This window comes from Vicia villosa, linkage group LG5 (genome assembly GCF_029867415.1).
Source record: "Vicia villosa cultivar HV-30 ecotype Madison, WI linkage group LG5, Vvil1.0, whole genome shotgun sequence".
In the NCBI taxonomy this organism is placed as follows: Eukaryota; Viridiplantae; Streptophyta; class Magnoliopsida; order Fabales; family Fabaceae; genus Vicia; species Vicia villosa.
Genome location: NC_081184.1, coordinates 157,599,302 through 157,666,862, shown reverse-complemented (window position 1 = coordinate 157,666,862; position 67,561 = coordinate 157,599,302). Strand labels below are relative to the sequence as shown.

At 31.7% G+C, this 67,561-nt stretch overlaps 7 protein-coding genes across 11 annotated transcripts; 5 read left to right on the top strand and 2 right to left on the bottom strand.

Moving 5' to 3' along the window:
• Positions 1 to 13,949: 13,949 nt before the first annotated feature.
• Positions 13,950 to 16,708, top strand: LOC131607920 (probable magnesium transporter NIPA1). The gene is made up of 9 exons (XM_058879870.1): positions 13,950 to 14,225; positions 14,331 to 14,526; positions 14,612 to 14,668; positions 14,753 to 14,843; positions 14,942 to 15,102; positions 15,193 to 15,320; positions 15,671 to 15,808; positions 15,917 to 16,009; positions 16,118 to 16,708. Exons 2-9 carry the CDS (start codon positions 14,400 to 14,402, stop codon positions 16,331 to 16,333), a joined length of 1,011 nt encoding a protein of 336 aa, XP_058735853.1. The 5' UTR covers positions 13,950 to 14,225; positions 14,331 to 14,399; the 3' UTR covers positions 16,334 to 16,708.
• A 3,866-nt stretch (positions 16,709 to 20,574) lies between these two features.
• On the top strand, positions 20,575 to 22,460 carry LOC131603430 (uncharacterized). 2 transcript variants are annotated; one of them, XM_058875731.1, is made up of 2 exons: positions 20,575 to 20,779; positions 20,864 to 22,460. In XM_058875731.1, exon 2 carries the CDS (start codon positions 20,899 to 20,901, stop codon positions 22,231 to 22,233), a length of 1,335 nt encoding a protein of 444 aa, XP_058731714.1. In that variant the 5' UTR covers positions 20,575 to 20,779; positions 20,864 to 20,898; the 3' UTR covers positions 22,234 to 22,460. The 2 variants fall into 2 exon arrangements, with proteins under 2 accessions (XP_058731714.1, XP_058731715.1); XM_058875732.1 differs by having other exon boundaries at positions 20,601 to 20,714.
• A 138-nt stretch (positions 22,461 to 22,598) lies between these two features.
• LOC131603432 (chalcone synthase 1) lies at positions 22,599 to 26,610 on the top strand. The gene is made up of 2 exons (XM_058875733.1): positions 22,599 to 25,172; positions 25,277 to 26,610. Exons 1-2 carry the CDS (start codon positions 24,995 to 24,997, stop codon positions 26,266 to 26,268), a joined length of 1,170 nt encoding a protein of 389 aa, XP_058731716.1. The 5' UTR covers positions 22,599 to 24,994; the 3' UTR covers positions 26,269 to 26,610.
• Positions 26,611 to 30,352: 3,742 nt separating this feature from the next.
• LOC131603428 (beta-galactosidase 9) lies at positions 30,353 to 40,291 on the top strand. The gene is made up of 19 exons (XM_058875728.1): positions 30,353 to 30,741; positions 31,171 to 31,266; positions 31,378 to 31,490; positions 32,330 to 32,396; positions 32,727 to 32,819; positions 33,365 to 33,508; positions 33,695 to 33,783; positions 34,121 to 34,226; positions 35,192 to 35,279; positions 35,407 to 35,528; positions 35,848 to 36,051; positions 36,219 to 36,454; positions 36,912 to 37,027; positions 37,857 to 37,954; positions 38,390 to 38,500; positions 38,784 to 38,891; positions 38,965 to 39,173; positions 39,439 to 39,787; positions 39,882 to 40,291. Exons 1-19 carry the CDS (start codon positions 30,544 to 30,546, stop codon positions 40,020 to 40,022), a joined length of 2,688 nt encoding a protein of 895 aa, XP_058731711.1. The 5' UTR covers positions 30,353 to 30,543; the 3' UTR covers positions 40,023 to 40,291.
• Positions 40,292 to 40,543: 252 nt separating this feature from the next.
• LOC131603429 (uncharacterized) lies at positions 40,544 to 50,135 on the bottom strand. Of its 2 annotated transcripts, none has more exons than XM_058875730.1 (15): positions 49,570 to 50,135; positions 49,387 to 49,453; positions 48,913 to 49,088; positions 47,086 to 47,334; positions 46,733 to 46,816; positions 46,579 to 46,626; positions 46,425 to 46,489; positions 46,174 to 46,222; positions 45,258 to 45,489; positions 44,341 to 44,456; positions 42,576 to 42,656; positions 42,370 to 42,444; positions 41,731 to 41,873; positions 41,455 to 41,605; positions 40,544 to 41,087 (listed from the first exon to the last, which is right to left on the bottom strand). In XM_058875730.1, exons 1-15 carry the CDS (start codon positions 50,035 to 50,037, stop codon positions 40,890 to 40,892), a joined length of 2,202 nt encoding a protein of 733 aa, XP_058731713.1. In that variant the 5' UTR covers positions 50,038 to 50,135; the 3' UTR covers positions 40,544 to 40,889. The 2 variants fall into 2 exon arrangements, with proteins under 2 accessions (XP_058731713.1, XP_058731712.1); XM_058875729.1 differs by having other exon boundaries at positions 44,341 to 44,462; positions 49,570 to 50,134.
• Positions 50,136 to 56,863: 6,728 nt separating this feature from the next.
• On the top strand, positions 56,864 to 60,224 carry LOC131603427 (geranylgeranyl transferase type-2 subunit beta 1). Of its 3 annotated transcripts, none has more exons than XM_058875727.1 (10): positions 56,864 to 57,050; positions 57,278 to 57,343; positions 57,446 to 57,596; positions 57,730 to 57,846; positions 58,166 to 58,232; positions 58,323 to 58,471; positions 58,933 to 59,066; positions 59,161 to 59,259; positions 59,378 to 59,453; positions 59,961 to 60,224. In XM_058875727.1, exons 2-10 carry the CDS (start codon positions 57,290 to 57,292, stop codon positions 60,053 to 60,055), a joined length of 942 nt encoding a protein of 313 aa, XP_058731710.1. In that variant the 5' UTR covers positions 56,864 to 57,050; positions 57,278 to 57,289; the 3' UTR covers positions 60,056 to 60,224. The 3 variants fall into 3 exon arrangements, 2 of the variants coding, with proteins under 2 accessions (XP_058731710.1, XP_058731709.1); XM_058875726.1 differs by having other exon boundaries at positions 57,028 to 57,151; XR_009284385.1 differs by lacking the exon at positions 59,961 to 60,224 and having other exon boundaries at positions 56,893 to 57,050; positions 59,151 to 59,259.
• A 444-nt stretch (positions 60,225 to 60,668) lies between these two features.
• LOC131605835 (cation/H(+) antiporter 4-like) lies at positions 60,669 to 63,444 on the bottom strand. Its single transcript, XM_058878143.1, has 3 exons — positions 63,184 to 63,444; positions 61,944 to 62,948; positions 60,669 to 61,838 (listed from the first exon to the last, which is right to left on the bottom strand). Exons 1-3 carry the CDS (start codon positions 63,442 to 63,444, stop codon positions 60,747 to 60,749), a joined length of 2,358 nt encoding a protein of 785 aa, XP_058734126.1. The 3' UTR covers positions 60,669 to 60,746.
• Between the last annotated feature and the right edge of the window lie 4,117 nt (positions 63,445 to 67,561).

Genomic DNA, 67,561 nt, shown 5'->3' with positions numbered 1-67,561 from the left:
GGAGCTGGAGGAAGCTGTACTGCACACTATGCATGCTGCCGTTAATATCATTGGAACATGCAAAACGATTTTGTTTAGTTTCTGTAGAAAAATTGTTCTAGTGATACATAAGGTTAGGTCCATTGGTGGATTTCCTAAGGTTAGGTTCATTCTTAAATCATGAGATATGGAGGCGGGATCCCAAGCTGCAGTACTTGTTACGGCTTCGACTTCGTGATACATATGGAAGAATGAAAGAATGTGTGTGTTTGATTTTTGATACAATGGTAGCAGTTACAATGAAACAGTAGTCCCACATCGAAAGAATATAACAAAATGAAAGTGTTTATAAACTTGATTTTCACTATATATTTTAAACCATTAAGTGTTGGGCTGCTGTGTAATATGGGCTTCAGGGTCCAATTTAATATTTTGATACTTTAAAATATAATTTAAAAAAATATTAATAATACTTCTTAAAAAATATTAATTGTAAGATAATACAATATATAATTAAAAAAGTAAAAAAAATTAAAGCATCCCTAAAATATAATTTAAAAAAAAATATTAATAATACTTCTTAAAAAATATTAATTGTAAGATAATACAATATATAATAAAAAAGTAAAAAAAATTAAAGCATCCCTACATGGAATCTTTGTGTCAATCTGATAATCAGGGGCCTATTTGACGGAATCTGAAGATTATAAGGGGGGTTTTAAAAAAAAAATTTTACAGGGGCTTAAAGCGAATCTCGCTAATATTACAGGGGGGGTTTGTATATTTAACCCTACTTTTAATTTACAGTATAATTTTACATTACTTTACCCGTGCGGACGCACGGGTATATTACTAGTTTAAAGATAAAATAAGTTCCTCAAACATATAAGAAATATTTTTATAGAAGTGTAAAATAATTTGCAATAGTATATAGACTATAGAATAAGGAAGGGTGTAGTAAACTTTTAATTTTTGTCATTGTCTTTTCAAATTCAATGTATTGCAAGAACTTCTTTATTAGATCTTTGAGACACACTTTTCAATTGGAGGCACAAGGAGCATCATCAAAATTAAAAAGAATAAGACACACTTTTCAATTGGAGGCACAAGGAGCATCATCAAAATTAAAAAAATAAGGTTAAAAAAATAAGGATGTCAATTTGCATCTGTTAATGGGGACTCCTGTGAGAACTATCTGTTCGAAGCATTGAAATTGAAGAATTACAAAAAAATATTAGCAACAATAAGTATTTTTGTTTTTTTATTATTGATACAAGATGTATTTTAATTTTTTAAAAAATACAAAATATATGTGTTTTTTGAATAAAAAGGAAAAAAAATAAAAAAATACTGGTGTCATAGTTTTGATCGAAAAATATAAAAAAAAATTTAAGATTCGATTTCTGTGGTAATGGGGATGGGGATAATATGCCCCCGCGACGGATATTGGGGACGGGGATGGAAAATAAATTTGGAGGTGGGGTGGAGAGTGGGAAAGCACCTTCGAACTTTCTCTGTCCCGTTGACATCTCTAAAAAGGGGATGAAGTTAGAAAATAAGAAAGAGCTAACATATTTTATGAAAAAAATAAAATCTTATTTTTCTTTCGGTCTTCCTTTTTTTTTTTTAAACACTCTAGATTTTTTTCTCTGTCAACTCTCATTTTCTTTATTGTCATCTTCATATTTTTTATATCATTTATCATTTGCATTTCTCGTATCCTCCCTCTTAAAGCTTCTAAGTCTTCTTTCTTTTTTTTCTATCTCTTTTTTCGTTCATTTTTTTTCTCCTCATCATTATTTATATGTTCTATTTCTTTTCTTATATCTCCTTTCTCATTCCTAATTTCACTCTGGTCATGATTATGATTCTATGTAATGTGCAAGTACTTCTTGATGACAAGAGGAAGTTAAGTAAAATCCTAAACATCATCAAGTGACAAAAGAAAAGTGAATCAGATCAAAACGTGAGAAGGTTTTTGGTGATATGCGTAAAGATAATCAAAAGCTAAATTATTTCACCAAAAAATGAAGCAAATTGCAAAAAGTTCTCTTGTGATCCTTACTATGTTTATATATTTTATAGGATCATATGTAATATTAAGTGTGTGTATCTCTCAAAGTACTAAAATAAATGCTCACACACTCACAAATTACTTTCTAAACTTTCTATTATTCAAAAACTCTATCTAAAACTCCCAAGTTGGGTCAAACCTTTTAAAAGCAAAGCTTAATCGATTATGGTACTTAGTTAATTGACTATGACACTTGCTTAATTAATTACGAGGAGAACTCGTCCAACGATCGATTTAGAAATCTTTCTAATCAATTAGGGTTCAGAACTAGCAAAATTTCTCCTATTTTGCTAGGTCATAATCGATTAGAGTTGCAACCTAATCAATTATGACGTGGATCCGTGTCAAATCTCCTTTCTTTCTTTGTCATATTTTTTACTATATAAAAAGGGCGTGTGTTCACTTTAAAACACAAAAGAAATATGAATATTACTATTCTTTTACTCTAATTATCGTCTTAGAAATTTCATATTCACATATAACTACTTGAGTGTTAAGAGAGTGAAACACTTAGTAAGAGGTGTCCTTGTGTAATTGATGATTAATTTATTTGAGCTATAATTGTAAATTAGGAGTATGGTATGCTCTTGTAAACTATGATATCATTTATAGGTTTCAAGTTGAACCCGAGATAAAATCTTGGTGTAAGAAGATTGTGGGTTGATATTGTGATAAAAGTTATGTTGTTAGTGGAACTCTCAATAAGAAATCCTTAGGAACTGGAGTAGGCCGCTTGGTTTAAGGTCAAAACAATATAATTTCTAGTACATTATTTCCTTTCCTTTGTCTATTTAAATTTCCTCAAATTGATCTTCTGCTCTTAATATTTTCTTCATCTCTTTTCTTAAAATCAATCAAGTAAAATTAATCTTTTTCTTTGAAAATTTAACAATATTATTTTTTCACAATTCACTCCCTTTTTGTGTTTGAAGTAACTTTGCCAATAAGTAGTATAATAACACAACTCATGTTTAAATAATAATCATCTCAGGAGGTATGGTGACTTCAAACAATTCATTAAACAAACTTTTATCTCTCAATGGTGAAGCACATGCTTATTGGAAAGAGAAAATGAAAAAATTATTAAACGAGTGAATTGTAATATGTAGGCAACTATTAATTGATCTTATGCGTGTGATAATTATCATAATTCGTATCACCTTAAATTGATTGTCAAGATGAAAAGGGAAGGAAATCGATAAGAGACATAAGTCCAAAGCGTAGCTAGAGAGGTGACAAAGTAAAAAACTAATGATTGTTTTGTTTTCACGGTTTTGTGTTCTCGTAATACCGTTGGTGTTGGTAAGTACGGGGGAACTTGAGTCATAGCCGATTGAAGTAAGGAACCACATATGAGTAATGAAAAGTTTTCATCTATTTTATTTTTTAAAGAATCGAAAAATCGCTTGATCTTAATTCTTCCTAAGAAAGCTTGTTGCTTGAGGACAAGCAACGGGTCAAATTTGTGGGTATTTGATAGGCAGTAAAAATTCCATGTTTCTTACTTAGTTTCTCTTTGAATTCATGTGAGATTTCATCATTCTATTTTTTTATGCGTTTTTGTCTCTAGTGTTTGTTTTTAGGGAACAAGAAGTCAATATAGCAAATTGGGACGAAAAAAACCGAAGATCGTGCGAAAATGAGCATTTCTTGTACAACTTTCTCGGGCCCAACATGGTTAGTGTAACGCCCCGGACAGCTTTCGGGATGATCGACTGACCTCACAAACCAACACGAGTCTTTTCAGCATACTTTGACCTTACTCACATGCTTTCCGAGAAACTTCTCAGAAGGTCACCCATCCCAGAATTGCTCCAAGTCAAGCACGCATAACTGTGGAGTTCTTATGGAATGAGCTACCGAAAAGAAGATGCATCTTGTTGGTATAGGTAATACCCATCAATCCTTATAAGCTTTCCTTCAACCATGCAGTCACATACCTGCACGGCCTTAGGATCCCTCTCATTCCGATGTGGCGACCACCCTTGCCCTCTTCGACCTCAAGTGTTACATGCGGTGTAACCACCCCTCGCCTTCTTCGGCCTCGGGTGTTACATGTCCACCAGCTTCCGCATGGTTCGTCCTCGAACCATATCGTACTGGGAAAGGTCTAGCTCTTATACCATTTGTAATGTCCCAGACAGCTTTCAGGATGATCGATTGACCCCACAAACCAACACGAGTCTTTTCAGCATACTTTGACCTCACTCACATGCTTTCCAAGAAACTTCCCAGAAGGTCACCCATCCCAGAATTGCTTCAAGTCAAGCACGTTTAACTATGGAGTTCTTATGGAATGAGCTACCAAAAAGAAGATGCATCTTACTGGTATAGGTAGTACCCATCAATCCTTATAAGCTTTCCTTCAACCATGCAGTCACATACCTGCACGGCCTTAGGATCCCTCTCATTCCGATGTGGCGACCACCCTAGCCCTCTTCGGCCTCAAGTGTTACATGCGGTGTAACCACCCCCTCGCCTTCTTCGGTCTCGGGTGTTACAGTCAGACCATACCCCATGACACTGGTTGTGTTTCCCCCTTGGAGGCACGTTGGTTGAAGTAGTAGAAGGCTGACACAAACAGTCCGTGTTCACTAACACGGCCCGTGTCAAGCCTCAAGCAGTTACAAAATTTGTGACTTTTGGATATCTTTTGGACCTTTTGGATTTTGTAGTTTTAATTTTCTTCATGATTAGTGACAATTGTCCCTTAAGCACAAAATTGGTGCTAATAGTTAATGAATTAGACCTTTGATTAGTATAGTTATAAGGCTTAGGATTCATCTTTGGCATCATCTTTCACTATCTCTAATCCAAACAAATGTTATCTTTGTTTGCTTAAGTTTTAAATATTTTTCTTTCTAGTTTTTTCATTTTAGATATTATAATCATGTCTTTATCTTTTTTTCCTTGTGCTATTGTTATGCTATTGTTATGCTACTGTTCAATTATTTACTCTCCTTGCAATGCCCTTTAGCTTATTCATCGTCGTTGTTCATCTCACCACAAGTGAGTAGATCCTTATGGAGATGGGGTTATGAGAATCCTTCTCATGGCAAACCCCTACTAAACTATTTATTTGTATTTCTGAGAAGCATAAGTTGTTTTATTTTATAATTCGAGTACCAATCCAAGTTTATGTCTATTGTGAAAGCAAAATCAAAATAGATGTCGATCATGTATCGTGACAAGGCATACGCTCTTGATTGACATACATAGATGTGCTGGAAACACGTTTAGATGTGCATGCCACGAAAGTGGGTGTCACACTAATTTATCTAATTTTTTATAAAAAACCTTAAACTTCTCACAATGTAGACATGGATAGTTTTAGGGGTGTGTCTTGATGGATAATCATTATCCTAGACCTATTTTTATCATCTTTTAATTTACTATTTCAATCTACAATCACACAAACAATTTTTTATCACTTTAGATAAACATTATTGAAGTAAATATTGCTAATCACATATCTCTCTGTGGGATCAATACTTTATTCTACTTGACACAACCGTGCACTTGCGGTTCACACGCATCACATATAAACAATAAATCTTTACTAAAAAGAAATAAACTCGGCATCATGAAAATTATAAAATAAAATATCATCCAAATCCAAACAGAAAATAAAAATAAAAAGTAAGAGAGATAAAACATAATCTTTATAGTGGTTCAGTGCGTTGTCCTCGCCTGCACCTAATCTTGTCTCCAATGGTAAACCATTCGAAATTTGTCGTAGTTTTCCAATATGAAATTTAGAGTGTCCTTGTGTGAAGATGACAAGCAAAACAAACTGTTGAAATACTTATAAATGACTAATAATCTACATATACTAATTATTGATTCTTCTTCAACTACACATAACTCACAAGGTTTCTAAACACTTTAAGACCCATGACCTTAAGCTAATTCACTTTAACAAATTACAAGCACTCCAAGCTACAGTCCCACAACAATCTTCACTCTATTCGAACGGGCTTTACGCTGTGACAAATGCTAGAAACTCCAAAATGCCTTCAAAGAAGACTTATTCTTTTTTTTCAATGAAGATCTCTCAAAGAAATCCACAAACTAATTTATACATTGGAAGCATTCATAAAATCGTTATTATCTCTTATGAATCACCTCACAATAAGAAATCATGCTCTCTTGTAGAATCGAGCAATACTCATACTCAACAATGATGTCTTTGCGTTTGAGGTAGAATATGAAGTTTTCAGAAAATCTCACCCAAAACAAAGCGTCACTCAAGAAATTGAATGTGTGAATGAATGATTAATTCATAGATATTATGAAAAATATAAAGAGGGAGAAAAAAGTTTATATATGTTCTAGTGGTGAGGCATAAAAATAGTGAAAAATGACCATTTGATTTGAGTCAAAGACTTATGAATGAAACAAATATTGTGAGAGAATGAAGTGAATCAAGTAAATAAGGAACTTAGAATTTCATTAAGTGGTTCAGATCATGGCTTGAGTCATGTGATTCCAATCACACTCAATCATGGTTCAAGTCACTTTTCTATGATAAATTTGAAAAACAAATAGGTTTATCATGATTTGAATCAAGCCAACCTATGATTCGAATCATATTTTTTTATCAAAAGAGAAATTCAAATTTCTCAATATTACTCATGATTTGAATCAAGCATTGTTATGGTTCGAATCAAGTTTCTCGAACCAAATTCAAGTGAAATCAAACCCTTAATGATTCAGATTGAATCTCTAAATAATTTGAATCATGCCTTTTAGACATTCTTGATCATAGTCAAAACCTTTACGATTCGACTACACTTGCGTTGAATTTTGGTCATACACCTTTTTTATGCATACAAATATTTTATACATGAAAATTAACCAAAGTTATGAGATGGGAAAGAGTTCTTATCACGAGGGACACACTTACTACAATAATAAACATAAGGACACATAACAAAATACTCTAAAGAGATGAGGTACTCTAAGTGCAATTTCAATAGGTCACAACCTCTTTCTATTCCTTTAAAAATGAGTAGGTGGTGGAGACAAAGCCTCGTGATTTAGTGATAAGGAAGATGTTTCTTTCATCTAGTTCTTAAGATTGTTAGGAACCTTTATAAATACTTTGGCAGAGTTGACCAATGAAACAAGTTTTTATGTGCTTATCTTTATAGTCATCATATCTTCAAAAACAACAATATCGAACAAGATATGTCCGGACTTGGAACATAGAAAAAATTAATTAAGAACACTTACTAAAGTGTTTTTTAATGCTACAAGGGTCAGACTCGAAACCTACAATTTCACTAGAATCCATAAAACACATAGAATTTAGGTACTAAACAAATCAACAAGTGATAGTGAGCAACATAAATTCACTACATTATACAACCACCCATATTCAAAATAATGATTAATTAGTAAAAGTAACTTAATAAAAAATCCATTAATTAAAAGGAAAGGAGAATGACCCCGTACATGAGAAAATATAATGTGTAAATGATTTTTACTAGATAAAATATACTTATCTTATATATAAATGCAAGGTTGTCATGATGGCAACCCTAGCCACATGTCACCTTGATAGTATCTATAAACAAAACTTAGCCACATGTCACCTTGACATTAAATCTAAATAAAAATTTTAATTTTAACTTTTATTAATTTAACCCTATATTAAAAATAAATAAATATAATAATCATCATAATAATATAATACAAATATACAATATTCAGCCACAAATATTAATAATAATTATATAAATATGTAATATATAATATTTAACTAATAATAATAAAATAAAATAACAAATATAAAATAAATTTATACAAATAATTTATAATTGATAAGAAAGTTATATAAGAAATATATATAAATTTATATAAATATATAAATATATATATATATATATATATATATATATATATATATATATATATATATATATATATATATATATCATTTTTAAAATATAAGTTAAAAATCTCTCTCTACTACATTTCAAATTTAAATTTAAATAATAAGTTAAAAAATTTAATTTAACTTATAACTTAAATTTTGAAATTAATATAGTTTAAGAATTCTTTTTAAAAAACAAATTAATTTAACTTATAACTTAAATTTTTAAAAATAAATTTTTATAAGTTTATATTTTATTAATTTTGTTAAAAAAATTCAAACTATTGTTATAAAGGATTAATAATATTTTATTTAAATTAAAAAATAAAATGATTATATGTAATTTGTAACAAAAAATTAAAAGTCCTTATTATTTAATTTATTTTAGATTTAAAATAATATTCAGCCACAAATATTAATAATAATTGTATAAATATGTAATATATACTATTTAACTAATAATAATAAAAGAAAATAATAATAATATAATATCTAAATATATAAAACAAATATAAAATAAGTTTATACAAAAAATGTATAATGGATAAGAAATAAAAAGTTAAAATATATATCACTATTAAAATATAAGTTAAAAATGTCTCTCTAATACAATTCAAATTTAAATTTAAATAATAAGTTAAAAAAATTTAATTAAACTTATAACTTAAATGTTTAAATTAATATAGTTTAAGAATTCAATTTTTATACTTATAAAATTATGTGTTAAAATTATTTATATAAAATTATTTTATTTATATAAATAATATAATTTATACAATCCCCTAACTCTAACTTTTATTATTTGATATTATATTAAATATAACTATTAATAATAATTATATAAATAATGTATAATAATATAATGTTTAACTAATAATAGTAAGAGATAATAATAATAATAATAATAATAATAATAATGATAATAATAATAATAATAATAATAATAATCTAAATCTCCACAACGCTAGACACAAACCTAATCCTAATGCTTATTATTTAATATATTTTAAATTTAAAAATAAAAATAAATTTTTATAAGTTTATATTTTATTAATTTGTTAAAAAAAATTCAAACTATTAGTATAAATGACTAATAATATTTTATTTAAATTAATAAATAAAATGATTGTATGTAATTTTTATGTAATTTGTAACAAAAAATTAAAAGTCCTTATTATTTAATTTATTTTAGATTTAAAATAAAAATAAATTTAATATAAGTTCATATTTTATTAATTTAAAAAAAAATTCAAACTATTGTTATAAATGATTAATAATATTTTATTTAAATTATAAAATAAAATGGTTGTAAGTAATTTAGTTAACCATTGGTATAAAAATGAAATAAAAAAATTATGAGTATTAAAAATCACATTTGTTATATCTAAACCTTATTTATTTCATTCATTTTTTTCAATCATTAATTAATTACTTTTATAAAAAGATCTAATTTTAATATTAGTAAATTTTTAATATTGTATCCAAATATTAAAAATCTTATTTATTTCATTTATTTTTTCATTCATTAATTAATTAATATTATAGTTTTTGAATTAATTATAACAAATGTAATGACAACCAATCACTACATATTATCAAAAGAAAAAAAATCAAATTATTATTATTATTTTTAGGCATAATAGTTGAGCATATATTTTTTTAAAACGGTGTACTCAATACTATAAATTTTGAATTAATTATAATAAATGTAATGACAACCAATCGCTACATATTATTCCAAGAAAAAATCAAATAATTGTTATTAATTTTATTTATAATTTTGAGCATATATTTTTTTTAAACGGTGGAATATAATCTAAATAAAACAAAAATGGTAGATTATAACAAATGCTACAATTATGAATTTTATTAAAACAAAATTCAAACATCATTAATTGATTCCCTCATATTAGAAATCTACGTGTGATAGTTTTATAGTTACTCTTTTTTCAACTTTTCCACACTAACTCCAAATTAATTTTCTTTATTACTAAATAAATTTTTTTAAAATGGTGGAGTATTATTTCAAAAAAAAAAAAGGGTGGAGTATCCTTTATCAATCATATTTATATAATTATAATAATTCATATTTATATAAATTAATATTTTGTAACTTCCAAATATATATACACATATATTAATTCATATTTATATTAATATTTTTTTATTCTTTATAAATATCTATTTCATTATCTCTGTTTGGTCATCTTATTACACACATATTTATATTTTATCAACTCACATAGCATCATGCTTATGTGTCATCCTTATAAAATTCTACTAATTAATAAAACCTCATTTACCAAAATAGTAATAATGATAATAATAATAATAATAATAATAAACATGATAATTATAACTATAACTAATATAATTAATCCTAAATTTTTAAATACTTATTTTGAATATATGTTAATCTTAATATATATATATATATATATATATATATATATATATATATATATATATATATATATATATATATATATATATATATATATATATATATATATATATATATAAAACTCCTACTATCATTGATATTATAAACTATTTTTTTTATTTTATAAATTAGTAATAATAGAAATAATATAATATTTATATATCAATATTAAAAATAATTATAATAATAATAAATATTTTATACAACTCTATATTCAATTTCCTTAGAATGTTGGCAATCAAAGGAGCAAATGACTTTAATTTGTTTTAATATTAATTTATTTTCAGTCAACTTGTATAACTTTTAGAATATTTAGAATACATATATATTTAAGTTATATATAATTTTATAATATATTGATTTAAACATTGGGTTATATTTTTAAGATACACACTTTTAGATATTATTACCTCAATTATTATTATTATTATTTACATTTTATTAATTTGTTTAAAAAAATTCAAATTATTATTATAAGTGATTAATAATATTTTATTTAAATTAAAAAAATTAAATAGTTGTAATTAATTAATTTATGAGTATTAAAGCTACATATATTTAGTGAATATAATGTTTTTTTAATAAACCGTTTTGAATATCAATGTATAATTGAAATACAATCACCATTTAATTAATTCACCTCTCTATTAGAATTCTACGTTAACAAAACTGATACATTTATTTCAATAAAAAAAACTGATACATAATACTCATATTTACGTTAACATTCATATAATATAATTCATATTTATATTACTTAATATTTTGTAACTCTCATATAGATATTAATTCATATTAATATTAATATTTTTATTATTCATTATAAATACCTCTTTTATTATCTCTCTTTGATCATCTCATCACACATGGGTCTCTTATCACACACGAAAATTTTTAAAATCAGTGATTAGTGTTGTTTTGTTGTTTGTATATATTTCTTCTATGATAACTCTAATATTTGAGATTTTTAGTGGCAAGATGTCAAAATTACTACCAATGGTTAGTATTCTAAACATATCATCAATATATCATATTTTGTATTTTATTTTATATGTTTAAATTTATGCTTTGTTGTTTTGTTGTTATATGGATTACACCTGATCGCACAAATTCATGATCAATTGGGATAAGGTATTTCTTTGGGAAGAGTGAGGGCCTAAGCCCGACAAAGAAAAAAATTACACAACAATATGCTTCGGGGTAGCATGTCCCCTAAGATCAGCCTCATACGACTCTCTAACTTGCGGAGGACAATCCTCAAAAACGGTTAAGAAGCATTAAAAGTACATCTCGGCTTAGCTAACGCATTAGCACACCAATTTACCTCCCGATAACAATGCAGAATATTAACCTTCCAATTCCTCTTTATCATATCTCAAATATACCTACTTAAAGGTAATTCTTTTTATCTATATTATGTATTTTTTTTGTTTATTACTTTTATATTATGTATATAAAATTAATAAAAATATATGAATACTTTTATTAGTGTTTATCGCTAATAATTATCTTTTAAAATGTAATTTAGGAAGTTATTGAAGGTGGTGATTCAAATAGCAAAGATGAAGTGGTTGTTGTTAATATTTGCCAGACTCCAACTAACAACTCACTTGGAGAGTGAAAGACTATGAGTTTGGAATCTTTAGAAACAATTGATCTTGAAGGTGACAATGTATCCATCACTAAAGAGTCAAAATTGCTTCACTCTCTTTTTAATTTGATGATTGACACTCTTTTTCAATTTGATTTGTTTTACGTCTTTTTTATCAATGTAATAACAGTCAAATATTTTATTAATAAATAAAAAATATTTGCAATGATTTTTTTTCCATGAAATTTTTTATTAATAAATAATAAATATTAGTATGAATTTTACTTTATTTTCAATTATACACTTATAAATTTTCCTTCATTTCGATTTATTTGCAATTTAAAACAACTCATTAAAGGAAAATCATATTCACTAAATATATTTGGCTTTAACACTCATAAAGTTTTTCTTTCTTTCAATTTATTATCAATTATTGTCTAAACTTTTTTACAATTACTTGATTTTTGAAATTACTTCCATGATTAAAAAATAACTTTTATATAAATAATTCAATAGAGAATAATTAAAAATATAAATACAATTTTAATATATATTTATCATTTCTAAAATATAAGCTAAAAAATCTCTCTCTTCTATATTTCATATTTAAATTTAAATAATAAGTAAAAAAAAATAATTTAAATTATGAGTTAAATGTTAAACTCAATATAGTTCAAGTAGTCATATTTTGTAAGAAATAACTTACTTATTTTAATATATAAATGAAACCATAATAAATCTTCTAATAACCTAAAAAATAATATTATAAATATTTTTTATATAATTCCAAACATAATTTAAATAATTTACAAGATAATTTTATATGTAAATAAAAAATTAAATATCAACTATTATAAAAAATATAGTTTTGTTTCTAATATATCAGTGCTCCCCGTGCGGAGCACGGGTCGGCAATCTAGTTGAAAGACAACAAGCGACTTTTATTAATTAAGCAATCAAAACATTCGTTATTAGAAGAAATAAAAGACTACTTGTAAGACTCGAGGAAACAACTAGGAATACATGAAGTTAAATAGCTAAGAAAGTTGCATTGCATATATACACATGAATTAAGTTAAAGTGTAAGAACCAATTTAAGTTGAGCTGTAGGGAAAAAAACTTGAGTAAGTTATACGATCTTATATTTCAGTTAAAAAAATCAAATTTAAACTATTGAATTAATGGTTTAGCTTGAGTAGTGCTTGGCTTTTCGATAATTATTCCATCCTCTAAACTATACAAATCACAACTTTGTAATTAAAAGTAATGATAAAAAGTCTTGTCATGGCAATTTAGATGATGATTAAAATCTATATGAAAATTATATATGCTTGAGTTCAGTTCAAACTAGCAATTTTTCACATTTTTGTACTTAATTAATTGTGTGAGTTTTGTCATAAAACTCTTTCAAATAAATAATAATAATAATAATAATAATAATAATAATAATAATAATAATAATAATAATAAATATATCTGAAACAAAGAATATTAAAAACAATTTATTATATTTTATAAAATATAAATATTTAAATTCCATTTAAAGTGAGGATGATCTATTTAATAAATTTACTTTTTTTTTACTTATTTAATAAATTTACTTAATAACAAAATTAAATTATAAAGTGAGAAGATTACATATGATTCATGATTAAGACATTAATCTTAAGGTTGTTTATGATACTTTATATGAGATATATTATTATTTATTATTTTGAAAACATGTTATTACAAATAGACAACACAATATTTTTCTTGGTTATTACAAAAGGGTGTTATGTCTATGCGTAACATCTATTAATTAGTAAAAACCTAATTGACACTCAATCACAAGACATTTGTGTATGAATTTAATCACACTTTTGTGTCATTCATCCCGTAAAAGTAGAAAAATCAATTAAATTAGACAATATCTTTATAATGCATGAGATGTACATATTAAACATTTCTCATTACGAAAAGACATTTGAAAATGCGAGTCACAAATAATCATATTTCATGAGTTTTGAGATTATTGTTATTGTTATTAATTTCTTGTTCACATACATAGCATCTCATCCCATCTCATCTCATCTCATCTCATCTCATCGTCTTCATTCTTACTTGCCTCTTTCATCCCCTCAATCATCAACTAATCAAACTATAACCTTCACCTTTCACCCTCAATCAAATATTTTATTTTATTTTTATCTCTTTGATCTATCCAACAATAGTTTCTTAGTTACCAATTAACTTGTTTTGTAAGGAGCCAATAAGGAAGGTATATGTCCATAATTATTCATAATATTGTATTTCATAATTATGCATTATATTTATTAACAAGATCCTCGGTGCTAATTACTTTTTATTTGTATACATCTTCAAGGTCAAAAATATTGAATTCTACATCTGAGATTTGCAGTTGATAAGCATTGTATTCATGTGATATTCTTGTATGGGGATATCCAACGACAATGTAACGGGGCTTGTACTTGCGGTTTCTTCTAGCATTTTCATTGGTTCTAGCTTTATTGTTAAAAAAATGGGGTTAAAAAGATCTAACACCCAAGGGAGAAGTGCATGCAAGTTCATCTTTCATCTCTAATTCATTTATCTTTGATCTCTGTTTTTTAATAATCATGACCTTTTTTTGTTTGTTTTAATCAGCCTCCGGAGGGCATGCCTATTTGTCTGAACCTTGGTGGTGGATTGGAATGATCTCAAGTATGTAATTTTTACACGTTCAATTTTAATTTATTCGACATTGCTTGTTTGTGAAATTTTGTTACAACACATGGATGATTGCAGTGATTGTTGGAGAAATCGCCAATTTTGCAGCTTATGCATTTGCACCTGCACTGCTTGTAACTCCTTTAGGAGCTTTAAGCATCATTGTTAGGTATAAATAAATACAATGTTGTTTGAAACATAAATTTTCAATATGTTTTCTTTAACACAAATATGCATGAATGTAGTCACAATGATATGATGGTGCAGTGCAATATTAGCTCATTTTATATTGGAAGAAAAATTACATATATTTGGTGTGCTTGGATGTGCTCTTTGTATGGTGGGATCTACAACTATTGTTTTACATGCTCCACATGAAAAAATTATTCATTCTGTTAGAGAAGTGTGGCATCTTGCTACAGAACCAGGTATATTTAATCAACATTCACTTACATATATATGTTGTTAATCAAGATAGTTAACAATTTTAGTTAATTTTACCTCTTCATCAATTGCAGGTTTCATTGTGTATACTTGTGCAATTGTGATTTTAGTATGCGTCCTCATTTTCTATTGTGTTCCAAAATATGGTCAAAGACATCTAGTTGTATACGTAGGAATATGCTCTCTCACCGGATCACTTACGGTATTAATTATATCATAAAACACGTACCTTTCCTTTATAACTCTATATTACAATAAGTCGAAAGAATAGTTTCCTATGTGTTTATCACATGACTAATGTTATGGTCGTCTTTAGGGGTGTGCAAGGTAGGCTACAGCACAGAGCCTCAAATTTGTCATAGTTAAACTGTGGTTAAATAGTGTCTCGTAATAAATTTGCCACGGTTAAACCATGACTAAATAAAGTCTCTAATTGTTTTGTCACAGATGAACTTTAGTTAACCTACACAAGACCTCTAATAAACTTAAGACGACCATGCATGTTGAATGTCATTTATAAACTTAACGACGACCTTTATTGCATGCATATAGGTTATGGGTGTGAAAGCAGTGGGCATAGCTATAAAGCTTACACTTGAAGGCACAAATCAATTCACTTATTTTCAAACATGGTTCTTTACTTTGGTTGTCGTAGGATGTTGTATCTTACAAATTAACTACTTAAACAAGGTAATCTCAAAATATCATGGCAATTTTATTTTTTATCAATCTTCAATGAATTGTTTATCTTTATTTCAACATTAAAGCTTTTTTAATCCAAATATCGTGTAATTTCAGGCCTTGGACACCTTTAACACTGCAGTTGTATCGCCAGTTTACTACGTCATGTTTACATCATTTACCATATTTGCTAGCATAATCATGTTTAAGGTGCCTAATTATCTTTATACTAATCTCTCTCTCTCTCTCTCTCTAAATTTACAAGTGGATCATAATATATGATCTACTTTATGATTTTGTTTATTGATTTTGTTGTAGGACTGGGACTCACAAAGTGCATCACAAATTGCTACTGAGTTATGTGGATTTGTGACAATTTTATCAGGAACATTTCTCCTTCACAAAACAAAAGATATGGGAAATAAACCGCACACAGAAGAATCCTCTCCTCTTTCAAGTCCAAATCAAGCTAATAGTAATAACAATGATAATATTAATAATAATAACAATACCAACAACAACACAAACACATAAACTCATGGATTGTCACATGACAGTTAACTGTCTCTCATATTTGTAGTCACACTTTGAAGAAAGTGATCAAAGTTATGTCATAATCTTTCAAAGAAAAGAAAGAATGAGAAAGGTGCAAGAAATATCGGCTTACTCGAACAAGCATGCGGTGTTGAAAAGGGCAAAGGTACAAGTATGATTCTCATGTGAAAAAGTAAAAGGATCATGTTTTTATGGCAAAAATACTTATACAAGTAGTTGGATTCATATTGTCATCCTGCTTTTTCTTTTTTCTTATTGCCTTTATGAGATTTTATGTGTAATTTTGAAGAGTTAATTGTCCAAAGATAATGTTCATGGTGAATTTTTAATTATATTTATGATGGGTACAACTATCCTTAGAATAAAATACTTTGAAAATAATCAAGTGATTAGTACTTTAAATACTTTAAATATATTTATAAAATGATTTATATTATATGATATTTATCTTAATCTTAATTATTTATTATTCTTTTCTAATGATTAGTACTTAGTTATGTTTTCAAATAATTAAGTGTATTAATTTTATTAAGTTGTTCGTTACAGTACAACTTTACTATGTATTATATTACATTTAACTTAATATCAAGTTTTTCATATAAATCTCTACACACTTTTTTTCCTTTAATAAAATTATTATTTTATTTTTTCGAGTTTGAGTCATTTTTTAAAAATAAAAAACAATTTTATTAAGAGAAGATAGTTTTAAAAACTCGGGTTACATCATTATTGGGCTTAGTCAAATTAAGAAGACTATTTTGGATAATTTCTACTTAAGCCAGACTATGGGTTTGAACGTTATGGATCTGTTTAATATGCCTGAGTCCACTAGCCTCAAAACCTGCTAAGGTTTGTATGATGTGCCTTAGTTGGTAGCTTACGTGAGTTCTATCCACAAAATGAGCGTCACCCTCTCCTTTCTCCCTTAGTACCTCAATTATACTCTCATAATCAGTAAAATCCTAATCTCCCTCAGACCCATTATGCGAGCAGCCATGAATGCATAAGTGACAGGTTGGGCTTCCGCACCCAAGAGGTTTGGATACTCTTTATGCTTCCAATTCATCTTAGCTTCTATCGCTCATTTTTCCTTAGGGGTATGGCATCCATGTTCCATTCCACAACAATGGCCATGTTAGTGTCAGTGTTAGTGTAATATGTGTCTTTCTCCGTTATATTATTCTTTATTTGAGGTGAGCCTTCTTTATGATGTTTGTTTGTTTCGATGTTCCTCGTGTTGTTGGTTTTTCGGTGGATTTGTTTGTTGTTGTTTGCATGAGATAACTTTAAAGCTTTGTTTTTATAGCTTCCATTACACTTACCATTATTTTCTCCACTTGTGGAGTCTACATTTTTCACAATCTTAACATGTATGTTATTTGTTCTGTTAGGTCTACCTTTTAACTCTTGGTTATCGTTGTTTTTTGGGTTATCTATAATCTAACCACATCCCTCACCACATATGCAGTCCCGAACATTTGGTCTGATATAACCCTACGACGATTGATGTTGAGCTCATTGTTACTTTTGTTCTCAACCTGAGCTTGTTGAGGTAATACCACTGGTAGGTTGTTGATGACAATTGTCATTACGTGCTTTTACTAGAAAATTCATATGAAAACATTAAAGTAATGAGCAAAAGTCGAGCCAAAGTGCGAAGAATAGAGCAAAAACTACAAAGAGTGGAAGAATTGAGACTTAGAAAAATTATGAAGAAAAAAACAAGAGAAAAGCAACTTTAGCCCCTGGATTTCACGCACATGTGATGCATCCCATCATGGCGCGATGCAAGTCTCACTGTGGCGTGATGTTTCTCATCGTAGCGTGATGCTGCGGCAAATTGTAACACGTTGTGCAACTTTAAATAGATAATGTTGGCTACTTTTTTAGGGCTCCGAATTTGATAGAGAAAGTGATGACTTGGAGTACTAAAGTGACGATTTTGAGGGTTTTGGAGGCCATTGAAGACTTTTATCTTCCTTGATTTTTATGTTCTGTACATTTACACTCATTGTTAGTTACTTGCGGATAGCTTGTGCAGTGTTAGTCATCGGCAGTTAGCCCATACAATTGTAATCAGTTTGGTTATAGTGGATTAAGACCCTGATTGAGAGAGGCGAAATCACCTTGGCGGATGGACTAGACTAGCTTGAGAGTTTCTCAAGTGAACTAGTATAAACATACATTGTTATTTCCTTCTTGCATTTTACAGTTATTATCAAGAGTAAAGAGTTTGTTGTTTAAAGATGGGAGTTATTTTTTATCAAAGTTTTGTTTGTTAAAAACCCTACTCAAACCCCCCTTTCTAGTGTTTTTCACACCTTCAACATTGACGATTCGCTCGATGTAAGGGTGCATAAAAACTGGCATCTCGTCGATGAATGAAATTTTCGCCGTAATAGGCATCTCTTCGATGATTGGAATTTTCGGCGGAATAGGTGTCAGAGGCGGTTTGCTTATGCGAGCTCCTTTGTTTGAATTTGTTTGAGATTTTTGAGATTTTGGAGTCGGTGGGTCGGGAAAAAGTTTATCGACGTGCTCACAATACGAAGGAGCCCGTGTAGTCGAGTTGTCATTCAGTGTAGGCTTCAATTTCTTCGGAGCACCCTTTGTCTTAACCGGTTGAGAAGGAAGTTTCACGTCAGTTGTTTCAAGATATCCAACATTCCGCAATTGTTCTTTAATGTGAAGTTTCATGTTGTTATCGGCCTTCGAAAACCTCTCTTGTATCGCTTCCAATTCAGAAGTAATAGACATATGCGATTTTTCTCCTTTGATGCAACCATCATCATCAAAACTAAGAATTTTCCAATGAGGGATAACTCCATCCATTCTTATTGGCTCACCTAGTCTCACCTTTTTAGCAACAAAACAAGCACACGGGAGACCATACGTTATAGTAATAGTGCAACCATGTTTTGCGCTATCGGAACCGACAGTTTGGGCTCGTGAAAAATATAATTCAACCCGGCCCGTGAAAAACATACACTTGCCTTATATTTGATACGTTGTCGGGTTCCTTTCGTTTCAATATGACAAGTATGTTTTTCGGTTGGACAAGATTCAAGGACATGTCATTAATACATGTCTTTTGTTCCGGATTGAGCCGACATACACTAGGATGACCTTGTAATTTTCCGCACATGTCATGGTTATGCAAACCACAAATAACCTTGAATCTCCACTTCTTGCTAGCCACTATGTAACCACAAATTTTAAATGGACACTCGTATTTTCTAGTACCCGTGTCGTCTCTTTTAAACTTCCTTAGAGGAGGATGATATTTCCCGTTTATTTCGCACAACATTGTTACGAACGCGTTTCTTCTTGCCGTACCATTATCCGATCTTCCTATTACCGCACCATAACCAAGGTTAGTTGCATTCCTACGAATCCATGTGAGCATGCTTTCATGATCATCAAACTCTTGCTTGTTATCAAAGTCACCGCCGATATCTATCGCCTTTACGATTACCCCTTCAACATTTGGAGAAACAATTGTGGAAGGAACTAATTCTCTTGAGATATTTTCGGTGTGCACCATACCTATTTATAAATAATAGCACAAATAACACAAAATCAGAAGAATGTTGGAAAAAACAGCACACACACGTTCCGTAGATGCACCTCCGAAACATGTTCATCTTCAACACGTTCCGTAGATGTACCTACGGAAGCAACGTTACATTTTTTTACAAAAATTTGATTGATAATGTGAGCAATGCAACAAATCCAGATGAATGTTTATCTGAAATTCTGTCTTCTCTTGCTCCTTTTGAGTTGTTGCACCAAAAAGTTGAAGCTTTATAGTGAAAAATGATAATGATGGTGTAGGATTTCTTAGGGTGGTAAGAGTGAGTGTTGAAGAAAAAAGTAACAATGGGGGAGTGATGATGCTGGTTCAAACATATCAGATACTTCCGTAGATACATCTATGGAAAATTCTGGTGCTAAGTTGTTCCGTAGATGTACCTACGGAAGATTCCCTGAACTAAAATAATCTGCAATTTCTTTCAAAATACACTAATTCAAAATATTTTTCGTAGATGTATCTCTGTAAAAATTCAAATTTTGTAAAAAAAAATATTTTCGAATATGAATCTAATAAAATTGAAAATTTCCAATATACCTAAGCCCTAGAGTAACAAGGAGTATAATGAGATATTCTCGTATAACAGATGTGGTAGATAATGTAAAATAAAGGTGACTTTAAGTAAATTAACTAAACGGGTATTTTACTAGTTCCTTGTTCTAAAATGAAAAATAAAAAAGGTTGGAAAATTTTCGATCTAAGCTTTGCAAATTTGCAATAGTTTTCGTCACATAATCAACACTCGAAAATCACTCAAGCTTCGTCAAGGTAATCCAACGCCATCTTCAATTTTCCAATTTTCGGAAGGAATCGATCAATTCATCAATCGCTAGGTAAAATTCAGGATTCAGAAACAAAATTCAACCGAATTTCACGATCTTTTGTTCTCGATGCAATCTGAATCGTTATCGAAACAGGTTTTGGTGCTTCAGGAACTAGGGTTTTGTTGCCAATGATTCCTCCGAGAAGGAAGAAATGGACCGAAGCAGAGGAGAAAACCCTAATCGATAAGTATGGCGAGATGGTGTCCGATGGTTCGCTTTCGAAGATGAGAACTCGCGAGAAGAAGTTTAAACCTATAGCTTGTTATGTGAATTCGGTGCATCATCTTTGTGATCCTGGTGTGTATCCTTGGCAATGGAGTTGGAAAGATGTTTCTACTAAGGTGCAGAATATGAGGCATCAGTATCTGCTGGTGAAGCAGAAGATTAAGAAACCGGAGTTTTCGGGAGGGGATTGTGATGGGAGTGAGTTTGATTGGATGGAGGGGGTTACTCATTGGTCTAATTTTCTTAGGTATAAGGAAGTTTTTGGAGATGTTGCGCTTGTTGGTGGTGGTGGTGGTGGTGATCATGTTCATGGTGGGAATGGTGAGTTGATGGGGTTAGCTAATGGTGGTCGTGATCATGGAAATGGGTTTCTTGCTGGTGGGGATGAAGGAATGGATATGGTTGAGTTTGGGCAGATGGGTCACTCGGGGGATGGAGATGGTGATTTTGCGGCTGCTATGGATGGAGTTGATAATGAAGTGATGGGATTAGGGTTTGCGTATGATGCGGAAGAAGGGGAGGTGAATTTTAATGGGAATGGACGGACGAGAGAGGATGCGGAGAATGGTTATGTGTATGAGGAAGGTGAAGTGACAGGGTCGAGTTTGAAGAAGAAAAGGAAGGTGGCGAAGAGGATGGAGAAGAAGATGTGGAGGATTTTTGCTAACCAGTTGGGACATTTGAGGGAAATGGAGGTTCGATTTGAGCATCGCGAAGTGGATAGAGAACACGAGAGACAGAGGAGGGAAAATTTGCGAGGTGAGTGGGAGAAGAGATTTGAGGAAAGGGAAAAGGAGAGGGAGGAGAGGGAGAAAGAGAGGGAAAACATGAGAAGGCAGAGGATGTCTGAGTGGGAAGCTATAGAGAAGGAAAATGAAGAGAAGGAAAGGAAAAGAAGAGAGGAAGAGTTGATTCATGAGATGGAACGGGAGGAGAGAATGAATTGTAAGAGGCTAGAATGGAAGAAGAGGATCGACGACATGCTAAATCAGCACCGAGAAGAAATGGGCCAGGTGCAGACTCGGATTCTTCAAGAGCAACAGAATCTAAGTAGCCAATTGCTCGGTATATTCTCCCAGTGGACTGCCCAACCTGCTGGCCTATCTGATCATACTAGTGCTAGCAACCATTATCTTTCACAAATGATGCAAAATTTGCATCATGTAAATGGTATTGTTCACGAAGACACTAGGGTTGAAGGGGATAATCAAGAAGATCAATTCATTGTTGATGGATGATGTATCTGCCATTTTTGTATTTCTTTGCCGAGGTATCCACAAACATTTCCGCCACCAGAAGTGGCGTAAAGTGCACATATTGTTCAACTTCAATGCATTCATTACTGTACTCTCTTCAAATAGGTATTGTTGTATACTATGTCCAGTTTATATTAGTGTAACTAATCTTCTATATAATAATAATAATGCAATATGTTCCTTGTGTTCCTCTGTATTGAACAATGAAACTGTTGGTGTAAAGGTCTCACATTTTTTGTCCAATACATGTTATTTAGCTGCTTCCATTCAAGCTCACAGTAATTCAATGCACCTAAACTGAAGGAAATTTTTTCTGTCAGTTCTTTGATAAGCATAGCAATCCAACTCATTGTAATGTCAATGAAACAGGAGATGCTATTCTAGAATCTAGAGTGCTGTATCAATTCTCTGTTATTGTTTCACGCTATCATTGGATAGGTTAGTTACGGGCTTGTTTTCAGTGTCATGGACCAGGAGAAAAGGTATCGAGGGATGTATCTGGGTTTACACCTTCATTTAGTTCCTTAAATTTTGACTCTTGTGAAGTTTGCTTGTGCTTGTGCATGTAATCTTGGAATCTCATATGTAATCTTAAGCTACTTGATATTCATTTTATGATTTAATGTATTCATTTTGTACATTTGGTTTATATCACAATGGTAAATAGAGATAGAATCTTCATTCCATGTAAACTTTGATTAGCTTTACATAAGCAAATAACTTCACAAATAACTTAGAGTTAAAAGGTAGTGCACTGACAGTGTAAAATAGTTTTACACTGTCAACCAATAGAGAATCGTCAATATGCCATGTCATTAAAGTTTTTTTTAAATAAAAGAATGTTTTAATTGGATACATGGTGGTGATTGGTTGACAGTGTAAAAATATTTTACACTGTCAGTGCATGACCCCTTTTCTCAATAACTTATGGGATTTCTTCTTTGAATACATGCTCAAGAATTAGATGTTACAGTCGATACCATTTTTTTAAGCTACTTGATATTCATTTTATGATTTAATGTATTCATTTTGTACATTTGGTTTATATCACAATGGTAAAGAGAGATAGAATCTTCATTCCATGTAAACTTTGATTAGCTTTACATAAGCAAATAACTTCACAAATAACTTATGGGATTTCTTCTTTGAATACATGCTCAAGAATTAGATGTTACAGTCAATACCATTTTTTTAAGCGACTTGTTGTCGTTAAGTTAAAAACAGGTTTAGGCTCGGCTGCAGCAGGGCACTGAAGATCTGCTTTTATCTTTATTTTCCTACAAATTGATCTTGAGTTTCATTTGGATTCAAGCAGGTTGTTGTTTACTGTTACAGTTTTGGTGTTTTGCCATTAGTTGTGTTCTTTATAGACTTAGTTGTATCCTGTTATTACTTAATAGTTGTGTTCTGTTATATACATTCAAATTTTTTTGGTTTTTTATTTTTAGTTTTTTAAATAACAATCAATATATTTTGTATATATATATTTTTTTGGTTAACATAATAATTGATATGTTGATCTTTTAGAAGTAATTGGAAATTTTTATTATAACAATAACATATTCCTTGTAAGTCCCTTTGTCCCGTCTTGAGACCCTGTCAATTTATAATCAGAAAGTATGACAATAAAACAAGTACTTGATAATATCTATCTATGCCACATGAACATGATGATAGTAAAGCAGTTTAATGTGGATACTAAGTCTAATGCAGTTTACAAACACACTAGAATAAAATGTGGTACTTCTTTTATTCTACATGTAATATGGAAGTCACCTAAGTTCTTCATCCAAATATGTTATTTCCAGTTCGATGTGAGCTGTGTCAGGATCCTTAAATGGTATCTACTGACGTACAATATGACGATGACGGCGATGACGATCAATGTAATTTGATTTGGATAATGTCAAGAAGTCATTTGCTTAGTTATATTAAACTAAAGATTAACTTTTTTCTTACATGAACGTCATGTGACTCGTAACCAATCTTAAGTATCATGTAGAAATTTTTTATATATACTTCTCTTTTAGATTGTTTGACCATAATTTGAATATGTAACTTCTAATTGATTTAGAGTTTTAATAAGGTGATATGTATATTTCGAACGATGAGTTGTTTTTGTTAACTTCTAGAAAATCTCAATACTTCAAATTTCAAACTATAAACTTTTCATATAACAATTTAACAAAACAATTTTTTTTCTTTATCAAACTGAAAAATGGAGTATTATCAAATAAAAAAAATGCAAATTGAGTCTTACGTAACAAAAAAAAAATCTGTAAAGTTCAATTTTAATTTTACACATGAAAATCACTTCAGAAACTAGAAGTTAATTTTTTCAAAGTACTTATGTAAGTGAAACTCAACTCACATTCAATGTAAACTCAAAATTCAGTTATAGTTTTTTCCTCATCATGTTGTGGTTCTTAGAAGCACACGTTTTTGTGTAGGCTCTTGTAGGTTGGTATGGAAAAAACCAGTCATGAATGTCTTACCAGACACCACTCTTTTTTGAACGCGCAGCCTTCTACTAAATATTGTCTTGTGTCTTTCTTCACAACACTCAATATTACTAATTTATTATCATTATTATTATTACCATAATATTATTCATATACCTACCCTCTTTCAAACATCTATATATTGATACCAATTTGTAACACATTATATCATCTTTTAACCCTTTATTTCTTTCTCAGTTAAGCTTTGTTTTTTCAGCATTTTGATCCATTTTCTGTCAAAGATGGTAAGTGTTGATGAGATCCGTAAGGCACAACGTGCTCAAGGCCCTGCCACCGTGTTGGCAATCGGCACTGCAAATCCTCCCAATTGCGTCGATCAGAGTACATACCCCGATTACTACTTTCGTGTTACCAACAGCGAGGACAAGACGGAACTCAAGCAAAAATTCAGACGCATGTGTAAGATATTAATATATAATATTCTTTTCAGTTTTTTGCTTTTTATATATCAATGATCAATAACTGTTAGAATAATATTTAATTATCTTGAATATATATTTCAGGTGAAAAATCAATGATTAAGAAGCGATATATGTATTTGACAGAGGAGATTTTGAAGGAAAATCCGAATGTTTGTGCTTATATGGCACCATCATTGGATGCAAGACAAGACATGGTGGTTGTAGAGGTACCAAAGTTGGGAAAAGAAGCAGCAACAAAGGCTATTAAGGAATGGGGTCAACCGAAGTCCAAGATCACTCACCTCATCTTTTGCACTACTAGTGGAGTGGATATGCCTGGTGCTGATTATCAGCTTACAAAACTGCTCGGGCTCCGTCCCTCGGTGAAGCGTTATATGATGTACCAACAAGGGTGTTTTGCTGGTGGTACGGTTCTTCGTTTGGCGAAAGATTTGGCTGAAAATAATAAAGGTGCTCGCGTGCTTGTGGTTTGCTCGGAGATCACTGCGGTTACATTTCGTGGTCCTAATGAAACACATCTTGATAGTCTTGTGGGACAGGCCTTGTTTGGAGATGGTGCTGCTGCTGTGATTGTTGGTTCGGATCCGTTACCTGATGTTGAGAGACCTTTGTTTGAGTTGGTGTGGACGGCGCAAACAATTCTTCCAGATAGCGAAGGAGCTATTGATGGTCATCTTCGTGAGGTCGGACTAACATTTCATCTTTTGAAAGATGTTCCTGGACTCATCTCGAAGAATATTGAAAAGGCGTTAGTTGAAGCCTTTAAACCTTTAGGTATATCTGATTATAACTCAATCTTTTGGATTGCTCACCCGGGTGGACCAGCGATTCTTGACCAAGTCGAGGACAAGTTAGGCTTAAAGCCTGAAAAATTGGAAGCCACTCGACATGTGCTAAGTGAGTACGGAAACATGTCAAGTGCGTGTGTGTTATTCATTTTAGATGAAATGAGGAAGAAGTCGAAAGAAAATGGACTCGACACAACTGGTGAAGGGCTTGAGTGGGGCGTGTTGTTTGGTTTTGGTCCAGGACTTACCGTTGAGACCGTTGTGCTTCGCAGTGTTGCTCTTTGAGGTTGCAAATCCTTTTATTTTTAGTTATTCTTAAATATATATGATTGAATAAATGTATTTTTCCCTTTGATTTTTAATGTTTTTTTACACCAATAAACAAGAATGTGTATTAGTGTATTACAACAATTGCAAAAGAGCATGATGCTATGGAAGGGAAGAAACTGATTGGTTTTTTGATTGGACCAAATTGTCACGGAAATTATAAATTCATTAAACTTTGTTGAGTTTCTCTCTAATAGTAATAGATATTTTTTTCCAGAACTTCTGAGCCTGTTATGAATAGGAGAAAGCAATTAGTGACAAAACTCAAGCATTTATCTCTAGCATAGATAACTTGCGCAACAAGTTATTATATTTAACAAATTGGTTGAGTTTTTTTTTTAAAGTTTTATCTTTTCGACGCGCACTATGAGCTGACATGGTAAATTGGATGACTCATGCTACTAGAAGTAGCTGTAACAGATTCATTTCAAGTTTAATGAGGATCAGTTTCATCACACATTCATTTCTTGCAATGTGTTTAGATGCTATTGCACATATGATATCATAAATCAGGTTTGGTTCAAGGATGGCTCTAAAAAACAACAACAAAAATGAAAGAAATTTCAATGTAGATGCATCATTGCATCCTTATTCCATTCGTCCATAAAAAAAATCCATAAAACAATCTGTGTAACGACGCAATCGGAAGGAGATAATAATTCTCATAGCTAGGAGAAGCGTATGCGTCATGTTCTTTTTATGAAGAAAAATTCAGATTTGTTGATGGTCAAAGCAATCTCAAGCGTGCATAGAGAGAAAGAAGATGATAGAAGAATGAAGAAGAAGATGGAACTTTCTCATTGATTGATTAGAGAATGAAAACAGTTACACCAAAACTATTTATATATATGAATAGCAGCTTAACAAGTTAGTTATGGCACATCAGCAATGATAACATACTCTCTAACAAACAAAATAACAGATAAATACATGCATCACATGCATGTCATGACTATGCCTTAAACTTTAACTGTCCAGGCAATATTTTTTCTTTGACACAAAGTAATGCCTTTGGAAGAACGTGCTACTTCGAGTCCAAGAAAAAATTTCAACTGTCCAAGATCTTTGATATGAAAGGTGTTATCGAATGCTTGTTTTAAATCTTCATACACGAGTAAAGATGTACCTGCAAGGATTATGTTATCGACTTAAACAAGAAGAGGTGTGAACGAAGTGGATGTGGACTTAATGAAAAGTGTATGATCAGCATGAACATGGAAAAAACCTTTTGTATGAAGAAACGTAGTTAATTTTTCAAACCATTGGTTGTCTGCTTGTTTCAAGCTATAAAGGCACTTGAGGAGTGTGCACACCTGACCTGGTTTAGGAGGTGAGAAGCCTTGTGGTGTCTTATATACACGACTTCATGGAAATCTTTGTGAAGAAAGACATTGTTTACATCTAATTGATGTAAATGTCATTTATGAATTGCAGCAAAAGCAAGTAAAACTCGAACTGTTGAAATCTTTGATACTGGTGAAAACGTTTCGACTTTGTCTTTCTCACTGAAACGGGCTTCCAAAGCGATGTCCACCTTTACCTTATCACTATTTCTCTCCTCCATTCTTTGCTCACGAGACTCAAGAGAGCTTTGTAGCTCCTTTTTGCTCATCGTCCTAAGATCCTTTTATTCCTCAATTGTAACGACTATGTTATCAAGTCATGACGTCAAAGAACGCAAGATCTTCGCGACAACATACTGCTCTGTAATAGTTTCTCCCGATGCTTTTACTTGATTCACCAACCGAGTAATTCTCATCACGAAATCGTTGAATGTCTCTTCTCCTCCATTTGAATTAACTCAAGTTGAAGTTTGTGTGTTTGTAACCTCACAACCTTCGCCTTGCCAGCCCCTGCGTATGCTTTCTCAAGGATTTCTCACACTTGCTTCGAAGATTCACAATCATCGAATTTTTCGAAATTATTCGTATCAACACATTGAAGGATTAAAAAGAGTGCCTCAAAATCTTTCTTCTTTTCTTCCTTATGTGTAGCTCGTTGTGTATCTGTTGCACTTTCGACAAGAGAATTCACACTGTTCTTGATCACTTCAAGAACACCTTAATAAAAATAACACTTTTATTTGCTTGCACCATTTGTCGTAATTCTTCGTATCAAGGATGTGTAGGTTTGCAGAGATTCTTTCAATGGAGACAAAATTCATGTTGCACACTAGGTGTTTGGTGGATTGAACCAGACTCTTGATAGCAAATGTTAGAACTTAGAATTATAAGGTTGGTAAAAATGGAGTAATTAAATGTGGAGAGGGAGAGAGAGAAAATTAGAGAGAGTATAATTGAAGGTGAGATTTCTCATTCACATTTGTATTAACAATGATTGTGATACCCCTTAGGTTTTTATACAAAAGTTATAATAGATTGAGATACAAGTATCAAAGCAAAAACTGACATTTGTCTGCTTGTAATCGGTGATGCAAAATATGTAACTGGTTACAACTGTTTGCAAACTTAAAAGACATAACAATGGTAACCGGTTACAAGGAATATGTAATCGGTTACAACGAATATGTAATCAGTTACACCCTTGACAAAGTTACTTATTTTTAGCTATTTTGTCTTTTTCTCACCGCTGTAATCGGTAACAGCTCCACATTTTACAACACTTGAATTAGTGTTTTTCACTAAACACATAAACTTACAGAAACTAAATCCATGAAAATTTAACACAGTAGGTCTTCGTATTAAATTCTATGGTAGAAAGGGTACAACGAGTCTTCTTCCATAGTTCTAACTCCACATCTATTAGGGTTCTGCTTATTTTGGAAGATAAATTGAATTTGTTCTAATAAGAAATTTGTGGAATCAATGATTAATGATGTTAAATTGAGGGATAAATGTACTATTATGATGTATGTTCCAAATGGTTATGGCAAGAGTCATACCATTTGTGATGGAAAAAATATACGGTAATCAATTCGAACTAACAATAATCAAAATTTAGAAAAAGAAATTTAGTGTCCAAATCTAGTAAAAAAAATTGATTAAAAAATTGATTTAAACTACATACTTTCACTAATAGAAGTGACCGAAAAAATTAACGTGACTTCTATTTGAAGGACTTAATTGAATTTTTTTTAGTTCACTTAGATTAGACAGTTTTTACCTCCCAAAATTCAAATCCGAATCTCTTAAAAATTTCGTTCTCCACCTCAAACTCAAACGGGAATGAAAAATTAAAATTCAAATCCGTTTCAAATGGGTTCGGGTATCCTCGCTCTGACACCATCTATTTAATAAAATTAAATTTTTTAATAAAAATATTTATTTTTTTTAAAATCAAATTACATTATAAATAATAAAATAAAAAATTTTAAAAAAATTCATAATTGAAATATTTTAAATAATAAATAAAAAATAAATTATTAAAACATTAACCACATATTTAATATTTATTATTAATATTGTAAATTTTCAAAAATAAATAATAGTATACATAATGAATTAAATGAGGTGGGTTCGAGTGTCCCTATTACTCGACTTGTTACCATCTCTTGTTATCAGGGAAAACCGAAATTCAAGCTCAAATTTAATTAAAATGGATTTTTTCCGTCGACTTCGAGACAAATTTTAATGGGTGTACCTGCGAATATGGGTTTTGTTGATATGTCTACCTAAATTAATATAATTGACATGATTAAAATGATTTCAATTTAAAAAGTTAAGAGATATAACTGAATCGAGATAAAAATAAAGGAAAACAAATATTTAACTAATAAGTTATAAATATCTTATTTTATCATATTCATCAATACTTCATCACTTGGACATCTAAAAAATTTAATTGCAAGAAAATGATCGAAATAGTTAAATGGTAGAGTCCCTGAATTTTAAAAGTGGTCAAAACTAAAATAGGAGACAAAAATATATTTAATAATTTAAATTATCTTCATGATTTGGCATATACACACACCACTCATTAGATATTAGTACCATTTGGTGTAAGTTAAAAAAATAACATAGGAAAGAATAATAAATAAAGTGTGTACCAAAAATAAAATAAGAGTTCTTGTTTATCGTTTTGTCTTGAATAGTAAGAACAAAATAAGAGAAAAAAAAAAAAAAACAAGAAGAAACGGTAGAGTGAAGTTTTGGTTAATTTGATTGTAAACTTAAAAATTAAGCGGTTGGTTGAAAATGCAAATTGAAGCAATTCAGTACAAGTAGAACTAAATCACTGTTAATTGCAACTTCCAAAATTGAATTCATATCAAAGATGTTATCGTTAGGAGGAGGAAGAGGAAGAGTATTCGCATGGCTTTGTGTTTGTGTTTTCGTATCGTCGATTACGCTTGTAGCATCGGAGTGGTTCAAACCGTTCAATGTTAGTTACGATCATCGGGCTCTCATCCTCGACGGTCACCGTCGCTTTCTTATCTCCGCCGGCATTCACTATCCCCGCTCCACTCCCGAGGTCTCCATTTAAAACTCATGACTTGCCTATAAGCTGTTTTGAATTGTAGAAATAGCTTATAGAGAAGCACTTATATGATAAGTATTTATCCTATAAGTGCTTAATTGAGTTGTTTATTCTAATTTGACCTATCAATGAAATAGTAATTGTTAGGGATGATTTGTTTGACCTAGTCTATACATTTTAGGTTTGTTATAAGTGCTTAATTGAGTGCTTATAAGTGCTCATTCTGTCTACCGTGGATTTGTTACAATTGCAGTTGGTTTGTGATTTAATATAAGAGCCTTTAAAACCTAAGTGATGGAAATACAGTATAAAAACCACTACGTGTCTTTAGCTGGCAATTTATTGTGTTTATGTTATGAATATTATCAAGTTTGTGATGTTTAGTTTCTGGAATTTGATTTTATGTGTTTTATGTAATATTAGATGTGGCCTGATTTGATTGCAAAGACCAAGGAAGGTGGAGCAGATGTAATTGAAACTTATGTTTTTTGGAATGGACATGAGCCTGTTAGAGGACAGGTAAAAATTTATTTTCATATCTTGGCGGATAGCCTTATCTTCTTGCTTCGACTGAATGTTTGATATTTATTTATTATTATTATTATTATTTTTATATGCTTGAATGTGCAGTATAATTTTGAAGGGAGATATGATCTTGTGAAGTTTGCAAAGCTAGTTGCATCCAATGGACTCTATTTCTTTCTCCGTATAGGCCCTTATGCATGTGCTGAGTGGAACTTCGGGTCTCTTCCTTTACTCATAATTATCTTATAATTTCTTACTGCCTAAATTTTACATTTCCATTCATAAAAAAAAAAATTGACATTTCCAATTTCTTTGTTTTGTTCATTTATGAATGTCAAATTGAAAGGGAGTCAACTTTTTAGTCATAGACTATAAATTATTGATGAAAAGAAGTGTTAAAGTACACAGAAATAATTCCAACTTTATGGAAAACAAAATAAAATGGATTTAGGTCAAGTTTTAGGAACTATATATATCAATACATGAGCACAACGAATTGTGCAAGTTGTACATTAACTTGTGTAATCATCTCACCTTGTTTAACTTTAAGAGTTGTGATTTCAACTGCAACTTTCTAATGGTCTGCCATAATTTCTTTTAGTTATGAGAATCAGTTTTAAGTTTATTCATAAACAAAGGATTAAAGTAGCTGTATTCTGAAAGTTCTTTTTTTAAAAATAAAACTGAAATCAAAGTAATTCCTGCTTTGTATTAAAAAAAATATGCACAAACATTGTACAAAACTGTTAATGTAAATGGTACTTTGATGGAACCATAAACTAGAAGCTATTTCATGTGATCAATAGTTGTAGTTTTAGATCTATCTTATTTCTTTATTTAGAAAATATGCCTATGATTTTAAGATTTGGCATCCCGATGTACTCCTGTTTTCATCTGTTCCTTTTGTTTTGCTTATGTTTTAGTTGTTTAATTTTTTCAACTCTTAAGGTTATCTTATCCGTAGTTTGCTTATTTCTCTGTAGAAATGCTTAATTTTCTACAAAATATATTAAAAATTTTCAAAAGTTATTTATTGACTTGGGAGCTATGTTTGCAGTGGTTTCCCGGTGTGGTTGCGTGATATCCCTGGTATTGAATTTCGAACAAATAATGAACCTTTCAAGGTAGAATGCTTGCTTGGTTGGTACTGGTTTCTTTTATTTATTTATTTATTTATTTATTTTGACATATAGCTTTTTATTTGTTTCTCCTTTTGTGTCTGTGGTCAATGAACATTCTTGTTATTCCGTCCAAGTTTTAGATTATGATTGACTACGCAAGTTCTTTTTTTTGGTTTGAACTCATCAATTGATAACATCACACAGGACATTGAACAGCTGTGTGTAAATTGTCCTTTGTACTCAATATTTTCAGAGGATGTTCTTCTTTTTATTGGACTTGGAAAGAATTGCCATAACATGGTTTTGATCAACTTTGTTGTTTTCAAAATCTAGGTGGAGATGAAGCGGTTTGTTTCAAAGGTGGTGGATCTTATGAGAGAGGAAAAGTTGTTTTCTTGGCAAGGAGGACCTATAATTTTGTTGCAGGTTAAAAGAGAGTATGGAGTTTGGGTTTTACGCTGATTATTTTATTTTATTTTTTTCATAACTTGAATGATATTCATAGTCTTATTGGGGTATCTAGTATAGGCACTAAAAATGAAAACTGTCTATAGACTCTTGTTTACCTTATTGCACCTGTGCTTCTCTACTCAGATAAGCCTTACTTCTGGTTGGAGTGACCTTTTACCTGATTGTGGATAAATCACACTCTCTGGACTTTTCTTCTAATTTGCTACTCTGTTTCTGATGGCCACCTAAGTAGGTGATATGTATATATGTGTGACTTTCTGAATCGTTAGCGAAGGTTCCTCCATAATTGATATATTAATAGATATTGTATGCTAGGTTTTAATTATCGATTCTTGTTATATACTTGATACTGTATTCTGAATATAAACCCAATTTACGTTGGGTAGTTTTTTATTATTCTTTATTCTGCTGTCATGGAATTAGCACGTGCAAGTGTTAAACTTGATGCTTCCCTTTGTAGAATGTAGTGTTTAACAAGGTGTGTGATTGAATTTTATCAGATTGAGAATGAATACGGGAACATTGAAAGCTCTTATGGCAATGGAGGCAAAGAGTACATTAAATGGGCGGCTAACATGGCTCTAAGTCTTGGTGCTGGTGTTCCGTGGGTCATGTGCAGGCAAACTGATGCTCCATATGAGATTGTAAATTATATCCCGTTTCATTATTGAACAAAATGTGATTTACCTCTTATAAAAAATAAATATGTTCAGTTCTCTCTTTTTTATTATAAAAAAATAAGAAAAAGGGAAACATAGTTAAAATATTTCCTATCTAGAATAACTGATGATTAAATTGGTTTGTTAAATAGATAATATTGTTGTCCACAGATTGATACATGCAATGCATACTACTGTGATGGATTTAAACCAAACTCTCGTAACAAACCAACTTTTTGGACGGAGAACTGGGATGGATGGTATGAACATACTCATCCTTCAAGAGAATTGTCTTTTAATGTGACAGGTGGTTGTCAATAGTGGCTGTAGCAACTGCTGTTGCAGATTGCATTAGTGTAGTAGCCTCCAATATTCACTATTACCTCTTTCAGGAAACCCTAGATTTAACCATGTCTATTACTATCGCTTTACGAAATTCAGAAATTGAAGTTTTACTATGCTTTCTTTGCCATAGTATCTGCCACTGTAACATTTTACGCGGCTTGCTGCTGCTGTGTCATGTTCTAGCATTGTGCTCACAACTTATTTGGCTTTGTTGTGATGAATATTTTCATTGCTTCCCATTGATTTTTGAAGGTATACACAATGGGGTGAAAGATTGCCTCACAGACCTGTTGAAGACCTTGCATTTGCAGTTGCACGTTTTTTCCAGCGTGGAGGAAGCCTTCAAAATTATTATATGGTATGATAGTTGAGTAAAAGTTTTATTTGGATTTTAGACTAAAAGCTCATTTGTGGCTTCTTTGTCAGTGTTCTCATAAATGTCAAATGGCAGATTATGATGGCTAGCCAAAATCCTTCATATAAACATGGCTTTGCTACCTGTGGTGAGTGTAATAAACGCTGTGGCCTGTGGCAGCGGGCACAATCTGCCATGCCATAATGACATGGCGCCACCATGGTAGCAACTTGACAAGATTTTTTGTACCGTGCCAAGCTAAATAGCCATTAGTTATCTAATGGAGAATTCTTGTCCAATATTTGTATTAGAGAGATTTACTACATTGTGTTTCTTTTATCACTTGTTCTTTATTAAGATTAAACAATTTTTTGGTTCCTATAAAATTGACAAATTTTAATATTGATTTCTATTTTAATTTTATTCTTTTTAGTCTATATAAATAGAAATAGTGTGTTTGTATTCTATCACCCCGCGGCCTAAAAACACCATTTTTCTTTTTTTAAGAACTAAAAATAAATAAAAATTAAATATGGATCAAAATCAGAAATCACTAATTTTGTATGAGAAAAAACATATATAACCCTTTTTATTAAATATCACAGTGAAACTGAAAATTTGAAAGCCCGTTACCCAGATTAGAGACATAAGCAAAAAAATGTGCTCTTCAAAACTGAAAAAGCTGAATTAAAGCATATCAAAACTTGAATTCTGGATAGTGTCTATCTTTATTCTTCCGGGGCTTGAAAAAAATAGATTTGGATAAGCAAAAAAAAATAGAGGACGCACTGGATGAATACCATGTAGAGATAATGTACAGTGTAGTGACATCTTTGAACACCGTGTTTCATTTGAGATATTCATTTGAGATATACTGGGTTTATCTATGTCCATTTTATAATTTAGTTTTTATGGATATATGAGTTATGTGTGGCCTGCATCTTGACAGACCTTTTTATGTTTTACAGTATTATGGTGGAACAAATTTTGGCCGCACTGCAGGGGGACCCTTGCAAATTACAAGTTATGATTATGATGCTCCAATCGATGAGTATGGTACGTAAAAGAAAAACAAAGGAATTTACTGTGTAGTTGAAATGTTAGCTAATGTGGGGAGTTATATAACTGTTGAGTGTTGACATGGTTGATGACAATCAACTGATTAACCTTGTTTTTTTACTAGGTCTGCTGAATGAACCAAAATGGGGTCACTTGAAAGATCTACATGCTGCTTTAAAGCTCTGTGAGCCTGCTTTAGTGGCTGCTGACTCACCAACATATATAAAACTTGGTCCAAAGCAGGAGGTTTGAGCCATGGCTGAATAGTTATTATTTAATAAAAAGGGAATAGTGGTGGGAAATGATGACTTTGAATTATGAATATAACTTAATATGATTGATGATTATAATTTGAGACAAGACTAAGTACTAATCCACATTCATAATATTTCAAACCCTGACTAAATAGGAATACGAATCATAATGTTTACAAAGAAATATGGAAACTAATATTAAGAGATAATAAAATAGTGTAAAATACTCTAAATAAGAACTAAGAAGCTAATCCTACTAGATAAACGGCTGAAGTTTTCTTTTTGCTGAAAAACTTGTATATCAATTTCAGGCACATGTATACCAAGCAGATGTCCGCACTGAAGGATTAAACTTGTCTCTGTCTCAAATCTCTAGCAAATGCTCAGCGTTTCTTGCCAACATTGATGAACATAAAGCAGCAGCTGTGACCTTTCACGGTCAAACATACATTATACCACCATGGTCTGTGAGCATATTGCCAGATTGCAGGAATGTGGCTTTCAATACTGCTAAGGTTAGTTATACAAGGGATAACTAATTCTAACCCTAAACTTAGCCCATGCGGTGAAGGTTTCTGCTCCTTGTAACCAATAATTAGCCATATCATATCACTAGTCAATGTGGGATCTCCAGCAATTTTATATTGTGATTGTCTAAAACTTTCTTCTTAAAATATGCAAGGTTGGAGCACAAACTTCAGTCAAACTTGTAGGGTCTGATTTGCTGCCATTTGCATCCATTTTTTTGCCAGCCCAACAATTTGTACACCGCAATAGCATCTCCAATATCTCCAAGTCATGGATGACTACAAAAGAGCCAATAAATATATGGAGTAAGAGCAGTTTCACTGCAGAAGATATATGGGAGCACTTAAATGTAACAAAAGACCAATCTGACTATCTTTGGTATTCAACCAGGTGATTATGCACTCCTGAGTACTCTTCTATGGGTATCATTTTCATTACAAAGCATATCGTACAGTTTGTTTTACTGTTACTTCCTGACTTATGTGTGAATATATGCTTCCTGCTTAAATTCAACCTTTATATTAAGATGGGGGCAACATAGGTTAGACTCTTAAGTAACAACTTGGTCTTAGAAGCTTTCTTGCCATGTTAACAACCAAATTTCCTAAATATGGAGAACGAGATATTCATGTTTCATCCTTACAAAATTAAGAATAAAAGATATAAGATGCATAAAATGACTCCAAAACTGAAGAGCACTCATCTTTGTTTATCTGCCCAAGGGGTTTCCTGGAAGAAACCATGTTCTGAATTCCATAAAATGGCAATCGATTTTTTTCCTTTTAGAATTTGATCAAATAATAATTCAATTGTTTTCTGATTCCATTAATTTCTGTACAAAATGCAGAATATATGTTTCAGCTGGTGATATCTTGTTTTGGAAGGAAAATTCTGCTCATCCAAAACTTACTATAGACAGTGTTCGTGATATACTGCGTGTATTTGTCAATGGTCAACTTGTAGGTAATTAAATATCATGGTACTGAACATATGTTTTATATGAAGATGAGTATTTTTTTTCTATTCCTTAAATTAACGGGAAGTTCTATTCTGAATAATGCACTTTGTTGTGTAGTTTCCCTTGCAAGACTCTTTATTGAATCTAGAGAAGAAAGAAAATGAAAAAGAATTTTATTCTTGTAAAAATTTGAGGTTGAGTCTGATATTGATTGATTCCTATACTGAATAGATAAACTGTACTATCGATACTGAGACAAGCTGCTCAAACTTCAAAGTAGCATAACTATAACTAACAACTAATTACCAACTAGTCTGCTAATAACTGAGTGTGCTACTAAATTAACTGACGAGAAAGTCCTGTAAACTCTCCTGCTAAATCTACTTACATTTTAAATGCACTTCTTTTCTTTTCTTTGCCTCTCACCAATTGGGTTTGAGATAACTATTGCTTAAATTTTGGAATGTATGTATTTCATTTCCTCCTTGTCTTTCAGCTTGTGTTTTTGATTACTTCTACATATATTGTTATATGCATCTCTCACTTTCAATGAACCGTGTCAGTGAAGCGTAATTGGTGTATTCTAATTTCTTTAATAAGATTTTACTATAAATTTTATTTTGAATGGATTTTTAAAAATATTCATTCATTTCGATGATTTTAGTTGACATGTTGTAATAAGAGAATACGGAGGTTTATGTTGTGAAGCACAGTGAGTACATTCCCCCCCAAATGGAAGCATTAGTTATATCATAACTGTTATGCTTTAGAGGTATAATCTTTATGTTCTATATTTCTATATATTCATGTAATTCAATTTCTTTCCAAGTGAAGGTACTTTTGTTGGCCATTGGGTCAAGGTGGTCCAGACTCTTCAATTACAACCAGGCTACAATAATTTAACACTGTTATCTCAAACAGTAGGCTTGCAGGTGAAAATATCTACAGTTTTTTTAACTTGTGTGTAAGTTTGTCGTGTAATATTAACTGAATATGGTGCAACATTTCATAATTTGTACACTTGAATTTGTATAAATACATGAAATACTTTTTTTCCCGATCCAATCATTGAATTGTCATGTTTATTTAGATTCATGGAGTGCAAAGTAATTCTTGATTTTGTTGTCACCAATGTAAATTAGTAATAGATATATACACGTTAGCTTAGTTGTCTGTTAAAACATTATCCAATGGGTATGTATGGATTGTCCAATATGTACAGATAAATATGCATATCATATTCCTTTCCACCTGTATGTCTTTTGCCTTCTTTCTCTACTGTCTTCAACTTACTCTTCTATCTAACATCTGAGAAATAGTGTTTACTTGCTTTACATATATTCCACACTAATCGAATAATGTTACAGAATTATGGTGCCTTCATTGAGAAAGATGGAGCGGGCATAAGAGGTACAGTCAAGATCACTGGATTTGAAAATGGGCATATAGATCTTTTAAAATCATTATGGACCTACCAGGTTTGTATATTATGTGATACTGATTTTCATTTCTTCTGATGCATTAACCTTTATAAATGATAAAGTTTGGTGATAAATAACACATTATTGGATGAGAAATGCTGCACTAGTGGTGTGTTTGCTTGTTACATCATGGTTACATTATCTTTGTTCCAAGTTAATTTACTTGTTTTATAATTTTCATCCTTGTGCTATCAAATTCTTGTGGGATTTTTCATTTTACACCTTTCTTAGGTCCAAGTAGTTTTAAAATACCAACTCTAGTATATTATTTTTATCCTAGGTTGGGCTTCAAGGTGAGTTTTTAAAATATTACAATGAAGAGAATGAAAATGCAGAATGGGTAGAGTTGACTCCTGGTGCCCCTCCATCCACGTTTACATGGTATAAGGTAATTTCAAGCTGTTGAAGTGTTGTATATCTATAAAAACTGTGGTATGCTAATTGTCTATTAAATCAAGCAGACATACTTTGATGTTCCTGGTGGTAATGATCCCGTTGCTCTTGACTTTGGAAGTATGGGGAAAGGTCAAGTTTGGGTGAATGGTCATCATATTGGAAGATACTGGACTCGGGTTTCCCCAAAAAGTGGATGCGAACGAGGCTGTGATTATCGTGGGGCTTACGATTCCGACAAGTGCTTAACTAATTGTGGAAAACCAACTCAAACCTTGTAAGTAGTCTTAAAAGTAGCAAAAAATATTGGTTTCATCTGAATGCAAAACATTTTATGAACAAATTATGAAAAGCCATTCAAGGTAAAGTTTATTTCCCATTCATCTACATTTTACCTTTAGATCCAAATTCCAATGTTATACTAGAATACTGAATAATTCTAAATTATTCTAACAAATACTCCTGATAATCTTGTAATTACTAAAGTAGTAAATTCTCAAGGCTACAACATTCCTTAAATTTGAGACATTGATCAATCTCAGGTACCATGTACCACGATCATGGTTGAAAGCATCCAACAATTTCCTTGTTATCTTGGAGGAAACTGGAGGAAATCCTTTTGGGATTTCTGTCAAGTTACATTCAGCCAGTATAGTTTGTGCTCAAGTGACGGAATCCCATAATCCACCTTTGCACAAGTTGGTGAATGCGAGTCTCATTGGTCGAGAAGTTTCTTCAAATGATATGATACCTGAAATGCAGTTGCGCTGTCGAGATGGACACATAATCTCCTCCATAACATTTGCTAGCTTCGGAACTCCTGAAGGTAGTTGCCAGAGTTTTTCTAGAGGGAACTGTCATGCACCCAGTTCAACGCCTATTGTTTCCAAGGTAAAAAAAACTCCGAAAAAACAGTGCCAAAGTTAAATATTTCCTAACTCTTTTTGGTTTTAGACCCTCTAAATATACTTTTTACATTTTGAAGGCTTGTCTGGGGGAAAGGAGCTGCTCCATTAAAATCTCAAGTGATGTATTTGGAGATGACCCCTGCGAGGATGTTGCGAAAACGTTGTCAGTGGAAGCAAGATGCACATCACCGTCCACTAATGGTTCCTTTCAACTTTGAAGCTGTAAAGAACCTCTAAAATGGGATTTGTATGAGCCGTGTACATACACAGACAAACCTAGCCATGTACTATAATCCAAAATATCTCTTGTTTGTGTTACTGGTTGATTGTATAAAAAGATACTTGGTTGGATGTATATCAGAAGTTTCTATACGGAAAAAAGTCTTCTTACTTGAAAGACTTTTAAGTTATATAAATAAATATTTTGGTATTCAGGAAATTTATGAATATGGTGGTATTCAATAAAAAATGTGTTACTATATATCAATATTCAACTGAAATTTTTCATCATTTATTCTTGTAACGTTAAACATAAAATTCTTATTCATTATTCCACTAAATGTGATTTCAGTGGATCATTAAAAGTCTTTTATGGTGTCTGTCTCATTGCTTATATGGTCATCTTTTTGTGGTGTCCGTCTCATTGCTTATATGGTCATTTTTGTCAGAATCCTAATTTGAGTATGGTTCATTAACATTGAAATTAATCGAAGTAATGCAATAAAAGAAATTACCCAAGTAATGCCAACCAACATTATCTTAAAATCATCCGACTAGTTTTTTCTTGACAATATGAAAACGTGCATAGTAAAAACTGTTTATTTTTCCTTTGTATATCCCTACCATCAGAAACATTCATGTAAAACTACTACATTGAGGCTTGCTAATAACACACACAGGACACTCGCAAAATCCAGAAAAATAACTTAAACATTCATCTTCCGAAACCAGGGCACAATAATTTATACACAGACATCTTGAAAATAATTTTCAGGAACATTTTATTCTGGCGAGCTAAACAGTTCTTGATGACAACAGTTTCCCAGAAAATAGTTATCCCAATCAGTAGGAAGGGTAGCTGTGCTTCACTTCAAACGTCTGATGTTCTTTGTAGCATTAATAATCTTCTGACCTATCTCAGGGTGATTGAACTTCAACAATTTCTCAAGTTTGAGAGATGCTTCCGAAAAGCTGTTATCCTCAATACATGACTCTGATTTAAGAGCAAAATGAATCTCATTTACATCCTCGTCAAATTGGAGGCAAAAGACATGGCTGAAGACCTATGTCAAGACAACAGAAATTAAATAATAATAATAATAATAATAATAATAATAATAATAATAATAATAATAATAATAATAATAATAATAATAATACACAATAATTAGTCTCTAAATACAGTAATCAACACAATGACCATGCTGTTAGTGGACAAGCCATGGTATAACGAGTTGTTACACTATCAGCAGATCAAAATTAAATATAAAATGAATAGTTTCATGTTGTATAGCAATATATACAGGGTGAAACATTTTCAACAAACAAGAACAATAAAATGCCTCCCCTCTTAGTGAAAAATATGAAATGTCATACTAGAAAGAATCAAAGCATGGATCAACAGTTATCATACTAATAATTTGTTTGTACCTTTTTCATTTTCAAGAGAGCCGTTTCCTTGATGGCTTGGGACCGCGACACCAAATTGACAACAAAGAGACCTTCCTCTGAAAGTTTTTCCTTTACAGTCTCAAGAAAAGATTCTTCCAGAAAATCCGGGGCGGGGCATGCCAGTCCAGAGCTGTCCAGAATATGTAATGGTTAAGTAGCATTCATTAAATCATTAAATAAACAATACACTATTGTAGCACCCTTTTATGGCCGTCTATGATAGCCTAATGTAATAACTAAATGCATAGATTTCACCTTGGGTCTGAAGAGTCAGCATCAACAATAATTATATCAACTTTTGTATCTTCTACACCTTCTGCATGAGAAGTAGTTGAACTACCATTTGCTCCAGAACTAGTACTCTCTCGAATAAATTGAATCCCATCAGCTATATGCACCTGGATACCCAATACAATTGAATTTAATTTAGTAGAGAATATTATGAAATCCCCATCATAAAACTGATTCATCAAAATCATAAATTTTATTGTGGTTGTCTTAATATTCTGGAAACTGGTCAGGTGGTCCGGTCCCAAATAAAAACTGAACTAGTTTTTTTTTTTTTGCTGTGACGACATTTTACAATTCTCCATACATGTAATAAAGTAATGCTAAATCAAAATATCTGTTTGCAACTGTCAACATTATTTAGTTTGTATCAGAATTGATTTTTCCTCTAAATCTCAGTTTTACTTCAAGTGGTAAAAAGTATATTTACAGAGTTTTCCAGAAAACTTGCTTAGAGTAAAAAGTTCAAATATAGAGTCAATTTTAATAAAAGGTATTTAACAAAATCATTTTTAATCAAAATCGTGTATAGGGAAAATGCTTTCCCAAACATAAGCTACGTTTATCAAAGCTGAGAAGAGAAGGTCACAGAAGACTATTAACTACCTTTAAGCGTTTATCCTCAACAAAACTGAAGTATTCCCTTGCAATATGAGCAACTACAGGGTCTAACTCTACTGCCTGTGGATATTTATAACTAATATCAAGCCAAATGATATCATAGAAAATCATTCTAAAAATAATCATTTAGAATTGGGTCTAGACAAAATTTGTATTGCCCCTAGCCTCATAACTGAAATAATATAGCTTACCTCGATTTCCAAAACAGGGATACAACTGTGAAGAAACATGGGAAGTAAACCTGCTCCAAGACCTATGATTACAGCTTTTACCTGAGATATGGCACTGGGTAACTAAGAATACATTATAGCAAAACCATGTTTCAAAGCATGTAAAGAATGTCATAACATGTTAATTTTGCCTGTAAATTCTATTTTCTATTAAAATTCAACAACAAAAACCATAGATGTTTAACTTTTTTAGAAAAAGAAATATTATTAAAAAGAGAAAAGATCAAGAGAAAAGGAAAAAAAAATCCTTGTTAAATTGCTTTTACTAAAACTGTGAACATGAAAACACCTGTTGAGTATAATTTTGAGTGTGGTATCATTGGAGTGGTACATTCTATGATGCCACACAGTGAATGCCACACAGGATCAAGAAATAGTATTTACAGTATGTGTAGTTACAACAGATCCTGGATAGAATATTATGGCGGAAGTTGATCGATCCATGTAGTCAACCCCATAGTGTGATAAGGCTTGGTTTTTGTTGTTGTTTAGTTACAGCAGTAAGAACATGAGGTAAATTGGACTGAGTTAGGATTGGAGGAAATGGCAGAAGTGAGAATTGAAAAGCCTATCATTGTATACAACTCATCCAAAAGCAATTTCATGGAAAACCTAAGTGTTGACAAAGCACGAGTTAGGATGGAACTCAATAGACATTGTAGTTCTCGGGAATTTTTCTTACGTTTATCCAAATATTTTGATTATGTGAGGGTTTGTATAGAGTTCTGAAAGGCAAGACTTATTAGAGTATATGCAGTGTATCTGTCTAGGATAAGCCAAGTTAGTTACAATGATGTAACAATTTGGACTAGCTTCATTATGATTATAACAGCATTAGTGTAACTAATGCATAGAAGCTAGTGGTCCTATATATAACCAACTGCACACATCTTGTAGTTTAGTTGTAATTTCATAACAGATAGCAACAAAATTCTCTCTAGTTACACTAATGCTGACTCAGCATTAATAATCATAATGGAGTGAGTTCTAGTTTGCTGCAGGATTGTAACTAACTTTTATCCTAGACAGGGAATGTAGATACGCTGCATGTACTCTAATAAGATTGGGTTTCTAAAGAAAGGAAAACCAGGAGGAAGTGAAGGATGAAGAAGAAATGTCTTTCCTCCTATTACCAACTACAATTTGGTCTGTTCCTTCATGTGGAGCAGGTTGCTGAATATTCTAGACTTCAGATGTGAAATAGTTTGAAGCGCCAATATTGGGGTATCAGCTTTGACAAAAATCAGTTGTTGTATACATGGATTGTAAGAGTTCCAAAGATCAGACAAAAGTTGAGAAATACAAATTCTGAATCTACGGAAGTATGTGAATTTTCATTTATGAGAAGAGAAAATTTCTGTTTATATACTGAGTAAGTTAGGGGCTCTTTCATAGCAATCAGAAATAACTGAATGAAAGTTACTAACTCTGACTCTAACTATTCTAGCTAACCAGACTAGTTTTAAAAGAAGGAGAAAAAAATACATCGTAACTTATAAAATCACCTGCCACACACCCCCTTAAAAGTGTTCCTCATGTAAATCAAAAATTAAGAGGAAAATTACACAAGAAAAAGGAATTTCTTGTATAGAAAATTTAATTTATAAACAATCAATTACTAGTCAGTAAGTGATTGCTCATAAACTGCTTTTGGAACATCCTTGACGGCTTGACCATACACGAGAGGTAAAGTTTGTAATTTTCCCAAATAAAAGTAAATACTTGCCGTTTTCCCACTTGATGCAACATTTTCCATGTAAGAGGATATTAACGTGAATCCTGAAATAATCCCTGAATGATAAGAACTAGCTACATAGCCATGATAGACAGTCAACTGGTTATCTGCTCCTGCAACACCAATAGTAAACATTATAATGGCAAAAGTCTGAAGTTATAAAGGCAGTAAGCAAAATATTGTAACATAAAAAATAGTGAATAGATTTTTTTTATAAAAAAAAATACTCTGATAACAGAATTAACTTAAAATTCAACAAATGCTAAAGAAGATGCTATCTCCATCAAAATCAAGTTTGACACTACAAAAGAGCAAACTATGAACACAACTTAAACATTTTTTTCATGAAACAAATAGAATATGTTTTCAAAATTAATTACACTTTTAAAAAGGGTGGTTTTAATTTTGGAGTAATATGGAGTTTGATGTCAATAGATTTTACAATAATCCCATGCTTAAAAGTCAGGTGAAATTCTTCAGATCATTATGTGAGCAGTGTCCAATTGAGCCCAGTAGTAATCAAATAGACTAGGAAAGAATAATTATGGCAATGTTTCGAGAAGCATATTATTTTATGGTTTAATATAATTTCCAACGAGCCTTCCAAACCCCTACACCGACTAGACATTGTTTAGGCCAGATTTCAAACTAGGCATCAAAACATTTGGCCTATCATCAAAGGCAAAGGAAGCACAGCAAAGAAGTATGCAAAACTATACTGCTAAATAAAGTATTTCCAATGATACTTGTGAGGAAAAAAATATTAGAGATATAGAGGGGAAACTATCATGAGGTCCACATTCCTCTTAATCGTATACAATATATTAACTATAAGGAATTGGCAAGTTGAGAAATGAATATTAAATAGTGAGTTCAACTAATACCATCATTCTTTCTTTGAGACCCACCTTTCTTAGATTTAGAGGATGAGTTGGCTTTCCTCTTCACTGTCTCACCAACCAATTTTGTAGAATGTTCATCTATTAGCAAAGTTTCAGACTGGACCAAATTTGCAGCTCTTTCAAATACAAGGCGTCGAAACATCAACTCTTGAGAAGGAAAGATACAACTGACTTCACTGTCAACATTTTCATAAACTACATCTTCAACAATAATTGATCCAGTTAATGGAGATGTGGTCTGCAAAACACAGATAATTATGGATGATATTATGAGAATATGATGATAATTTAAGATAAAGCAGGTGAATCACTTGAATGAGTATCCAATATATGAGGATCCAGTTAATGAAGATGTTTACACTTCACACGTGATCATTTAGCCATTCTATTGACATCTTTCCTTACTTTTAGACCTTGCCACGGGTAGTACTTTAGGATTACTTGGTTCAGCATTACTCGTGTTTTTGGAACATTTCTTTGCCACAAAATTAAAATAGCATAAAACTGCTTATTTAGTGTTGAGTGCTGAGTGGTGAGTGCATGTGCATGTATCTCACTAACATGTATATTGACAGACACGGCAGCTATCTGCATTAAATTTATCTTCATTGTTACCTTCTGTTTTATTCTTTTGTTTAGGAAGGTTCATTAACCTATTTTCTCTTTCTAACATTTTCTCTTCATATTCTCGCAAAAGTTGTTCTTATATTAAAACAAAAATGAGTAAAAGCTAAGAAAAGGAAAAACACAGCAATAACTCTCTAGAAACCAAGTAATGTAGAAGTAGGTTACTTTTATACACACGAATCAGGTTGATAAACTGTGCCCTTTTTTTCCATGCAGTACATTTAAATTGCAATTAAGGAGTCGCACTTCAACAAAATAAAAACATAGAAATAGCATTTTGGCTATTGTTTTTAACCTGGTGAACAATATTTCGCTTCTTGATCCCATCACTTGCCATCAAGAAACTGCACACATTCAAGAATTTATTTATGAGAAAAACCACAATTCATGAGCGTAAGCATGACAACACCACCTAGAAAGATGGCTTAAAATATAGTAATAACAGTTAACACATTTGAATATTTTAGCATCAATAGATTTAACAGAGCAATGAATACTTCGATTAAAATTGTTCAAAATGGAGGAAAACTGGTACAAGATACGAACGGTATTTGAGCTCCACTGTCATTTTCATTAGGTTCCAATTGTTTAACCAGTGGAGACAAGTCCTTCTGAAAAGGGTTAACAAATGAAATTCAGTAATAGTTAAGCTGTTAGAATGGTGTGTTCGTGGAAGCATAACCTAAGATGAGGTTTATACCTTAATCTCATCCATGGTGGCATTAGTATGGCTGGTGTCCAAGAAAACCTAAAATCGAGATTTGCTCAAGAACTTCAATTATAAGAGTAACAAACAAAAAAAAAAACTAAAAAGTAACAGCAAATGTCATTTCATCAAGTTAATGACATAGTACCATTATGAGACGAGCTGCTTTAGAGCTTCTGACCACCATCCATTGTCCTTCTTCAGAAAAGAAGAGCCATTCAGGAGCACGGATCTGGGATTTAACATTCAGATATGAAATTCAATCATAATGCATATCGCTGCTAGTCTTGATCCAAAAACATATATTATAAGACAAAAGAGAAACAAATGAAGGAAGAAAACAATAAATGGTAAAAAATCCTTCCACCCGCCAATCACTGAACTAGTATCCATATGGCCTACATTGTTTGCAATAGCATTAATGTGATCCTAGATGCAAGCATAACTACACAACCAAACCTCGTCCGATCAGATGAGGTTTGTTATGCTGCAAAGACACACCTTAGGCACAATGAAAACCCCGCAGTGATATGTAAATGGGTCAGACTGTTCTTCAGCGTCAAGAACTACGGCTCTATAAGAGAAAACAGAGCATCCTTGGCCACCCAATGTCAGTTGCAACCGCCGACCTTGGGAAATTTTTGTCAAATCCTCTTGCACATCTTCCATAGAGTATAATTTATCAGAGCTACTGGATAATTTTTCACGAACTTGGTTCTCATTTTGAAGAAACTCACGAAGTCCCAAAGCCTAGAGAAAGGAAATAAAAAAACATAAACATTAGATAATAGATAGTAAAAGAGTATGTAATAAATATTAACAGAATGGAATATAGCTATAAAATATCTCATACAATCTAAAGTTGTGAAGCACGGGAACTCCATTTTAGATAAAGTACCAGGTACTTGTACGCACCGAAGTCGTACCAATTTTTTTTTCAAGTTGGGACACCAACCGGTACACATTTGGTACCACGTACTCAACTTTTTTAATTTTTTTCATGATATAATTTGGATTTTTTTTTTACTGGGTAAAAATTAGGTTACTGATTCTATTTATAAATGAAAAAAAGTGAAAGAAAAACTAATCTATTGCATTTAAACTTCTTTCATACCCAAGTTCTTCACCTTCTATGTCGAGAGAAATTGTAGCACATATAGATTTATTCATTCATTGAAAAGAAATAGACTCATAGTATGTTTGGATACACGTCCAACACTCTTTTCGCGCGATTCAAAGCTATGCTACCGTGAAAATTGAGAAGCTACGAAACTAAGCTTTTGCGTTAACGCGAAAGTTCACCGTGCTTTTGGCAATTCCAACGCGTATCCAAACACACTATCAATCCAAAGAAGGCTGAGGATTTGGTTTTTGTTCGTACAAATCTCCGTCTTCTCTCGGAAAAAGAGTAAGGTTTATAACGAAGGAGCAACAAAAATGTTAGATATTGGTGGAGATGAATGAGATTTATTTTGATGGTGCAGATATTCTTGAAGTTGCTAGTCTTTCTCTCGATGAACCTGAACTAGAAGCTGCTCTTTTTAATGATATTGGAGATAAAAATATTAATATTCAGTCATAATTTCATGATTTATTGATACTTTTTAAGTGTGATTTATTTATGCTATTGCGTAGATATTAACTTTTTTAAGTAAATTCTTTTTTAATTTTAATATTTTGTTGTTATTTAAATAATATAATGTTTTTGTTGTTTTTATAATTATATTTTAAAGAATTTATACTAACGTACCCGTACCTTGGTTTTTCTAAAAATGTTGTATTCCGTACCGGGTACTGGGTACTCACCCGTACCTATGCAACGCAGATCTAAAGAATATCTTTATAATTATACGCATATACAATAGAATTAGTATGTCGAATAATTGACAGGCAACCTAGAGTTATCCTTATCCCTAATTTTATTATGGTTTTTAATCTATTTACCTTTCCTAATTTGATTAGGGTTACTGTATTAGTGGTGTTGGGCTTGTATTAGTAGTAGCGTAGTACTATTACTATTTACTACCCATTGCTTAACCCGGTTTTATCTATAAGTATACAATATTGATGTTTAATACTTTACATGCATCTAATTGATCCATTCTCAAATTATTCAGAGCATATATCTATGTTCCTCCTGCCCTATCTAAAATAAACAAAATAATAATTGCTCTCTATACACACACATATTACTCTTGGCAGCTTAAAAAATAATATGTATGCAGCTAAAAAATCTCAAGTACATCCTTCCTTGAATACTTATTACAGGAAAGAACTTGTGCACTTGACTAACTGAACAAAAAAGCATAATTAACCCAGATATTCTACCTGTTTTGAATTACAATGAAGGGAAGTATTATGAAGTAACGATGTAATCTGGTGTACTGTAGTCGACAGCTCCTTCTCCACAACCACCATAAATGTTTGAAGTTTGCTAGAAGGGTCCAAAGGTATGGCATCAACACTCATTTTCCACCCAAGTCGAAACTTTGAGAAAAGTATATCTGAAAAGAGTGAATTGCCAACTAATAAATTTCCCTTTCCAAGTTCACTACAATCAACGTAAAATCAAATTAACAGAAAATAGCAGGCGCAATTACATGTTTCAAGAGATAGGAGTAGTTTTGCGATAAAATGTTCGCATTGATTTGCAACACTAAAAGCATAAAATACTTGCAGAAGATCAACCGAAAACAGAACACCATCACAACCAGGCAGTGTTTTCAATAACATTTTCCACAGTCTACGCAACATATACTTTTCGCATTTTTAAAGTCAAACAGAATAGATGAATAAACTAACCGAGTACATGAGGTTCGGCCAAGGTAAGGCACACAAACTTTCCCCCAGGCTTTAAAACTCTCTTGACCTAAAACACAATCCAGAACAATTTCACAAATAGCAAACATTCAAATTCAAAATCCACCACAAATTAATTAGATAAATAGATAAAAAGAAAATAAATAAATAAATAAATAAATAAACCTCAGAGAGATACTGATTTCCCAAACTAGGACCAAGCTCTGGCTCCATCAATGCATCCAATCCACCTTTATCAATAACAGCACCGAAAGACTCATCTTCAAACTGCATGGCGGTGATGTCCATGACACGCCACCGCATGAGAGGCCGAGCACGGATGTTACTTCGGAGCATATTGGAAATAACAACTTTGGAGAAATCAACGTTAGTGATCGAAGTGTAGCCGGCGTCGTAGAGGTGTTCGGAGAGGCGAGAGTTGCCGCAAGCGGGGACGAGGATAGGAAGAGACGACGGAAGAGGAGTTAGGGTTTGGAGGAGGGAGATGAGTGGATCCCTTAGGTGAGGCCATTCGGCGTACCATTCGAAAGAGTCGGGGCGGATGGTGAAGAAATTGTCCCAATTATCTTTGCTGGTGAAGTCGCCGAGGGTTTGTAGAAGATCCGTCTTCTTCGTTTTGCTTTTTGGTCCCATTTTGTTGATGCTGGTAGAGTGTTTGGAGTGTTCAGGCTCTCAAACGCTTACACTGTCTGTTGCTACTCGCTCAGCTTGGGGTTTTAAAAACATAGATTGTTTATGTTTCATTAAACACTTATTTATTATAATTAGTACTTTCACCCATGCATCCCACGCACGGGACAAAATATGGATGGATATTGCATTTTTATAAAGAAAAATATGAATATAAATTAACAAAACATATAAAAATAAATAAATATCACAAAATTTGAATACAACATAAAAACATAAATTTTCTTTTTTTGAGTCGAACGAAATTCTAAAGAGTAAATTCATGGTGATACTTGGAAGAAAAAAATTAAATATGAATGAGAATGTAATGCAATCAACAATTAAAAATAATAATCGATAATAATTATATTATAACAATTTTTTTAAATAATAAGTGACGTCCACCTGCAAGTTTAAACATGATATAAATTAATAAAATGTGATCGTACCTGGTCAAATGGATTTTTCTGGTCTACAACAAGCTGGATCTTTGTAAACAAGGGGGTGTACCTGCAACGTACTCTGATGCCAAAGTGAAGAGAAATAGCATTCAGAGTGCAAATACAAAGTAAGAGCGAGAATGAATGATGTTACCTGCATGTTGCTACTCCGCCTACTCGCTCAGCTTGGGGTTTTACAAACAATGATTATGTAATGTTTCATTAAACACTTATAATAACTAATGCAATAGGAATTTAAAACTAATGCAATCAACAAAATTAAAGATAATAATTACATTATAATAAATTTCTTTAACCCTAAATTTCTAAATTGTTTGATTTTGGTCTCTCATGTTTAAATTGTTTGATTTTGGTCCCCTAAATTTTCTAATTGCTTAATTTTTGTCCCTTAAGTTTTTAATTGCTTGATTTTAGCCCTTCAAGTTTGCCTCCTTTTACATTTGATAGTCCCTTAATAACATGTAGACTAAATTTCTCTTTCTTTATTGTTTTTTCTTTTTTTTTTATTTAAATTTTCTTCTTTACAATTCTATTTTTAATAGCTAAGCTTTGAATGTTAAAATATACGGACAAATATGCAATATTCCTTATAAAAAATTGAAATTCTATATGACTAATAGGATTGTTAGACTTTGGGACTTTATGCTTAACTATGAGGAAGTTATTGGCCAAAGAGTTTGTTATTTTACTTAGGTAGTGGTATATTTTATTTTGTCAAAATAATTTGCCATTACGCATAAGTTGAATAAAATATTTAAGGAGTGTATAGGACAAATGCATATTTGTTTTGGTTTTTAGAAAAAATAATCTTATTTCTTTTATAAAACTATGATTTGGTTTGATTTGATTTGTTCCTATTTTGTGCAAGATCTTGTAGTTGTTTTCAAAAAGGAGAAGATTAGATTTATTTTAGAGTTCAAGCCCATACTGCAAGAGACTATAAATAAGGACTTAGGAAATCTAGTTTTGCAAGCATTCATGAATAGAAACTGTATGTGCAAAAGAGTTAAGTATTGTTCTTGATCAAAGCTTTTAAGCAAGATCAAGTATTGTTTTTATTTGTAGTTGTGAAGCAAGACTAAGTATTATTTACTTGAAAGTGTAATCTTTTTTTATTTGGTTCCTCTGATCACGGATTGTGTGGTTGTGTTTATCATTGCGGTGATTGGAGGTGGGATGTCGATTTCTCATATCTAGATGTTGATTTTTAGGTAGAAGTTGCATTGGGTAGGGATTGAGAGAGAAGTTGTAAACTGAGACTGTTTAGGCTTTAAATTACTACTACTAGTAGTGAATTTCCTTTCTGGCTTGATAGCCCCCAAATTAGGTGTTCTTGCAATGAACTGGGTTAACAATTACTTGTGTTATTTATCATTCTACAGTTTATTTATGTTTTGATATTTGTGCTGTCAGTCAGCAAATGTTATAACATTTGTCTTGATATTGTGTGTTGTTAGGACATCTGTTGTGTAAGTGACAAAATTTCATGTCATTTATTTTATTTTTTCTTTCATTTGTTAATTTAGTGGGATAGGATTTGTCATTCCACTATTGTAATTTTCTTTTTTTTGGTTAATTTAGATTGGATATATTATGTTTTGTTAATAAGATGAGATTGAATTTACTATTAATTTAAATCTAATTAATGTTGATATTGTAAAAATCTAATCAATTAATGTCTGAATGCATAAATGTTAGAGAAACTCCCACCAATAAGGGAGCGTCTATCAGAATTTAGAAGGACCATCCCATTGAAAATGTCATAGGAAATCTGAATGACAGAGTCATCACCAGATTCAAATGGGAATCTTAATGAAGAAGTCCATGTAGAGCAACCAAATGGGTTCATTGCTTCCACTTTTCCAGATCACGTGTATACATGTTGATGATAAAGGAAAGCTCATGATAGCTTTTTTTTTATGACATTGTATTTGATAGAATGTCAAACTAGATGGTGGAGCATTTTGTCCAATAAATGAAGTCTGAATTTGAGATGAGTCTTGTAAGAGAATTCACTTATTTTCTTGGTCTTTGAGTTAAGCAGATGGAAGACAACATTTTTGTATCTCAAACCAAGTATACTACGAGTATAATGAGGAATTTTGGATTTGACAATGCAAGCCACAAAAGAACTCTTCTACTACACATGTGAAAATATTTTGACTAGCACCTATCACGACATCCCAAACTTTTTCACAATGTTCTAGATGATTTAATAACATTTACAATCAAATGAATGTTGCACTATAGTTGAGTGTGAAACATAAAGTAATACATTTATCTTATATCTGATTTCAATATCAAGTTCATCTTCCCATAAAAAACAAATTATAACTATGAGATATCTAAAAAGTAATTTTATTAAAAGTAACATAAAAAATAGGGTTAATAGCTATTTATCCTCCTGCCATATGGGGCCTTTACAAAAACTCCCCTGTAAAAAAAAAAGTCACCTGGACGACCCTATAATTTTGAAAAAGTCACTATTAAAACCTTCCCCATGCCAAATCATCCAAAATGCTGATGTGTTATTGTTTTTATGTTTTTTTTTCATTTTCTTTAAATGCCACATGTATTTATTGATTTATGTAAAGACAATTTTACCCTCAACCTTCTCACTGTTCATACCTTCTTCAATTTTTCCATCTGCTTCAACAACAACATGGTTCCTTTGTTATTCTCAAACGTCATCTCTCTCTGCTTCTATATATCTGTAACCAAACCAACAAAATAGAACACTACTACACACACAAAAAATCCTCAATTTCTCTCTCTCTGCCTCATTCGGTTCTCTCCCTCTTTTCTCCTCATAACTCAATCGATTCACTCTCTGTATTCTCTGTTCTTCTGAGTCTCACTCAAACAAAACAAACAATAACCAAGAAAACGTCATCTCTCTCGGATTCAAACTCAAATGCTCCCACTCGGTCTCCTCAAACACGCACAAACAAATAACCAACACAGAAATCATGAAATCCAAACAAAATTGGGAACCCTAAATTTCAATACAAAGCTTTGAATCATTCCTCTTTGCTCGTCTATCTTCTTGAAGATGAAGATTTATTCGGGATATCTTCGATACATCGTTCGATTCTTTTCTCCTCTGTTCGAAATCGATTCGGGAATAGCTCCCCTGAAACTTTGAGTGCAGAGTTCAGATTCGTCTTTCTAAGATGCTGTTAGCTGAAGATTTCATTTTGTAATATTTGTCCTTCGAAGAAGTGGAAAATCGAAGGAAAGATGGTTACTGATGGCCATCCCTTAAAAATAAAAGAATGGCTACTGATGGTCATGCTTCGAGAATAAAGATTTCTAAGTTCGTTATGAAGATAGTGAATACTGAAAGCTAGTGAAAGTATGTGTCTTCGGGGACTTAGACAAAATTTATAAAATATATTCAAGTATTACTACTTAGCGTGTTTTCGTAGTGTTTTTAAATACACTGCCACGCGTCGAAGACGGACTCAGGCGGGAAGATTTGAAATTCGAAGACGGTTTCGTAACTGTCCAAGTAACAGATGGCGTCGCTAGAAGTTCTTATGAGAGACGTGGCAGCAGATTAGTGTAGGACCGTTAAGGTCGAAACTAGTATAAATAGGAGTCTTAATGTTAGGATTCTGTGTGTTCATTTTGTACAAATCACTCACATATTTACTCAAGTATCAAGCGTTAAGAGAAAGAGTTCGTTGAGAAAATGTACGTATGACACCACCACTTTAATACATGTGTATTATCTTTCGTTTTCAAATATCTTCCAGAATTACTGCATTTCGTTTACTTCTTGCCATTTACATTTCTGTATCTTTACTTTAATGTCATTTACTTTCGAATTACTTTCATGTTATTTACTTTCAAAGTCTTTAACGTTTCTGCATTTTAAGATTCCTTACGTTTTAATAGTCCTTTTAATTTCATATGTTATGTTACTTATCTTCTCGTTGAAATCACACTTACATATAACAAAGTGATTATCAAGATTATTTGTTCTTTAATCGAACAACGCTTATTGAAGAAGACGAATCATGAATATGGTTCGAATGAACATTAATAACAATCTTCTTGACTATGTGTCCTAGGATCAATCTAGTCGATCCTGCGAGTAACCAAATCATATTTATTATAGTTTGGAAGACTAGCGGTTGTTTACCGGAAATCACCATAAACAGATGCGTCTCTGAGTTTGGGTATGGATTTGGGCCCGTTGTCCACCAAAGTCTACCCCGCCAAACCCCCCCGCCCGCCAATGCTCGTCCCACCAAAACCTGTCGCCCGCCTCGCTTATTCGTTCAGTGTATCCCGCCTTAAGTACGTCTTTTTGTTGGTTAATTCTAATAATTCCAATTCTTGATGGTTTACTTTATATATTTATTTGTAAATATATGCAATATTTTTTTAAGTAAAATTTATTAAAGAGATGGTTTATAAAAAATAAGTGAAAAATTTAATTGAAAGGTAAAAAAGTCTATTAATCTATTAAAAATGTAAAAAATAAAATAATAAAAAAATAGGCGGGCAAGCCTGCAGCCCGTCAACCCGCCATTTTGGCGGAGCGAGCTTGGTTTTTAGACCCATTTCGACTTGACGGGCATGTCCGTCCCGCTCTTTTTTTGGCGGACATAAGGCGGGGCGGGTGACCCGTTTTGCCACCCCTAGGTGTGGTCATAGCATGATGGTTAAAAGACAATGTGAGGTATATCATCATTAAAGGGTGGAGTCTTCTTTATAAAAAGGTTGTGGTCATATCGTTAACGGAACAAAAGTAAGTATTTGTTCGTATCGTTTCCACATGGACTGTTGTGATAATCAAAAATCGTTTGGTAATTCTTATGATTTTAAGCAAGGTATCCAAAAAGTTTGTTTTGTTTGTTAACTAAATTAAAATAATAAGGAATGAAAATAAGATTTAAATATGAAATTTAGATTGTTATGGGTTAGATTTCATTATCCTATCCTTATGTATTTTCTTGATCAATTATCTATATTCTTAGTCATCTATTAATATTATTGCCTATCACTCTCCGTATAATGTTTATGTCTAAACAATAACATAAAATCAATCATATTGCTTAATAGACGATTTCTCAACCGATTAACCAATACGATAATGTTAAGATTCGACAGTCTATGAGAATGTTAAACCTAAATCGATGTCCAAAGTTTAGAATCTAATAGAAGAAAATCTTTAATGTAGTTATAAAAAATATTTCTCAATATTAGTTCAAAACCATTATAGTAAATTTTAAGTAGCCAACTCATAACAAAGATTAAGAACGAAGGTAATCATCAATATTAACGAATAACAAGAACATGCATAACCCCATAATTAAGATGGATATAAGAATGTTTGGATAACTACATCTAACCTCAATAAAGAAAAATTTATCTACTATTACTTATAGTAAATTTACAATAATGATAAAAAAAAAAGAGATGATAAAACATTATAAAATTGATCCGTCTACGGAATGTTAAAATTAAGTCTATTGTCCAAACTTTAGCATTTAATTTAATAATGGATGGTTTTATGCTAGAAGATTGATAGTGGTAATTACTAATTAAGAGTGCAAGGTTTTAACTTTTTTTTTTTTTTGGGATAAATTCTTGAATATTATGAATTTTGGTTGGGTATTACTTTAAGGGTGTGCTTGGAAGGCAAGAAGTAGAGGCAAGAGAAAGACAGACGAGAGAGTAATGAAGGAAATTTGGTACTTCTCCTGCTTGGTGTTACATAGAAAGAGAGAAGAGTGATTAAATTGGTGTGGGACCCACGCCATTTATCTTCTCCTCAATGTTGCGAAGAAAGAGGAAAGGGTGTCTCAATTTTTAACCTTTTCCTATTTTAACCTTTAATTGTACATTTTATAATTTTCTTTTCAGTTTTGTTTTGTTTTAAATAATACCACTGTTTCATATTAATTAATTAATTAAATTGTTAATTAAATAAAGTAATTTATATATGAATTAATTTTTTAGAGCTGAGTTTAAATATTTGTTTGTTTATGAAATTAATGTAAATATGATGAAGAATAAATTACATTTCAATAATATTGTAGTATACTTTTAATTCAAGGGATATTTGTGTCTTTTCAAAAATAACACACTCTATTTCTCTTTTATTTCTCTCTTCTTTCTTTTATACCAAACAACACATCTACTCTATTTCTTATCTCTTTCTCTCTTCTTATACTCTATCTTACTTATTTCTCTCTTCACACTTTCTCTCTACAACCAAACACACCCTTAAACAAAAAATATTTAAAATTTCAATTCATTTTAAAATAAATTATTAAAAAAATGAAATGTCATTAGACTATTGGATTACGGGTACCATTCTGTACCCAAAGAAACTTCAGGGTTAAGATAATTTGTCAATTTCATACGTCAGCATCCAAATCAGCACCATTTCTTCCCCACCGCGTCGGTAACCGTTTCACATCTCTCACGCCACTCCATTCAGCCGCACCGGAAAAACCTTCCCTCCACTCTCAACCTTTCTCTTCTCAACTCACTACATCGGTAATCAACTTTCTTATTCATTTTTCAATCCTCTCTTGTTTTCAATTCTCAAATGATTCCAAATCGCAATGCTCCATTAACTCTCAACAATCTCAAATTAGGTTTCTTACTATCTCTCCCTGCACCAATTTCAGATCATTACAATCACTATAGTTTCACTGCATTGAACTTGAACTTGAATCTCATTTTTTATTTTATTCTAACAATTTTGTTTTGAGTTGCCATAGTTTGCTTCGGAGATGGAAAACCTAGCTGCTGATAAACATGTTCGATATATACTATCAGTTGAAAAGGTTACTTCACTCGATTTATTGTTGATCCATTACTTGCTAATTACTATCTTTTATCTTCGAACTTTGAATTCATTTTGATGTTTTTTTAATTCTGTTTTCCAGAAGAAAGATAGTTTTGAATCCGTGGTAATGGAGCATCTGAGGATGAATGGAGCATACTGGGGACTAACTGCTCTTGATATTTTGGGAAAGCTCGACGCAGTCGATGTTGATGAGGTTGTTTCGTGGATCATCAGTTGTCAGCATGAGTCAGGTTGTTGTTCACTTTCAGAATTTGAATCAATTTTTATACATCTCTGATGCGGATATGGCTTGGTTGTTGTTGTTGATGTGGTGGCGGTGGTGTGGATATTTTCTTAACTTATGAAATGTGTGTTGTTGTGAAGGGGGATTTGGTGGAAATGTTGAACATGATCCACACATCTTGTATACGCTCAGTGCCGTGCAGGTGCTCGCTCTCTTTAATAAGCTCGATGTTATTGATGCAGATAAGGTGACGAGTTGTATCCTTTGACACAACTGTTAGCTGACTTTGAAGGTTCTGTAATATTTATTCACACGTTTTTTGTGTTACCGGCACAATTTTGATGTTTTTGTATACTATCATACTGTTCACTTATCAGGATGCGTGGCCTTGATTGGTTATCATACTTTTCTCTCGTGCTTAAATGACACAATATGTTTCATAAAGAAATGAATAAAACGACATTTGTTATGAATTCTGATGCAGTTAAATAGGTTAGTTACTGAAATTATAATAATGAAAATTAGTTAACTATGAAATATAGTACTGGGTGTTGTGTTTCTTAATATTAATGCTAGATATTGTCAGCCTGCAAAGTGAAGATGGGTCTTTTTCAGGGGATATATGGGGTGAAGTTGATACCCGGTATTTTTTTAAGGTCCCTTTTTTTTTTTGTTGAATACCTTTGATATTACTGCACTTTTTGACTAAAATCCCCTGACTTGTTTGTCTTAGGTTCTCATACATTGCTATTTGCTGTCTATCGATATTACGTCGCTTGGATAGAATAAATGTGGAAAAGGCTGTGAAATACATTCTAAGTTGCAAAAACATGGATGGTGGTTTTGGTTGCACACCTGGTGGGGAATCTCATTCTGGACAAAGTATGTTATATATTATTCATCATTTTTCTTAAATACTACTTTCTCTATGTTATTCAATGCATGTCCTTTTATTCCTTCTGAAGATTTGTTGTTTTCTTTTTCCTCTGATGCACAGTAGGAGAAGACTAAAAAATAATATTTCCTGAATTAATAGTATCCCGAGCATCTCACTAAAACTTTTAAACGCAAAGTGGTTAGTTTATGTACTTTAGGTGACCTCTTTAAGAGGCCTAATGCCAGAATTTGGTATTCTGTTTTAGAAATGTTAATATTTGATACACTGTACTGTATTGACTGTTCACTCAAGGAATGTATACATTAAACCAAAATTTTTAGTCAATGAATGCATTGTTTAGTAAGTCTGCTTCAATTTTTCCATTTTCTGAATTCCATATGAAAATGAGTTGTTGTAGACTTGAATGTTGAATCATCCTTTTGAGGTATTGCTTTTGCTATTTCAGTTTTCTGCTGTGTGGCGGCCCTTGCTATAACGGGGTCATTAGATCTTATTGACAAGGACCTACTTGGTTGGTGGTTATGTGAGCGACAAGTTAAATCCGGAGGTCTAAATGGGCGTCCAGAGAAAAAACCTGATGTGAGTAAACCTTTTCAAGTTTAGGTTTATTGTCATTTTAAAAAAATGTTTAGATTTATTGCAGTATGTCTTACCAATTTTTAGATCATGTCAGGTATGTTACTCATGGTGGGTTCTATCTAGCCTGATCATGATTGATAGGGTTCATTGGATCAGCAAGGAGAAGCTTATAAAGTTCATCTTGGACTGCCAGGTTAGTTAGTGGAATCTGTGTATACAAATCAGCATGTTCTTTTTTTTTCTTTTTGGTGTTAACTATTATGAGTTTGTTTTACCAATTTCTGAAATATTATGCATGTTGAAACTATAAGGACATAGAAAATGGTGGAATTTCAGACAGACCAGATGATGCTGTGGATGTCTTTCATACATACTTTGGGGTGGCCGGTAATGTTTTTTCCCCTCCTTTTTTTAGTTCATTTGTTCTTGATTTATAGGTCGTTATGGAGTAGTAAGATAAGGAAGTTTCTTTAATGGTCGAAATGTAGAAGCTCATTTCAACTGATGCAAAAAGTTATTAGTTATATACTCATAATCATTATAGTATACTTTCAATTTTATTTTCCCGAAAGTGCTTGTTGAGAAGTTTATCCAAACTGTCTGTAGATCAACCTTAGGGTTCAAGCACGGTGGCGGAAATGGAGAAATGTTTCTAGAATAATTTTTGATAGAAAATAATATTTAAGTTTAAAAGAAAATTTTACCACTTAACTACAAATCCCGCAAAGTTATATATTGAATGTCGGGCTTTAGAGCTAATGAGAAAGTAGTCACATTGCAGGACTGTCGCTTCTTGAATATCCTGGATTGAAACCGATAGAGAAATTTTAAACATTTTTTGAAAGAAATTAATGTATAGAATGAACGCTGAAGTTGTTTTATTTGTTATTGCAGGACTGTCGCTTCTTGAATATCCTGGATTGAAACCGATAGACCCAGCTTATGCTCTACCTGTTGACGTTGTAAATCAAATTTTCTTTAGTAAATAGAGACAAGTAATGATATGGTCTTGTGTTTAGATTCATAAGATCTTCAATTCTTATTAATAGTAGCATTAAGTTTTCTGTGTAAAACATCAACAGTTTGAGCATCTATTAGTTAAATTTGCAGTGATACGGTTATCCATTAAATTTATGTTACTACTCATAAATTTTTTCATGATTATACTGTTTTTAAGTAAATCAAACAGAATAATGTATTCACTACACAAATTTTATCCCTTAAATGGAGTTTCAATTTGACATACAGATTGATACACAATGTATTGGACAGATTTTCCTACTTGATTTATTGAAGACAATCTGGGTGGTAGAAAATTCAATCTGGATAAAGGCTTAAGAACATAGAAATGCTAATTGAACATCAATTTAAAACACCTAAATTAGATATAGAATGGTTTGATATTTAGATGAAGAAAATGAGGAAAATGGAGAAATCAGAAATGTTGTTTTTGAGTGGAAGTTCACTGTCTTGCAATGAAACAAAGACAATGAAACAGTTTATGTGATTCATTCTCAAATCAAGTCATTTTGATACAACTGCAAGAACAAAAATAAGAATAAAAATATATAGCTGATTCAGCTGAAAAAATGTGTAGCTAACTTGTATAAATACAAAATTAATGTACTAAATAACATGTAATGAGACAGTTCTGTTGTTTGACATGTCTTTTTACACAAGCTATTTGTCTTTGACTTGTTGCTGCACTACCAAAACACCAGCTCTGCTCTCAAAATCTGGTGAAGCAAGCAAATCTCCAATGACACCTAACTCTGAAAACTCACTCCAGTTTGTAAGTCCTTCTGTCTGAGGTAAATCCGAGTCATGTGTTCTCCCAACAATAAAAAAATCATGTTCATTCGCTATATCACGAAGAATAGCAGATGTCGCTGGACCATCGTTTACAGTCACTTTTTGATAACGAACATTTTCCTGGCCATAATGTGTTATTTTCTTTATTTCATCTAGTGCCTCATTATCTAGTAGATTCTCCAAGTTTGGCATGTGTTGTTCCACTGCAAGGTGGAACACAACCAAACGAATCCTAGTGTTTCTTATCGCTCTTTTCACTAAGCACAAAGCCTCTCTGTCGTCTCTTCCACCAAGAAAAACCATGGCTAACTTAATGGACATGTTGTTTTGTAACAAAGAACGAGTCACTAGGATTCCTATTGTACATGGAGCTATTTCGAGTACCTTGCAATTTAAAGCCCTTATATTCTTGTCATCGGATTCAACTGTGCCATCAGTAGTCCATCTTCTATGGAATGGAAGAATTATGATGGATGCAACTTTGTCCAATGCAAGTTGACAAACATCTTCATGCATAAGTGACGGCGGAGATATGGCTGTGAAAGTGTGTGAAGTTACTCCACCATAGTTTTCATGTTCATAGAGATCCAAAGCCAGAATGAGATCGTCCGAGTAAGACTTATGAGAACACGAAACCGTTTTTTGAAGCCGATGCGAGATGAAAATAGGGGATGTCCTTCCAACTAACTCAATAAGATGCAATGCATCAACAATGATAGGTTTTTCTGTTGTTGGCGAACAAATATCAAGAACATCTGTTATAGCCGGTATATTATATTGTTTGTGAATGCAAGCAAGTATTCTCAATTCCGCCTCCGGTTTTAAGCTCATGATTGTCCTTCTCTGATATCCAGCATATTTTCTGGATGGATCATACAATATCTTGAGTGACCATTTTATTATGCATGATATGATCATTATGCTGACTATCATCACTCCATAAGTTTGTCCAGAAAAAAGCTGCACCAATGCACATACAAATGAAACTGTTAAGAAAATAGCCTATACAAAATAAGTGCTTATATTATAATAAGTGCTTATGTAAGCAAGTATAGCAGTACCTACCTTATCATCATATAAGCCAGAAAATATACCAACATCCACAGTTCCTTTGGCATTCAAAATGAGGGAAAGAGCCAAAGCATCTTTCAAAGGGATTTTGCAAAGAAGTGCAGGTATAACATAAGCTATCATTTTGATTAAGTGTGTAAGGAAAACAAAGCTCCCAATACCAACAAAAGCTCTTCCTGTACGTGGCAAAGACAAATCTACTTTCATCACACCACAGGTCACAAATATAGGCAGAAATAAACTTGAACAAAAGAATTGAAGCTTCTTCACCAATGCAGCTCCTAATGGAGGTCCTTCTGGCACAGCCAACCCTAAAACAAATGCACCAAGTATAAAATCTTGGCCTACGTAAACCGAAAGCCAACCTAAACCACATACAAGCACAATGATGATATAGGTATAACCATCATCCACAGGTCTTCCTTCTTTTGTATTTTTGATGATCAAAAACATTAACGGCCGGAAAATCAACGGAACAAAGAGAGCAAAAGCGATCCCCGTCATACCAAATATTATCCTCTTTTCTATCCCATGTTGTAACATTATGATATTAGATAGGCATCCGATTGATGTTCCTAGTATGTCGCCCACCAACACCGACGATAACGCTAATCTCCCGAGTTCGGAGTTAAGGATTTTAAGCTCGTTGAGTAGAGAAGCAACGACTGCAAACGAAATCATAGTATGCGATAAAACCACAAAAGGAATATCTTCATGCAAGTCTTCGAGATATTTAATTGTTAATGAACTCATGGAGGATTGAACCGAAAAACTTATGGTTAAAGGCACGGCCAATCCCACTACCGCGAAAGTCCAAGCCTTGTGACCTGTCCTTGTCACCATGCTCAAATCCATTTGCACAGCAGTGATGAAGATGAAAAGTGCATAACCAATTGATGATATTGATGCAAGTATATCTTGACTTCCATATGGAAACAATATGTTCTTAAATTTGTCCAATTGCCGACTCGGAATTGAAGGTCCAAGAATTAAGCCAGCCTGCAAAAATGGACACAATTTTCTCAGCTACATATTATGAATCCCAAACCGTCTTTGAGGGTGTGCAAAAGACACAGGTTACCGCATATGACCTAAAATTTGACACAGTTAATCTACGACTAAATAGAGCCTCATGAAATATTTGTCACAGTTAAACCTATGTAGGGTCTCTGAAAACATAAGACGACCTCGATGACTCCATCAAATCATCGTGAAATAAAAAAACAGTACTTACCATCATTTGACCGATAAATTCGGGAAAATGCAAACGTCTTAGGAAGAAGTTGCAGATTTGTGTGATAATGAAAATGACAACAACTTGCAACTCAAAGATAGGAAGTGCAGACCTAAGTGGAACCCTTCCATTGTCTTGTCCACCCCAAATTCCATCTGAAACAATATTTGGTGGAGCAGCAGAACAAACATTGATGTTTGTATCATTATGAGGAATAAGTATTATGAATATGCTACTATTTGCAGTTATATTAAGATTCATTTTCCTTCAAATTCTCAAACAGAGAAAAATGAAGGAAAATGAATCAATAATCAAACAAGTTTAATTATTTTTTTGCTTTGATATTTGCATGATGAGAGTTTGTTATCATATAGTAATAAGATATTATGTGTCAAATATAAGAACAACTAAACAGTTAAATTTGAAATTTGAACAGAGAGGTAATAATAGCTAATTTTAGAGTTTATAGCTTATTTTATATAAATACACAGTTGTTTTCAATTTTATCTAAAAAATATAAATAGATTTTTAGTATAGTTACAGGTAATGTTTTGTGATATGTGAAAGAAGAAAAAAAAAGGTATATAAGTGGATTTTCGCTTTTGTACTAAAATTAGAGATTTTAGAAATAGCTATTCATGCATGCCTCATTCTGTTACATTCAACCTTGTTCGAGGGCAAGCAATTAAATTGAGGTCTTTAAAATGTATTTCAAAATATTAATTTTGTGGTTGTTAAGAGTTAAACTAAATATCAATAGGAAAAGAGACTTATATATTAACAATTCAACTACAATAATATATGTAATTCAAATGTCATTATATATTTTTATATCTAAATAAAAAAATTTGAGGCCTTTTTTAAGCCAAAACTTTTGAGGCTTAAAGTCCGAGCTTTAGCAGCTTGGCCCTTGGGCCGGCCCTGCCTTATTCATTCAATTCATAGGGGATAATTTTTTAGAGTGTCTTTGTTTCATGGTTTAAAAAAAATATTTTTTGAAATATGACTATGGAAATTCTAGATTTTCATGTTTGATTCAAATTTTAAAAAATTATTCTAAAATATTTTTTAATTTTTGGAATCTTATTTATACATGATTATTTTCTTTTTATTTTAATGATTAAAATATGGAAATACAATATTTTCATGGAAATAAATTTAACTACTCATAACTTCTTACTATCATTCACATTTATTATTATTTTTATTTTTTTATAATTTTAAATTAAATCAATTTTACAATTATTTTAGGAATCAAAAGTTCTACCAAATACATGAGTTGAAATAATATTTCTAGGAATAATAATTCTAGAAATACCATTCCAAGACATTTTTTAAAAACTTTGAAAGAAACATACCTTAAATCAGAGTTTCAATCTTATATAAATTTATTTATCTTTTTTGCATTGATACTCGGACAAAATTTTACAAATTGTTTTTATTTATTTTTAATTTAAGCTGGCATTACATTTTTCATATTTAGTTTATTAACTTATCGCAATTTTATTTTTCTTCTTATTATTATTATTATTATTATTAATATATATTTTTATCAAATATTAATTAATTTATAATGAAATCTATTTATCATTTTTTTAATTTTAAGATATTTTTTTTTAACAATTGTGTGGCTACAGATTACATGCAATTCAATCCCTTATTTATGCGAATAGAATTTCTAACTAGACCCCATGATTTCCTACATGGACGCCTACCCGAGAATTAGTAAAATTGTCATCTGTTTTCGTAGATGTATCTTCGGAAGTACATTTTTAAAAAAAAAGTTAGTTCTTTCTATAAGCGTTAAAACAATTAAATTAATTAAGTTCATGAAATCTTCCATAGCTACATCTATAGAACAGTTTGAAAATTGAGTGGTCCTTAAATGTACCTACGAAACATTTATATTTTTAAATCAACTACATTTCACTCCTAAACTCTAATTTTTTTTAATAAAAATGTAACATCAAATTATAGTAAATCAAAGTAATTGGAAAACCTCAATTGCACTATTTTGATTTATTATAGAGGGTTAAATATGTTTCTCGTCCCTATAAATAACCAAAAATCTAGTTTTAGTCCCTATAACATTTTGATTTATTATAAAGGGTTAAATATGTTTCTGGTCCCTATAAATAATCAAAAATCTAGTTTTAGTCCGTATAACATTTTCGTTCAATGAATAATCCTCATAAAAATTTTCGTCTCCAATTTTGATCTCTGGTGTCAACTTTCATTAACAGAAGCTGACGTGGCATGCCACATGGAAGGCAGCTTGGCAAAAAATTTAAAACGCATTAGATTACGGGGGTTTTAAACCTCCTTTAAATAAACCCAACAAAGAATTAACAAAGCATTAAATATAAGACACCAATGGAACAATATGAGTTTTTAGTGTTGCAAAGTAGTTTACTAATGATACAAGATATGACAAATTTCTTGCTGGAACAATATAACTTTGTTATGCATGTGTTATGTGGTGATGAATTCAGTTGAGAAGAATGAATTCATTCAATTTCCTTTCCATTTCCTTCTCATTTCAATTTTTTCAATCTCTCAATAATGACAGTAACTAAACAAACAGTAAATTTATAAATCTATATATAGAACATCACACTTCAGTATCTACCACTAGATTTCATGAAATACTTTTTCGACTATCCTTATGATAATATCAATGTTACATTCTTTTTGGATATATATGAAGTAAAACTCTATGTCAAATTTACTGTTTTGTATCAGAATGCTATATAATAAAAAAACATGACAAGTATTTAAGGTTCGAAGAGTACTTCTTTATTTAGCTCCTTACGGATCAGGAACAGTTGGAAAGTGGAGAACCACACAAACACTTATTATGAAAATATTCATAAACATCAAGACTTTGCAATTTTCCACCAACCGAAATCTCACCGCATAACATGTTGTAACTCACATTCAAGTTCTGGTAGTAAAAGTGCAGAAAAATCAAGAGTACAAATAAGTTGATTGGTTGGAACTAAAAACGTGAGGTTAATGAGTTGGGTTAATGAGTACAAATAAGTTGAAAGAGAGTTTTTACTTTGCAACACTAAAAACTCATATTGTTCCATTGGTGTCTTATATTTAATGCTTTGTTAATTCTTTGTTGGGTTTATTTAAAGGAGGTTTAAAACCCCCGTAAACTAATGCGTTTTAAATTTTTTGCCAAGCTGTCTTTCATGTGGCATGCCACGTCAGCTTCCGTTAATGAAAGTTGACACCAGAAACCAAAATTGGAGACGGAAAATTTTATGAGGATCATTCTTTGAACAAAAATGTTATACGGACTAAAACTAGATTTTTGATTATTTATAAGGACCAGAAACATATTTAACCCTTTATAATAAATCAAAATGTTATAGGGACTAAAACTAGATTTTGGATTATTTATAAGGATTAGAAACATATTTAACCCTATTATAAATTGATGTTACATTATTGTTATAAAAATTGACTTTTAAAGTGAAATGTAATTGATTTAAAATATAATAGAATATTTCATAAATATATCTACAGAACACTCTATTTTCTAACCATTTCAAATCATTTCGTAAATGTAGATACAGAACATTTCATGAACTTGGAATTTTCCAAATTAATTGAGAAAATTCCAAGTTTCGCGCTTCCTTAGATTCATCAACGGAAAAAACTATTTTTAAAAAAAAAATATTTTTGAAAGAGGAGGGAGTTAAATTTCTTATAAACTATTAGTCTTATTTATCTAAATTTAAAATCAACTAAATTAAATTATTAAAAGTTGGATTTTTTTAGAAAGAGGATATCCTTTATACACGCATTACGCATAGAGTAGTCTTAAGTTAAGAAGGATCACCCTGTAAATTTTTCTCAAGAAAATTTTAAACTATTGTGTGTCTAGGATTGAGGTTGAATTTAGAACCTCCACATGAGATTGATTAAATTAAAATGTTATAAGATTTTACTTTTACTCAAATTTTCAGGCTTTAGAATATACCACCAGGCAAATACTGTGCGTTGTAAGACTTTATTTCAAATCGATTTTATTTTAAATCAACTTTATTTTAAATGGCGTTGTTGTTAAAAGTTTGAAAATTTCTTTGCCAACCTCCCCACCTTCTAGTTCACCTCTGGTGAAAACCCCATACTACCCCTGACTTCAGAAATGCATTTCCGAAAATGCAAGAAAAAGGTGTTTTCGGAGATGCATCTCCGAAAACGCCTTTTTTCTTGAAAAAATTGTCTTATTTCGGAAGTTCATTTCCGAAAACAGTATTTCGGAAGTTCATTTCCGAAAACAGTATTTCGGAAGTTCATTTCCGAAATGCTGCGCGTTATGCAGATTTATCAAAACACTCCCCCTCCCCATTCATTTACCCTA

What these genes read in the sequence shown, in the direction of transcription:
- LOC131607920 (XM_058879870.1), top strand. Translation starts at nt 14,400, where the DNA reads ATGGGGATATCCAACGACAATGTAACGGGGCTTGTACTTGCGGTTTCT. An exon ending in GCTTTAAGCATCATTGTTAG is followed by an intron (nt 14,844 to 14,941) that starts GTATAAATAAAT and finishes ATGATGGTGCAG; the next exon opens with TGCAATATTAGCTCATTTTA. An exon ending in GCATCTTGCTACAGAACCAG is followed by an intron (nt 15,103 to 15,192) that starts GTATATTTAATC and finishes CATCAATTGCAG; the next exon opens with GTTTCATTGTGTATACTTGT.
- LOC131603430 (XM_058875731.1), top strand. Translation starts at nt 20,899, where the DNA reads ATGATTCCTCCGAGAAGGAAGAAATGGACCGAAGCAGAGGAGAAAACC.
- LOC131603432 (XM_058875733.1), top strand. Translation starts at nt 24,995, where the DNA reads ATGGTAAGTGTTGATGAGATCCGTAAGGCACAACGTGCTCAAGGCCCT. An exon ending in GCAAAAATTCAGACGCATGT is followed by an intron (nt 25,173 to 25,276) that starts GTAAGATATTAA and finishes TATATATTTCAG; the next exon opens with GTGAAAAATCAATGATTAAG.
- LOC131603428 (XM_058875728.1), top strand. Translation starts at nt 30,544, where the DNA reads ATGTTATCGTTAGGAGGAGGAAGAGGAAGAGTATTCGCATGGCTTTGT. An exon ending in ATCCCCGCTCCACTCCCGAG is followed by an intron (nt 30,742 to 31,170) that starts GTCTCCATTTAA and finishes ATGTAATATTAG; the next exon opens with ATGTGGCCTGATTTGATTGC. An exon ending in TGTGCTGAGTGGAACTTCGG is followed by an intron (nt 31,491 to 32,329) that starts GTCTCTTCCTTT and finishes CTATGTTTGCAG; the next exon opens with TGGTTTCCCGGTGTGGTTGC.
- LOC131603429 (XM_058875729.1), bottom strand. Translation starts at nt 50,037, where the DNA reads ATGGGACCAAAAAGCAAAACGAAGAAGACGGATCTTCTACAAACCCTC. An exon ending in GAAATCAGTATCTCTCTGAG is followed by an intron (nt 49,454 to 49,569) that starts GTTTATTTATTT and finishes ATTGTGTTTTAG; the next exon opens with GTCAAGAGAGTTTTAAAGCC. An exon ending in CCACCATGGATGAGATTAAG is followed by an intron (nt 46,490 to 46,578) that starts GTATAAACCTCA and finishes AACCCTTTTCAG; the next exon opens with AAGGACTTGTCTCCACTGGT.
- LOC131603427 (XM_058875727.1), top strand. Translation starts at nt 57,290, where the DNA reads ATGGAAAACCTAGCTGCTGATAAACATGTTCGATATATACTATCAGTT. An exon ending in ATATACTATCAGTTGAAAAG is followed by an intron (nt 57,344 to 57,445) that starts GTTACTTCACTC and finishes TCTGTTTTCCAG; the next exon opens with AAGAAAGATAGTTTTGAATC. An exon ending in TGGGGTGAAGTTGATACCCG is followed by an intron (nt 58,233 to 58,322) that starts GTATTTTTTTAA and finishes TGTTTGTCTTAG; the next exon opens with GTTCTCATACATTGCTATTT.
- LOC131605835 (XM_058878143.1), bottom strand. Translation starts at nt 63,444, where the DNA reads ATGAATCTTAATATAACTGCAAATAGTAGCATATTCATAATACTTATT. An exon ending in AATTTATCGGTCAAATGATG is followed by an intron (nt 62,949 to 63,183) that starts GTAAGTACTGTT and finishes CCATTTTTGCAG; the next exon opens with GCTGGCTTAATTCTTGGACC. An exon ending in CTGGCTTATATGATGATAAG is followed by an intron (nt 61,839 to 61,943) that starts GTAGGTACTGCT and finishes GCATTGGTGCAG; the next exon opens with CTTTTTTCTGGACAAACTTA.